The sequence below is a fragment of the Phocoena sinus genome, chromosome 10 (genome assembly GCF_008692025.1).
Source record: "Phocoena sinus isolate mPhoSin1 chromosome 10, mPhoSin1.pri, whole genome shotgun sequence".
Lineage (NCBI taxonomy): Eukaryota > Metazoa > Chordata > Mammalia > Artiodactyla > Phocoenidae > Phocoena > Phocoena sinus.
Window position 1 is genome coordinate 64,715,819 of NC_045772.1, and position 60,948 is coordinate 64,776,766.

Sequence of the window (60,948 nt, forward strand, 5' to 3'; positions counted from 1 at the left end):
CATCTTTGTGGCATTTATCAGCATTTTGCTCTTTTATTAAAAAAAATTGCTGTGTGGTATTCCATTGTTAGAATATACCATAATTTATTTATCCATTCTCCTGTTGATGAACACTTACGATGTTTCCAATTTTGTCTATAATGAATAAAATTACTATGAACATTCTTGAACATGTGTCTTTTGGTAGACATATGAACACTTTTCTCTTGGATATATATACCAAGAGATGGAATTGCTGAGTTATTGGGTAGTCTGTATCATTTTTTTTAATGCACACCCACACATACACACAAATGAATGCTCTTTTTTTTTTTTTTTTTTTTTTTTTTTGCGGTACGCGGGCCTCTCACTGTTGTGGCCTCTCCCGTTGTGGAGCACAGGCTCCGGACGCGCCGGCTCAGCGGCCATGGCTCACGGGCCCAGCCGCTCCGCGGCATGTGGGATCCTCTAGGACTGGGGCACGAACCCGCGTCCCCTGCATCGGCAGGCGGACTCAACCACTGCGCCACCAGGGAAGCCCAATGCCCTTTTTTAAAAATATTAATTAATTAATTAATTTTTGGCTGCATTGGGTCTTCGATGCTGCACGCGGGCTTTCTCTAGTTGCGGTCGGGGGGGCTGCTTTTTGTTGCATTGCGGTGGCTTCTCTTGTTGTGGAGCACGGGCTCCAGGCACGCGGGCTTCAGTAGTTGTGGCTCGTGGGGTCTAGAGCACAGGCTCAGTAGTTGTGGCGCATGGGCTTAGTTGCTCTGTGGCATGTGGGATCTTCCCGGACCAGGGCTACGAACCCGTGTCCCCTGTATTGGCAGGCGGATTCTTAACAACTGCTCCACCAGGGAAGCCCCCTCATTAATTTTCTTTTTTTCTCATCCCAGTCAATGTTCAAATCTCCCCAGCTGGACCCAAAATGTCTTCTACAGCTGATGTGCTCTAATCAGTATCCAATCAAGGATCACACATTGCATCTGGTATTGCATCCTGTGAGACCTCACCTTAGGTTCTTGCTGGCTGGTGGCTGGATACATCAGTTCCTTGTCACGTGGACCTCTACATAGGGCTACACACAACATGGCAGCTTCTGAGAGAGAGAGAGAGAGAGAGAGAGAGAGAGAGAATAGAAGCCGCATTTTCTTTTGTAACCTAATTTTGGGAGTGACTTTTCATCATTCTTGCTGCATTTTATTCCTTAAAAGCAAGTGACTAGATCCAGCTCACACTCAGAGGGTGGGGATTACACAAGGACTTGAATACCAGAAAGTAGGGATCACTGGGAGCCGTTTCAGAGCTGCCTACCAATATGTTATAGATGGGAAGGTATATAGTAATTTAAAGGGCACTTTCACATATATATACGAAGGCATATACTTCTACCACCATTTTATGGATGAGAAAACAGCCTCAGAGAGAGCTTCCTTTTTCATCCTATCTAAAGTATGTCCCTCCAGTTACCTTTGATTACGTGTTAATTTCCTACAACACACTTAAAAAAACAGACTATTTTTAGAGCAGTTTTAAGTTCACAGCAAAACTGAGTGGAAGGTAGATTTCCCATATACATGCTGGCTCTACCCATGCACAGCCTCCCCCAGTAACATCCCCCACCAGAGTAGTACATTTGTTACAATCAATAGAGTCTGATTTTGACACATCATTGTTCCTGGAAGTCCATAGCTTACATTAGGGTTCACTCTGAGTGTTGTACATTCTACATACAACAACTGAACTCATTCTATGTACAACAATTCTATGGGTTTTGACAAATGTGTAATGGCATATACCCACCATTACAGCATCCTGCTAGAATAGTTTCACTGCCCTTAAAACCCTCTGTGCTCTGCCTATTCATTCTTCTCTCCCCTGCAGCCCTTGGCAACCACTGATCTTTTTACTGTCTCCATAGTTTTTTTTCCCAGAATGTCTTATGGTATATTCATACAATATGTAGCTAGATTCTGCAGTACACTTTCCATGATATATAATTTTCTTATTCATTTGCCTGTTTGTTTATTATCTGCCTCCCTGGACTCGAATGCAAGTTGCATGAGGGCAGGAACCTTGTCTGTCTTTTTTACTTACCATTGTATCCCAGTACCTAGAATTGTGCCTGCTACCTAGTAGGCATTAATGAATATTTGCTGAATATGTTTTGAGGTTTGTCCGTGTCACATTCTGATTGGAATCCAGGTCCCGCTGACTTCGCAGCTGGATCTGTTCATTACACCGTACTGGGAAGGAAAAAAGATGATGGGACAGGGAAGGGGAAGGGCAGGAGGAGTGAAGGCAAGAAAGGAAGAGGGTAGGGGGCAAATAGCTTTTCTTCAAACACACTTAGTTAAGGGGGCAGCTCTGGAAGGCTATCATTTCCCCTGAGAGCCCTGCCCCAGCAAGGATCCTTGTTCCGGTTCTTCTCGACATGGTTGACAGAGGCTTACGTTTGTTTTTTGCTTGGATGTTTGTATTTTACTTTTATTTACATTTCTAGAACTGTTTAAAATACAGAAAAACACAAAGGATAAAACAATAAATACCTATATCCCTATCATCCAGAATTAAAACTTTTTTTTGAATTTTATTTTATTTATTTTTTATGCAGCAGGTTCTTATTAGTTATCTATTTTATACATATTAGTGTATACATGTCAATGCCAATCACCCAGTTCATCCCACCACCACCACCCCTCCCCTCCCCCTGCCACTTTCTCCCCTTGGTGTCCATACGTTTGTTCTCTACATCTGTGTCTCTATTTCTGCCCAGCAAACCTGTTCATCTGTACCATTTTTCTAGTTTCCACATATATGCATTAATATACTATATTTGTTTTTCTCTTTCTGACTTACTTCACTCTGTATGACAGTCTCTAGATCCATCCACGCCTCTACAAATGACCCAATTTTGTTCCTTTTTATGGCTGAGTAATATTCCATTGTATAAATGTACCACATCTTCCTTATCCATTCATCTGTCGATGGGCATTTAAGTTGCTTCCATGACCTGGCTATTGTAAATAGTGCTGCAGTGAACATTGGGGTGCATGTGTCTTTTTGAATTATGGTTTTCTCTGGGTATATGCCCAGTAGTGGGATTGCTGGGTCATATGGTAATTCCAGTTTTAGTTTTTTAAGGAACCTCCGTACTGTTCTCCATAGTGGCTGTATCAATGTACATTCCCACCAGCAGTGCAGGAGGGCTCCCTTTTCTCCACACCCTCTCCAGCGTTGGTTGTTTGTAGATTTTCTGATGATGCCCATTCTAACTGGTGTGAGGTGATACCTCATTGTAGTTTTGATTTGCATTTCTCTAATAATTAGTGATGTCGAACAGCTTTCCATGTGTCACGTTTGTTTTAAGCAAACAAAACACTTTACCTAATATTAGGGAAGAACAAAAAGAAAACAAACATTGAAAATGCATGAACTGTAAAACACTCCAGGAGAGACTGAAGTAGAAAGTTCCCATTCTCACTACAGCTGGCTTTTTCTTTGGACTCTCAGGCTTAGGCCCTTTGTGGATCTTGCTCCCCAGATAACTGCTACCCAATTTCAGAGGGGTTTTTTTTTTGTGTGTTTTTTTTTAATGATTTTGCAATCCCCTCTTATGCCTTCCGGGTTTCCCTGCCTCCCAGCTCCCAGCCTGTTTGCATTGGTGGGGGTGAGGACACAGTAGGATGCCCTAAGCATGAAAAAGATTATGATGATCGCTGTGCAGTGAAAGACACTTCAATCCAGAAACAATTCAACTGCAAAAAAATTTAAGAAGTTTAACAAAATTCTGAACATTTCCATGACAAATTTGATGTTTAGGGGAAAAAATGTCAAATATCAAATAAATAAATATTTTTCAGTGCCCTGTTTTGCTGGCACCTAGCACTCAGCATGCCTGTTGAGTAAACAATCACTGTTAACCTCAGGGGGGAAATGTGAAACTTAGGGGAATCACGGTATATTGCCACTTTCCTCATTTGGAGTATTTTCCTGAATTGGCATTTCCCTAAATGTTTATCTTGAAAAATCTTAAACCTTTCTGTAGGTTTAAAATTGCAAGAACAGGGCTTCCCTGGTGGTGCAGTGGTTGAGGGTCTGCCTGCCAATGCAGGGGACACGGGTTCAAGCCCTGGTCTGGGAAGATCCCACATGCCACGGAGCAACTAGGCCCGTGAGCCACAACTACTGAGCCTGCGCGTCTGGAGCCTGTGCTCCGCAGCAAGAGAGGCCGTGACAGTGAGAGACCTGCGCCCCGCGATGAAGAGTGGCCCCCGCTCACCGCAACTAGAGAAAGCCCACGCACAGAAACGAAGACCCAACACAGCCAAAAATAAAAATTAATTAAAACAAAAACAGTTAAAAAAAATTGCAAGAATAATATGACTGTATATACCTTTCACCTAGATTCAGTGGTTGTTACAGTTTCCCCACATTTGTTATGTAGCATGTGTTTTTGCTGAACCATTTGAGTTAGTTTCAGACAGCAACTTCATTCCTAAATAATTCATCACGTATTTACCAAGAACAGAGACATTTCTACATAACCGCACAACGTTGTCACACGCGGGAAATTTAACATTGTCACAATATTATCTAATATATAGTCTGTTGAAAATCTCCCTAATTGTCCCAACAATGTCCTCATGACTAAAACAAACAGTCAGACTTCCCTGGTGGCACAGTGGTTAAGAATCCGCCTGCCACTGCAGGGAACACAGGTTTGATCCCTGATCCAGGAAGATCCCACATGCTGCGGAGCAACTAAGCCCGTGCGCCACGACTACTGAGCCTGTGCTCTAGAGCCGGCGAGCCACAACTACTGAGCCCGCGTGCCACAACTACTGAAGCCAGCGTGCCTAGAGCCTCTACTCTGCAACAGGAGAAGACACCGCGATAGGAAGCCTGTGCACCGCAACGAACAGTGGCCCCCTCTCAATGCAACTAGAGAAAGCCCGCTTGCAGCGACAAAGACCCAACGCAGCCAAAAATAAAATAAAGAAAGAAAATTTTAAAAACAAACAAGCAAACAAAAAAACCCAAAACCCCTGGTATCCAATCAAGCATCATGCATTACATTTAGTTATGTCTCTCTAGTTTCCTTAAAACTGTAACATTTTCTCAGCTGCACTTTTTTTTTTCTGGCATAACATTGATACTTTTGAATAGTACAGGTCAATTGTTTTAGAAATATACCTCAATTTGTCTCCTTGGGATCAGATTCAGTTTAAACATTTTTGGTAGGAATACGACAGGTGACATAGTGTCCTTAGTGCATCCCGTGGGGGACGAGTGATGTCAGTTTGTCCCATTTTTGGTGGTCACCTGGTTAAGGTGGTGTTCGTGGCATTTTTCTTAATCAAGGAGGATGTTACCTTAGAGAGGAGGAGAGGAATGAGGAGAGCTGGAGGGAAGAGTGAGGAGACCAAAGAGAAGAGGCCCAGAAAGGAAGGGCCATGATTGGTCATCATTTTTCCTGGGGCCAAGACTGGGCAGAGACTAGGTGCTTCCTGCTCTCTGCTGCGGAGCCTTGGAGCCAGCCTGAGCCAAGCCAGCAGTGACTGAAGTGACTTTCTCCCGTCCCTTCCCTTAAGCCCAAGTCCGGAACTAAGGGCTGAGATTCACCTGGGTCAAAACCAAGTTAAAAGAGAATCCCTGTCTTGAGTGTCTGCCCCCCACATGTGTATGACGGTGCTGGCAATGAGCAGAGCAATAACTGATTCCTGGGAGTTGGTTCTCCGTCCTGGGCTTTCTCTGGGATCGTTTCTTTTGATCTTGATCTGATCTGAAGGATCAAGCACAATACAGAAGGGGAAATGCCGTATGATAAACACCTTTTTTTCTTTTTTTATTGATGACAATATCTATAAGTCAATGACAACCACCTCTACCCCACATCCTTCTGTTCAGGGTTGATAGAAGAATTTGAATGAATTTGTATATATCTATGTACATATATTTACAGCCCGAAAATGGGAGCCCCCGGAGGCTTATGAGATGAGGAAGTTTGATATTTATTAAGCATTGTTCCTTTTAGTCCGTCTTACCTCTTATACACGTATATTGTATTGGCCAAAAAGTTCATTCGGAGTTTTCCATATGATGTTACGGAAAAACCCGAATGAGATTTTTGACCAACCTAATATAAAGCTGACTTCCTGGACCGTTTTTGGCAAGAGCAAAGGCAACTTTTTCCATAGTAACTATTTAGCCAGGGATTTTGGGAAAAAATGGGAGAATGGCCTATGACTCCCTCCTTACTACTCTAGATTATTTTAAAGAAAAGTGTGGGCATAATGATATTCTACCACTAAAAATTTCAGTAGTATTTGTCAAAAAGAACATTTTCTTATTTTATAACACCAAAATAACATTATCCTCCCCAAACAACTAAAACTGTTCCATGTAATACGCAGTATATCAAGCTTCCTCATTTGTAAGAAAGGTTGATTTTGAAGAGCTTGGGTTGAGGAGGGACTTGAAAAGCCCTCAAGAAGGAAGTGGGATTCTGGGACTTTCCTGGCGGTCCAGTGGTTAGGACTCTGCACTTTCACTGCCGTGGGCCTGGGTTCAATACCTGGTCGGGGAACTAAGATCCCACAAGTCGTGTAGTGCGACCCACTGCCCCCCCACCCCCCGAAAAAAAAATAAGGAAGTGGGATTCTGAAAGAGGACTGGAATTATACCTAACAGCTATCTCATTATGGCAGGCCAACTCCAAGCTGACCCCAAATGATCTCCGTCTTCTGGTATTCATGCCCTTGGGTAATCCACCCCTCTGGCATATGGGCTGACCTAATGACTTGCTTCTAGTTCATAGAACACAGCATAAGTAATGAGATGGCACTTCTGTGATTAGGCTACTGGAGCCTGTGACTTGCATCTTGCTAGCAGACTCTCTCCCTCAGGCTTTGATGAAGTAAGCTGCCATGTTGGAGAGATCCATGTGGTAAGGAGCTGAGACCTTCAGTCCAACAACCTGCAGGAACTGAGTTCTGTCAATAAGCACCTGAACTTGGAATTAGAGTCTTCTTCATTCAAGCCCAGATGAGACTGCAGCCCTGGCTGACACCTTGATTGCAGCTCAGCGGCACACAGCTAAGCCACGCCCAGAGTTCTGATCTACAGAAACTATGAAATAGTAAACATGTGCTGTTTAAGATGTTAAACGTGTAGTAGTTTGTTTTGCAGCAATAGATAACTAATACACTTATTTAGTAAAACAGCCTTGCATATGAAATTCATTATCATCCCTTTCTACCAAGGAGGAAACTAAGTCTGAGAGAGGCTTGATCAATTGTCCAGTGTACCTGTCATCTTCTTGGTTGCAAAAGCAGAAACAGACTCCAACTACTGCGAACAGAAGAGACATTTATTGGGAGGGTAGGGAATTACTTGCTCATAGAATTGATGGAAAGGCCAGAGTACCAGGCTTAAAAAACAGGCAGGAACAAAGGGAAATTAGGCAGTAGGAGCCATGGAAGAGTCTGGTTCGGGGGGTCCTGCCACTGTCACTGGCTGCACTGCCACTGACAGAAGAATGAATTCTCGAGTGCTCTCGCGTCTTCACATCACCAGCTCCAGACTCACAGCCCTTGGTGGGAGTGCCAGATCGTCTGAGCTTGGGTCAGCTTTGCACATGTTGGTGGCTGGATAAGCACACAGTGGATGTTCAAAAATAGTGTGTTCAACTCATAAACAAAAGATGAATCTGGCAATAGATGGAGGGCTCCTCATGTCTCTGAGTCTCAGAAACTGACGTGGCCCTTTGCCTTAATGCAATGACATTCCCAGCCCTTCCCAGAATTTTTAAATTTCCCGTACTGGCCCCTGCCCCGCCCCCACCTTGGCTTGTAGATTGTAAAGTGACAAGCTGGGGAGATTAACTATGGGCTGCAGTATCAGGAACATGACACCAGAGGGCACAAGAGACTCAGAAATCTAAGGGAGACTGAGGGTATTGGGGCAGCAGAACCGGGTGGTAGAGAAGACTGAGAAGTCTGGCTTGATGGGGGCTCTGGTAGGTTGGGCTCTGGGAACTCTGAGAATGACGAGCAGTGGTGTGGGCACCAACAGGTTTCTCTTGTCTTCATGGCCCTGGCTGCATCCTCTCCCCACTGTTGGAGCTTTGGGCTCTCCTAGTCTTTGCTCTGAGATCTTGGGAGGGCTTTGGACTCTTTTTTTATGGCATCAATTGTCCAACTGTAAACACTTCCCCCCCCACCACCATCAACTCCAGCTTAGCATTGGAGTAGAGTGCAGGGGTGGGGTGAGGGATGTGCCTATGGCCCTGAAAATGGGGCAGGGGTAGGGATGAGCAGTAGCTTCCCCAACCCAGAGCTGGCTATGGCAGTAGGACAGGAGAAGGTGGGTTTGTCTTCTCTGGATGGTAACTTCCAGGCACGGTGCCTGGCATGTAGTAGCTGCTCAATACATATTTGTCAGTTTTGGATTATTATTTGTTGCAGATAAACCATGGAGAAGGAACCAAGGCAGGTCATTAGGGTACTCCAACTCCGAAACATTTTCTGAGTCCTTCCACTTCTCAGTAGCCCACTATTACCATCCTTGTCTAAGGCACGGATCTTTTCCACCTGAACCACTATAATAGCGTCCTAGGTGGTTTCCCTTGCATCTCTTGATCCCTTGATTTATTCTCCATCCAGCATGATCTCTTAAAAGCATAAATCAGATCATGCTGCTTCCAAGCACATCTTCCAAAGGTGCTCATTACACTTTGAATGAAATCCAAACTCCTCATCCTGGCTTACGAGCTTCTACACCAGCTAGGGCATAGCTCCCTCCCTGACGTCATCTTTAGGCTCTTCCTCCAACACACTGGCCTCCCTGACCTGCTTTCTGTTTCTTGAACACAGTAAGCTTGCTTTTGCCTTAGGACTTTTGCATTAGTTGTCCCCTCTGCCTGGATGCTCTTTACTCATATATTTTGCATGGCTGGTTCCTTGTCATTCAGGTCTCTATGTAAACATCACTTCCTCAGAGAGGAAGTTGCTTCCTATCTGTCCCCTTTTCTAATTGTCATCATCGCACCTATCACCATCAACTATCTTCTCATGTATTCATTTGTTTTTTGTCTCCTCCCACTAGAAGGAAAGCTCCATGAGAATAGGGATCCAGTCTGCTGCGACTGTATCCCCAGCACCTACGAATAGAACAGTACCTGGCCTTAGTAGGCACTTGCTAAATATTTGTGGAAAGAAAGAAAGAATGAATGAATGATGGGGAGCTAAGGGGCTTCCTTGGTGGCGCAGTAGTTAAGAATCCACCTCCCAGTGCAGGGGACTCGGGTTCGAGCCCTGGTCTGGGAAGATCCCACATGATGCGGAGCAACTAAACCCCTGTGCCACAACTACTGAGCCTGCTCTCTAGAGCCCTTGAGCCACAACTACTGAGCCCACACGCCCCAACTACTGAATCCTGTGTGCCTAGAGCCCACGCACTGCAACGAAGAGTAGCCCCCGCTCGCTGAAACTAGAGAAAGCCCGTGTGCAGCAACGAAGACCCAGTGCAGCCAAAAATAAAATAAATTAAAAAAAACTAAAATGGTTAATTAAAAAAAAACGATGGGAAGCTAAGGAATGAGGAAGTTTGTATCCATCTGGAGTTTAGAGTCAATCATTTCATTCCCATGGCGGGTAGTGGTTCTGGGACCCGTGGTGGCCAAGGCCTCCTCCAACCTGGGACCTAGAGGAAGCCAGGAGTCTCTGGGGTAGTGGTGGTGTAGTGGACAGGGGATATACAAATGTGGGTTGTCTTTACATATTTTTCTTACTTTCCAAAAACGAAATGCACAGAAATCTGATCTTTAAGACAGAAAAGTCAGGGAATGATTATTTGCACCGTAAAAGGAATATTTACCTTGTAAAAGGGAGTAAGCAAAGGGTTGCTTAGCTGTTTCCCGAACGACCCAGGGAAGGCTCAGGGGACTCAAGCCCATCCATTAGTTATGTTCCAGGATGTTTCAAGCATTGTCCAGATACACTTATGGGTATATAGAACTTGCACTTACATATAATGCATTCTTCTCCTAGGAATTTCCTCTTTCTGAAAAATGAGAGGTTGATAATACCTGTGACTGTGACTGTGGTCTGTATGAGAAAAACCACAGTCATTGAGATCAAGCTAGACTTGGAGCAATAGAAACAGCTCATGCCAGCTGCCTCCCTCGCTCTCTTTTTTTCTTCTCTTTGTCAGGGTTAAAACCTTCCAGCTGATCCCTGACCTGCTGTTTATTGTCCAGCCCGGGATAGGAGGTCCTTTCTGAATACTTCACTTATTGTAGTGGTTCTCAAACCAGGTTCAGCAGGGCTGGTGTTCCCCCAGCTGGATCAAGGTGTTCTGCCATGAAAATTGAGTAATAGCCATCTTATTGTGGTTCAAAGAAAAAAAAAATAAAATAAAATTTTCTCAATTTTAAAGTTTTTCCAATATTTTTTTCTAAAACGTTGGTGCCTATGATTCTAGAGTCTGTTAGATCTGGCATAGTACAACACGATTTTTTTTTTTTTTTTTTTTGCGGTACGCGGGTCTCTCACTGCTGTGGCCTCTCCCGTTGCGGAGCACAGGCTCCCGACGACGCGCAGGCTCAGCGGCCATGGCTCACGGGCCCAGCCGCTCCGCGGCATGTGGGATCCTCCCGGACCGGGGCATGAACCCGTGTCCCCTGCATCGGCAGGCGGACTCTCAACCACTGCGCCACCAGGGAAGCCCCCAACACTATGTTTTTTAATATATTAATATTTCACCATGTTCTGCTAAGAGTACCATTTCTTCTAGGGGCTCAGGGTAAGTGTGAGAACCACCGTCTCTGAGATTCCATGTTTCCTACCAAGCTGCTCACCCACAAGCTCTTTTAAACAGCCTTGGTGTATTTCAGAGGGACGTGATCTGGCTGAAAAATGTACCACACGTGCAATCTTCTCTCACGAAGGTGCTGGTGGAAGGCCCATACTCTAACCCATGGTCTAACCTGGAGTCCCTGGCCCTCTACAGTTGGTCACTAGAGGCAGGTCTCACTCTTTTTGGGTCAGAAGCTACAGATCAAGGGCCCACTGTCCCCATCCTTCAATGCACTCCCCACAGCCAAAGGGGAGAAGAATGTTGCCACCTGTCAGCAGAAGAATGTCTGCTTCTGAGGGAACATCAGGGAAGGACAGGCACAACTCACATCTGTGATACATACAGGCAGAACCATAGTGAAGCTGAGTGGAAAGAGAAACAAATTGGGTTTCTGATCCACCTTCCATCACCAATCCGCTGCGTGATCGTGGCCAAGTCAATTCCCATCTCAGGGGCTTGGTTTTCCATAGTCAGTAGAGCACAGTGGTGACACACACAGACTCTGAAGCCAGAGAGCATGTGTTCAGAATCTGGACCTACCACTTTCTGACGTTGGAATTATTGACCCTTTCTGTGTCTCATTTTTCATGGGAAAAGTGAGGTACATCCTCACTCCAAGGTGAGGACGATAATGATAGCATCATGAAGTTAAGAGGATTAAATGAATTATTTTATGTCAAGGGCTTAAATGACTACTCATCACCAAGTAAATGATATATAAGTGCTTGCTTTTTAAAAATTAATTAATTAATTTCTGGCTGCATTGTCTTTGTTGCTGTGTGTGGGCTTTCTCTAGTTGCGGCGAGTGGGGGCTATTCTTCGTTGAGGTGTGCGGGCTTCTCATTGCGGTGGCTTCTCTTGTTGCAGAGCACGGGCTCTAGGCTTCAGTAATTGTGGCCCTCGGGCTCAGTAGTTGTGGAACGCGGGCTCTAGAGCACAGGCTCAGTTGTTGTGGCATACTGCACGGCATGTGGGATCTTCCTGGACCAGGGCTCGAACCCGTGTGCCCTGCATTGGCAGGCAGATTCTTAACCACTGCGCCACCAGGGAAGTCCCAGTGCTTGCTATTTTGATTACTAAAAGTATAGCAGCTGAATTAGATAATCTTTATGACTGCTTCCTATTCTAATATTCTATAGATTAAAATTTTAATAATTGAATATTCCCCATGTGCCTAGCAGTAGGTCATGTTTCCTATCTGTAAAATAAAGGGCTGGAATCATTTTTAAGGCCCCAATAGTGCTAGAAACAGACCCTCAGTGTAAGGTGCTGATGGTGGGGATCAAAGAAAGGTGCTGATGGCAGCCCTGCCCTCCAGGAACCAGAAATGGAATTCAGGAAGCCAGACTAACACACCAGCCATACACTAGGGTAGAGGAGGTCAGTGTGACTTAAAGCACCCAGAGATGGATCCCTAGCATATTTCTTCGGCTTACTTGGTTGGTGTCCAAATTTTTTTTTTATTCCAAAATAAAATGAAGGACAAAGCCTTCCATTCCAGAATATAAAATTTCATAACACACCCGTTTCATTTCCTCAATTATCTTTTGTATTTTCCCCTTACAGCCCATAAACATATTATTCTAAGAGATAAATGGTACATAATGGTTTCAGACTGGAAAGGAAATTTTGCCTGGCTACTTGAAGGGAGAAGTCAGGCAAAAAGGCCCCAAAGTTCAAATTACAGGCCACGCCTGCACAACTGACACTCATACATGGCAGAATAAACTATCCATTTTTCATTTTCATTTCCCATTTTCAAACATTTTAACCAACATTTTTCTAGCTCATCCTGAAAATCCTGTAAGAAAGACAAGACATAGTTTTATCCGTATTTTATAGATGAGGCTCCAAGAGAGTGAGTGATGATTTAGCCAAGGTGGATAGTTTGCAATCATGTATGCCTGATAAGGGATTGAAATGGATTTTCTTAATTCTTCCCCTCTCTTCCCTGCCTCAAGCTCTGGCCTGGGCTTAGGAATCCCAGTAGGGGCTTGGCGTGGACCAGAGTTGGGCCTTGAAGGACTAGAATACTGGCAAGGCTGGGTTTGAGGGAGCAGCTTCAGCTATCTAGGCTGTGGGACCTTGGGTGGGGAAGGGGCTGCCAAAGGAAGGAGGAGCTACAGGTCTGGATGAGGCAAGCGCGCCTCCAAGGGAAGCCAGATAAGCTGCCCTCTTCCCAGCTCTGAAGGACCGGCATCCCCTCTAAAGTCAGAATCACTTGCATCCTGGGTGAGTTTATTAACCTTCTCCTTCTTTCTGGCTACACCATCTTTCTAACCCTCAAAGGGTTAAAGCAGCTTCCACGAGATTTTCCCATCACCCAGGTAACTGGGGCCGCAGCTCCGTGCTTGAAAACGTAGGAAGTAAAAGCCCCAAACAATTTCTCAGTACCCTAGCAATGCACCCTCTCTCCACCCTCCACACTCCGCAGGGAAGCACAACCCTTTGGGTAAAAGGTGCGGGGGGGGGGGGGGGTAGGAGACAGGGAGGGACTCTACACGTGGGCAGGTGCTGGAGGAGCTCCCCAGAGAGAGAGGGGCCGGTGGGCAGCGTGGAGAGTGCCCCTTCCCTCAGGCCCCCTTCTGGGCTCAGGGTGTATAGGAGGTTTGCTTGGGGCCAGCGCCCCGGAGGGTTGGGGGAGGAGGGAAAAAGCGGTGTGTGGGGAAGCAGGCCGCACACACCTGGCGCCTTGTGGAATGAAATCTTAATTAATTATTAAACTGAGTTCCCTCGTGGGGGGGGGGGGGAGCAGGGCCATGGCAGGCGGGGCGGGAATGGCAGGGTGGGGGCTGGGGGAAGGAGGAGGGGAGATGGGGGTGAGGAGTGGGTGCTGGGTACCGGTTCAGCTTAGGGGACCCCGCCAGGAAGGAAGCCGACCCTCGGTGTGCTGGGTGGGAGGGGGGTGGTAATCGCTGCTAGAGGGTGGGTTTGCCCGGCGCCTTTGGGGACCCCTGGGGTGAGGGTGGGAAGAGAATGCTGGAGAACGCAGCCCGGGGGTGGAGGGAAGGGGGAGCGGTCTGGACGGCCCGCTCCTTCCCGGGGTCTTGATCCCAGAACAGTAGCCGCTTGTTTTCCCAAGACTGGGGGAGGGAGCGGCCGGAGGAGAGGAGGGGGCGCGCGGAGGGAGGGGTTCCATTCTTCGGTCTCCCCCACCCCTACCCCGTTCCTTCGAAGGGGAGCCGGCCACCCTGCCCGGCGTCCGGGGAGGGGAGGGGGTGTCCAGACAAAAGGAGCTTGTGCCTTTAAGGCGGGGAGTCCGGGAGCCGGCGGGGAGGGGACTTCTGGATCCGGGGTAGAGGGCGGCTGCGCTGGACAACAAGGGAGGGGGCGAGGGCCGGGCGGACTGCGGACGGCGGGAGGGGCGGCCGGGACGCGCGGGCACGGAGCAGGACCGCGGGACGGCCGGCCGGCCGGCCGGAGCCCGCGGCTGCGGCGGGGCGGAGGCCCCGGGGAGGCGCCGACCCCAGCCGGCAGGTGAGACCGCGCGGAGGAGCGTCTGGGGAGGCGGCGGCGCCCGGCGCTTGGCGCTCGGGTCTCCGTGCGGCTGGCAGACTCCCGCGCGGCTCCCGGGAGTTTTGTGGTCCGGGCTGGGAAGCCGGCGCGGGGGGAGCCCGAGGCCGTCGAGGCTGGCGGGGGGAAGTCCGGGAGGAGATGGGGGATCGAGGAGTCCTGGGTCCGGGGCTCAAGGCTCCCACCCTCACGCCCTGCCCTGTGCTTCCCTTCCTCCACCCGGGGCGAGTTCCCGGCTTGCTGGGAAGAGGGGGAGAGGCATGTACTGGGGGAGGGGCTGTCCTGAGGTTTTTGCAGCCGGGCTGTGGGTGAGCCTCCGAGTTTGAGGTAGAGTGTGATTGTGTTTCGGGGAAGGGGAGGCAGCCTGGGCGGAGGGAGGGATGCCCTCTGTCTGCAAGAGTCCCCCTCCCCTCACCCCAGACCTTGGGAATGAAAGGGCTGGTGTCCAGGCCCGCTGCAGGGTGGGCAGGGTGGGCAGACTTTATTCAGAACAGGCTCTGGGGCCTGACTGAAAAGCTAGAGGTGGAATCAGGCTGTGGACTCTTTTCCTATACCCTCTGCTTACCGGAGTACCCCTGTGACTGGAGGGCCCTGGTGGGGTTTGTATGGTTGGGGTGGAGGTGGGACCTCAGTGCAGTCTTTAGGGAGACCAAGGGCTGGGGAAAGGAGGAGAAGGGTTGATGGACCTCCAGATACAGGCCCTGGGGAGGTTTCTTTACATCTGGACAGGCCTGGAATTGAGGCCCACGTCCCAGCCTGGTGGGCAGTGCTGGCACTGAAGTGCCCTGCCTGGGCAGTGCCTTCTTCCATGAACTTTCTGAAGTCCTTTTAAATCCCCTGGAGCCTCCTTTTGCCACCTTTTGGGAATAGGAGGTGACTAGGAAGAGAGTTTGGGCAAAGCAGCTTGCAGAGCCATCCTTGGGGCTGGGCCCTGGCCTGCTTCAGACTCTGGGTCTCAGGCTGGAGGATCCAGGTTCAGGAGGGACCTGGGGTCTGAGAGACACTGGGCCTCAGTCTGCCAGGCTGAATGGACATGGCTCCATCCTTGGGAGCCGGTGGTGCCTGGAGTAGCAGATCTGTGAGAGAGAGCAAAGAAACCAGGACCCAGGGAAGGAGGGGGTCGGAGGCACAAGCTTAGGAGCCTATCTCTGGGGAGGAAGGAGGTGGTCTGTGGTTCATAGTGATGGGTTCCTGGACAAGGAGGGTTGGGGCCCCATATAGGGAAGTTTTGTGGCTTTGAACAGTGCCCTGCCCTGTTCCCTGCCGTACCAGCCTGGCGTGGGGTGCCAGGAGTAAGTTCTCCAAGATGGGCAGTGCCTGGAATGGAGCCCAGGGTGGGATGGTTGCAGTTGGTTGGACAATTACAGATCTCTGAAGCTATCCACTTGTGGGGTCAGAGTGTTCTTGGGAGGGTCATGCATTCCCCTGGACAGTGTACGCGCCTTCCTCTGTGGGTACGAGCCACGTGCTAGGCTGTGCTTCCAGGGGGCTGGGAGCATGGCCAGAAACAGGTCCTTTGGGAACAGAGGTCTGGCCAGTGGGGTGGGGGCGTGGTGAGGACAGGTCAGGGGACTGGCGAGGGGGAGGAGGCTGAAGCAAAATGTCATGGGGGGCAGTGGGAAACCTGCTTACTCTGGGCTCTGTCTCACGCAGCTCTCAGGACTGACAGCCGAGGACACAGGGACTGATAGGGCTGGGCGTCTGACTGGCTGGGGAGGTGTGGGTTTTTGCTCACAATTTTCCTGTCTTTCTATCTCTTGGACGCTGGCAGGGTTTTGGGTTCAAAGTGGTGTAGAGTGAGGAGAAGAGCTAATGTTTATTGAGTGTGTACTATATGCCTGACGGGGGCTGTTACATTCTTTCCTTGCAACTCTTATTGTTCCCATTTTACAGGTGAAGAAAGTGACATAGAGAGGTGAAGTAACTTGTCCAAGGCTGCGAGGCTAGCAGAGAATCACAGTAAGGTTTGAAACGTGGTCTCACTCCAAAGATCTTGTTTCTAATGAAGTGTTTTGAAGAGCCAGACTTTCTCTGGTGACCTTTGCCAAATGTCAGCCTGACCAAAAGTCTTGGATTTTTGATCTGTCCCTCCAGATGGTGCCGTTGGTGATGTTAAGGGGTTGAAGGGCCTGCTGCTCCGTGGGATATAGGAGAAGGGATGCCAAGAGAACTTAGTGGAGGGTGTACCAGAGATGGGGGTTTCCCATGTGCAGAGAGGTCCCCAGTCCGCCTTCTGCTTGGTGGGCCCCTGGGTGTCTGCTTGGAGCACTGCTTCTGTGGCTTGAGCGTCTGGTCCTGTGACCACCTGGGGCAAGCTCTGGGTATTCTCCCCCTTGTCCCCTAGTGGGTACAAATGTCAGTGCTGCTAGCTCTGCAGGTTTAAGTACGAGGAGCCCCTCAGGGTGCCCCGTGGGCATGGAGGAGGGTGGCCCTGGTGGGGATGCAGGCATCCGTGGGTGGCAGTGCTCTCACCCTCATCTCCTCCTGAGCTGGGCTCAGCTGGGAGACACATTGAGGGTGTTGTCATGGAGTCCTCCCCTTCCCCCAGGTCAAGACACTTTCCTTCTGGAGACGTGAGATTACGGGGCTGACTTGATTACTTGTGTTCTCTAGAACTGTATAAAATTACCGTGGACCTCAGTTCGTTTTTTTTTTTTTTTTGCTGTCAAATCTGTCCTGTGCCCCAGATGGCCACAGGACGAGCCTCACAGGGTTCTGGTGAAGATCAGATGGACTTAGGTATGTGAAAGGACCTCGAAAAGTTTCAAGCAGAGGGAAAGTGCATGGGAGTGTTATCCATCCATCCACCCACCTACCTGCCTATCTACTCAACAAACATTTATTTAGACCCTACCAGTTACAGATGTAGCAGTGAGCAAAGCAGGCCAAAATCCTTGCCTTCATGAAGTTGACATTCCAGTTAGGAGAGACAGACAATGAACAAATAAGAAAAATATATAGAATGGCAGCTGCTGATAAGAGCTGTGGAGAAAAATAAAGCATAAAGCTCAGGAGAGAGACAGGGAGCTCCAGGAAAGGGGGTTGCTATTTTAATAGAGTGGTCAGGGAAAGCTCACTGATAAGGGGACTTATGAGCTGTGACCTGGAGGAGCTCTTATTCTAGGCAGAGGGAACGGCAAGCACCAAGGTCCCAGGCTGTCCCGTGCACGGTGTGTTGGGGAAGAGCAAAGAGGTTAAGAGGACTGGAGTGCAGTGAGAAAGATGAAGAGTCATATCGTTATTATTATTTCACGTTAGCTTCTTTATACCAGTGCTCTTGAGCTTGGTTTCTTTCTCTCTTTTCGACTCATAAATTGGTTGAGTTCCTACTATGAGCCAGGCTCAGTATTTGGGGTACCTGGGGTGGGGATAAAGCGCTGAGCAAAATAGATATCATCCCTTCCCTCCTAACGTTTATAGTCAGAGGGGCAGAGTCACACATTAAACAAGGGATGATTTAATGATAATGGTGATCAGTACCACGGAGGAAATGTATGGAGAGTGAACAGGGGACCAAACTTAGTCTGGGTGGGGGAGCTGGGACACCTTCCTGAGGAAGTTTTGTTGAAGCTGTAACCGGAGGGAGGAGTTGAATTTAACTCTGTGAAGTGTGCACAGTGTGTGAGTGTGATGGGGACGGATGTGGAAAGAGATTCCCTGTGGTACAGAGGTCACCGATCGGCAGCTCACAGGCTGAATTCATTCCGTAGACGTGATTTATTTGGCTTGCAGTGTTGAAAAATGTGAATTACTTGCCAATGTTTAAAAGTCAGGAGATGTCATGTTAAGGCCTCCATTTTTTAGAATTCAGCTTCTGTTGAAAACTCAAGAGGATCACGTTCCACTGGGACACCAGTGTCAACAGTCTGCCGGTGCGGGGTGGTGCTTGCCCCTGCTTGGGCTGTGCTCTCTCTCTCCCGAGCTGGGCGGCTTTTCTCATTGACAGGCACTCGAGTGGGTCTGTAACCACCAGGAAATCAGTGCCTTTTAGGGAAGAGGTGAATGTTTAAATGAACTGCTTTGGAGTCAGACAGATCTGGGTTAGAATTTTGGTTCTCACACTTGTATGGCTGCTTGATCTCGGGCAAGTGACTTCACCTCCCTCTGCCTCAGTTTCCTCACCTGGTGGCTGGCGATACCCTGGTCTTCCTCAGAGTCATTTCAGGAGGCGGATGCGTCTGAGGTGCTCGGCTTGGTAGCGGGAAGCGCTCGGTTAATGAAAGCTGCTGGTGGCGGCAGTAACGATGGTATTAACACCACCTCATTCCTTTCCTCCCAGCAGGATGTCATGGTTTAGTGGCCTCCTGGTCCCCAAAGTGGATGAACGGAAAACAGCCTGGGGCGAGCGCAACGGGCAGAAGCGTCCACGCCGCGGGACTCGCTCCAGCGGCTTCTGCACACCCCGTTATATGAGCTGCTTTCAGGGTGCACAGCCACCCAGCCCGACCCCCGCAGCCACGCCTCGGTGCCCCTGGCAGGATGAGGCCTTCATCCGGAGGGGTGGCCCAGGCAAGGGCCTGGAGCTGGGGCTGCGGGCCGTGGCCCTGGGCTTCGAGGACCCCGAGGCGACCGTGGCAGTCGGAGCCGCTGAGGGGGCCCCCGATGCAGCCGCCAGGAGCAGGCGAGCTTGCTGGCGCCGGCTGGCGCAGGTGTTCCAGTCGAAGCAGTTCCGCTCGGCCAAGCTGGAGCGCTTGTACCAGAGGTACTTCTTCCAGATGAACCAGAGCAGCCTGACGCTGCTGATGGCGGTGCTCGTGCTGCTCATGGCCGTGCTGCTGGCCTTCCACGCGGCGCCTGCCCACCCTCAGCCTGCCTATGTGGCCCTGCTGGCCTGCGCCGCCCTCCTCTTCGTGGCACTCATGGTGGTGTGCAATCGACACAGCTTCCGCCAGGACTCCATGTGGCTGGTGAGCTATGTGGTGCTGGGCATCCTGGCAGCCGTGCAGATCGGCGGCGCCCTGACAGCCAGCCCCCGCAGCCCTTCTGTAGGCCTCTGGTGCCCCATGTTCTTCGTCTACATCACCTACACGCTTCTCCCCATCCGCATGCGGGCCGCTGTCTTCAGTGGCCTGGGCCTCTCCACCCTGCACTTGATCTTGGCCTGGCAACTCAACCGTGGTGACGCCTTCCTCTGGAAGCAGGTGGGTGGTCGGGGAGGTAGGCGTGGGGGCACCAGTGTGGGAATGAGAAGGGGTCTGCTAATCGAGGGTGGGAGAGTCACGGGGGGACACGCAAGAGGGATGTCTGGCTGTATCTGGGAGGAGGGGTGGGTCTCCATTTCGGATCTGAGGCAGAAGGCACTGCTAAGGGAAGGGAAGGCGTCAGAACCTAAAGCCTGTGCTCTGTCCCCGTGGGCCACAGTCTACAGCTCTTTAGCCTGAGGCCCTTGAAATCTGTAGAGACCCAATGTGAGGCTGGAGCTGGGCAGGTGACATTCAGCCCCAGGGTTGGGGCAGGGCTGAGGGGGCTGGGTAGGCTACATCCGGACTTTGGCATCTCTGGCCCCAAGTTGACACTTGAGACTCAGGGCCTGGTGCCTTCCCTGCAGGGCAGCTCTAGGTGGCGATCTGGAGGGATCGAGTAGGTTTTGGATGCAGTTAGCAAGGGAGGAGTTGCCTCTCTCCTGGACTGAGGCCAGTTCCGGGAGGACAGGGAAGGTGGTGAGTGGGTCAGTTCTGTCCTGGGCCAGGAGTAGTTTGGGGCTGGACTGTTGACGAGGGGCTTTAGTCTCCGACCGCATCCCGCCCTCTTCCCACTGGGCACCAGGGCTCTGGCAGCCTGCCTTGAGGCTCTCTGCCCCTGTGGGCTTCCACCTCTGGCTTCAGAGTGGTGTGTGAGGTGAGGCTGTCGCAGAGGCTTGGCTGCAGGCAGCCCTGGTTGTCCAGTGGGCTGCATTCTTCTCTGTGAGATCCTAGACAGCTAACCTTGCCTCTCCCAGCCTTCGTTTCCCAGTCTGTAAAACTGGGATAAAAATAGTAGCTACCTCATGGAGTTGCTCTCAGGGCCCCACCCTCTCTGAGTGGATTAAAAGCCGACAGGGTAGCGCTCTCACCTGGAGGCAGGGAGCTGCGGGGATGCTGAAGGGGATGGTTCCCAGTGAAGGGACTTCCGGATGTCCCTTGCAGAGAGATGTGAGCTGGTGGTGTTGGCTGTCTTGTGTCATCCCCCTGACCAGGGACAGGGGCTCTTGCCCAGCTGATCCTTTAGAAGCGGCTGTAGGCACAGCCCCCCAGCCAGCACACCTCGAGATCCCTCCATTGGCACCCTGGTTTAGATGGTGCTGTCCTCTGTCTCGCTCAAGGTTTGAGGGAGCCAGCCTCTGCTTTGCCCAGGGCTTATGGCCTATAGCCCACCCCAGCCCCACCTACAAAGAGGAAGTTGCCTGGGGCTCCCAGGGTTCGAAGCTGGGTGCTCTGGCATGATGCCCTTCCCTGCCCAGCCTGTGGAACAGAATGTACCTTTTTAAGAGTAACCTTATAGCCAGTTTGTTTGTGGAGCACATACCCGCAGGGCACTGTCAGATCTCTTAAAGGGCCAGGGTCCTTCTGCCACTGCTAGCCCCCAGTTTCTCTCCAGGGTAGCTGTCACACTGGGCTTTGGAGCTGGACTGCCCTCTTGGGGAAGGAGGAGCTTGGAGGTGGTACCTCCCTTCCCCTATCCTCTCTGGCTGGCTGGGGTAGGTGGGTGTCTCTTCCCTGCTCTCAGCTGGCATGGTGCCCAGAGCCAAGCCCAGGGCCTGACTGGGGACGCGCAGTCCCATGGAGGCCAGGACTATACCAGTCTCCTGCCTCTCCGGGGCACCCTGCTGCAGGCTCACTCAGTGGGCGAGTGAAGAAAGCTGCCCCTGCCCTGTGTCAGTCCTTGGGGCCAGGGCAGCCCATACCACTTCTCTGAGCTGAGAACATGCCTAGATTCTACATCCAGGTGGCGTACAGGTTCTCTGCACCCAGCTGGCTTACAGGTTTCTGGGTAGGGTGGGGCTGTGGCCTCCTTTCTAGGCTCCTTGGTCAGCCCCTTCCCGGATCCAGCCCCTTCCTCCTCCTATGACCTGCTCACTCAGACACACTGAGCAGTTTCACCCAGTGCCCCAGCCCAGCCTGGAGTCTCCTACAGTGCCCTGACATCCATTTTTTCTCACAGTCGGATAGGGGGTCTGTGTACAGATCTATTTCGGTCTCTTGTTCCCCTTCCCCTTCCCTCCACCATGACTCACATTTTCCTCTTGGGCTCCTGGGGCCAGGAAGGGAAGTTGCCTGGTTTGCCCCCCTTTCCTTCTCCCCCACTGGGGGCTATTCTTAGAAACCCCTGGGGGAGATAGTGTGCCCCCCTCTTCACCCCTGCTGCTGGGAGGGGGGCCCCTGGTGAGCTGGACTGAGAAGGGAAGCTGGGAGGCCAATCCTAGAGGACGGGAGCTGGAGATGGCTGGGGGTTCGCCGGACCCCTCCATCTTACCCAAGGAAAATGAAACCAAGGTCCCAGAGACTGAGTGACATGCCCAAGTTTGCAGGACTAGTTCTGGTTCCGGGAAGAGCCCAGAACTCCTGGCTTCCAGTTGGTGCTCTTGCCCTCCCTTCTCCCCAAACCAGAGCCCTGCCCCAGCCAACTCTGGGGTGGAGCCACAAGTTCCAGGTTAACCCCTGAATTTCCAGAAACACTGAGGTCGGCTTCCCTTAGACTTGCTCTCCAGTCAGTGCTGCTGCTGACGACTGAGGGCGGAACATCCTAGGATCGGGGTCCTGGGGCTTGGGGCCTGGCTGGGCCGAGTGTCGGGGGTGGCCAGGCACGGTGGCACCCCATCCCAGTTCCGAAGGGTTCTTTGTGTCAGTAGAATTGATGATTCCCAAGCCCGGGTTCTGAGGCTGGGCCTCAAGAGCTTAGGTGAGTGGAGTGAGTAGGAATCCTGGGAACCTGGAATGCAGTTTACAGTAGGGTTAGGACACAGCTTTGGAGTCCGACTCTCCTGGACTCAAGTCCCACACTGGCTACTACCAGCTGTGTGATCTTGGGCAAGTTACATATAGCTTCTCTGTGCCTGAGTCCCTTACCTTTCCAATGAGTTAGTGCTACTGATTTCATAGCGTTGTAAGAAGTACATTTGTTAACACACGGAGGACACCTATAGAATCTAGGCACATTTGTAGGCAAGCAACAAATTAGCTCCGGTAATGATAATAATAAAATTATTATTATATTAATTTATGTGAGGGCAGGGAGGGACCTCGGAGATCTTATTCTCCCTCTCCAGGTTCTAGATGAGCAAACAGGCCCCTAGAGATGAGGTGACGTGTCCTGGGCACTCGCAGGAGGATGTAGAGCTCAGATCTCCTGGGTGTCGTCCTGTAAGGAGAACCACGTACGCAGAAGGAGCATCATTTGTCTTTTGTTTGGGGTGTCTGTGGGGCAGGGAATGACAGTGTGCTGGGCCCAGGCCCTGTGACCTACCTGGCCCTGGTGGGTGCTTCTGCTCCCAGGAGCTGTGAGAAGATCACATTTCTAGCCGTGGAGTGATCCAGGCAGGGAGCTGGAGTCCTGTGGGGATGGGGAGGTATTGCAGGGGTGGGGACAGCTTGGGAAAGACAGGGCACAGGATCCCGGCTTCCTCCCCGAAGCAGTGCATCTGCAGAGAGCCTAGCTAGTTGCGCCTGTGTGTGTCGGGGGTGGTCACCGTTTGCCTCTGCCACCCCTCCGCAGCTCGGTGCCAACATGCTGCTCTTCCTCTGCACCAATGTCATTGGCATCTGCACACACTACCCGGCCGAGGTGTCTCAGCGCCAGGCCTTTCAGGAGACCCGTGGTTACATCCAGGCCCGGCTGCACCTGCAGCATGAGAATCGGCAGCAGGTGGGGCTGCCCCCCCCCCCCGCCCCCCGATCACGGCCTTCCCCCATCTCACCTGCGAATAGCTTGCAGGTTGGATCCACCACCTCATGCAACTCCATGGAATAGTGTGAATGGTTCCCCCGATTGTGCACCACAGAGGCCCTTTGACACTGGGGTTCCTGCCCTGTCTGAGGGTGGGAGGGAGTAGATGGAGTGCATCTGAGGGGTTGAGTGGGGTGTAGTCAGAGAAGGCTGAGGACTCTAATGGGGGAGAGTCAGGCCACGGTCCAGAAGGGAAGCTCAGGTCTCCAGAGAGGTCTGGGAGGGTTTGGGGGATGTGGAGGGACCAGGAAGGATTAAACTGTGAGGCCAAGAAGATAGGGGTCCTCTGTTGAAACCACTGGTCTAGGAGCGGCTGCTGCTGTCTGTGTTGCCCCAGCATGTTGCCATGGAGATGAAAGAAGACATCAACACAAAGAAAGAAGACATGATGTTTCACAGGATCTACATCCAGAAGCATGACAACGTCAGGTAGGGTGGGGGTGGGGAGGATGCCGGGAGAGGTGCGGGATCTGGGAGTCTTTGAGGGCCACATCGCCCTTCCATCTTCTGCCGTCGTCCTCAGCATCCTGTTTGCGGACATTGAAGGCTTCACCAGCCTGGCATCCCAGTGCACGGCGCAGGAGCTGGTCATGACCCTGAACGAGCTCTTTGCCCGGTTTGACAAGCTGGCTGCGGTGAGGGTGCTAGGGCTTGGGGGTGGGGCCGACGGGGTGAGGGCAAGCCTCATTGGCAGCGGCCTTGGGGGAGGGGGGCCGATGGAATCTGCAGTGAGGGTAGTGGGCCAGGCAGGCTGGGCCGGAGTAAAGGTGACTCTCCCCCAACTCTTTCTCCTTTAGGAAAATCACTGCCTGAGGATCAAGATCTTAGGGGACTGTTACTATTGTGTGTCAGGGCTGCCGGAGGCCCGGGCAGACCATGCCCACTGCTGCGTGGAGATGGGGGTGGACATGATCGAGGCCATCTCGTGAGCACCGTCCCCTCCCAGGCTTCCTGGAACTGAGGGTGCCCCAACCTGCTCCTGCCCTTTGATGTGTCCTCGGGACTTTTTCTCAGCCTTGGCTGTCTCCCTGTCTTGGAGATCCATCACTGGGGAGGGGAAAGGGTCTTTCTTCAGCCTGTGTGAAGACCCATGTGCACCTTAGACTCCAGCCAGCCGGGATGGGGTAGGCGGAGCCAGGATGAGGGGGATTTGGGCTGGAGAAGATGCCAGCTGAGTAGGCCCAAAGGGAGGGTAGTGATTCCTCCTCTCCTAGCTCAGTCCCATAAGATGCTGCTGGGCCCCTGCTGGTGAACAGGGCTCCCAAACATTTGTCCTTGGGCCCCATGCAGCCTCTTGCCCGTGTCCTGCTGCGGGTGTGCCGTGTGCCCTGCGACTAGGTCTGTCCTTGCCCACTTGGCTCCAAGGCGAGCACAGGGCCTGGGCTCTGGGCTGGGAGTGGGGAGGACTGTGCCGGGAGCTAAGCCAGGCCGCCTCCTCCCAGGCTGGTGCGCGAGGTGACAGGTGTGAACGTGAACATGCGCGTGGGCATCCACAGCGGGCGCGTGCACTGCGGCGTCCTTGGCCTGCGGAAATGGCAGTTCGACGTGTGGTCCAATGACGTGACTCTGGCCAATCACATGGAGGCTGGGGGCCGGGCCGGGTGAGCGTGCGTCCAGGGGGCGAGGGACGGGAGCCCCCCCCCCCTGCCCCGGCAGAGCAGGGGTCTCACCCTCCTGTCCCGCGTAGCCGTATCCACATCACTCGGGCCACGCTGCAGTACCTGAACGGGGACTACGAGGTGGAGCCGGGCCGTGGCGGGGAGCGCAACGCCTACCTCAAGGAGCAGCACATTGAGACCTTCCTCATCCTGGGAGCCAGCCAGAAACGGGTCAGGGCCGGGGCAGGGCGGGGGTGGGCAGACGGGGAGAGGGGCAGATGGGGGGAGCTGGCAGAGGCTTTCTCCGGGCCACTCTTCCCAGCCTGTGCCCGTGCTGCCCACACAGAAAGAGGAGAAGGCCATGCTGGCCAAGCTGCAGCGGGCGCGGGCCAACTCCGTGGAGGGGCTGATGCCACGCTGGGTGCCCGACCGCACCTTCTCCCGGACCAAGGACTCCAAGGCTTTCCGGCAGATGGTGAGGGGCCCACGGCGCTGGGACCTGGGGCCTCGCTTTCCTGTCTCCCTCAGCACTGTGTCCTCCTTGCCTCTTCTGCCTTCCCCATCATGGCTGCCGTCTCCGTAGTTTCTGGAATTGGGGATAGAGGGATGATTTCACCCCAGGGGTCCCAATCCCCCCAGAGTCTATGGGGAGAGCCGTCAGCGCAGTGCTGGGTGGGGAAGGGATTGTAGAGGTGAAGGTCGCCTGCCCTTCACCTCACTCGCACACTCTGTCCCTTTCTCCAGGGCATTGATGATTCCAGCAAAGACAAGTAAGTCAGGTTGTTGAGCAGGGAAGAAGGGCTGGGCGAAGGCACTTGCACCCTGGGGCGGGGTTGCGGGGAGCCAAGATCCCCCTCTTCCCTGGACCTTAGATGTGTCTTAACGGGAGCGGGTGCCACCCACCCCGCTCACACTCCTTCTTTGAGTGCTTCCTGTGCCCCTCCCTTCTCATCGCCTGTCACATGGCAGTGCTCAGGCACCTGGTGAAGCCATGTCCCCTGCCCTCAGCCGGGGTGCCCAGGACGCCCTGAACCCTGAGGATGAGGTAGATGAGTTCCTGGGCCGTGCCATCGATGCCCGCAGCATCGATCAGCTGCGCAAGGACCACGTGCGCCGGTTCCTGCTCACCTTCCAGAGAGAGGATCTTGAAAAGAAGGTTTGGGGGATGCAAGGGCAGAAGGAGGAGGGCTGGGGGAGGAGGGAGGCCCTGGCAGGGAAGTCTGAGCACAGGTGAGGTTTCTGGGGAGTGGGGAGGTGACCACAGGGCACAGCGGGGATTCATATCAACTGGGCCAACTGGTAGTGCCCTGCCTTCCCCAGGGCGGAGCCAGCGCCCAGCTCAGTCTCCTCTCCCCCAGTACTCGCGAAAGGTGGACCCCCGCTTCGGAGCCTACGTGGCCTGTGCCCTGTTGGTCTTCTGCTTCATCTGCTTCATCCAGCTCCTCGTCTTCCCACCGTGAGAGCCCTGTCCCTCCTCGCTTGGCTTCTCTTCCCGCTACCACTTCCCACAACCTTCCTAAACGTCCTCGCAAGCACACAGTCCCTGGGGCCCACGTCCTGCCTGCCCAGGGAGTGGGACGAGGATGTCCAGATCTCCCGGAGTAACATTTTCCCCGGCCCTCTTCCGCCCCAGCTCAGCCCTGACGCTTGGGATCTATGCCAGTGTCTTCCTGCTGTTGCTGGTCACCGTGCTGACCTGCGCCGTGTACTCCTGTGGCTCTGTACGTGGGGGGCCTTCCAGGGCTGGTGGGGGAGGCCAGGCCAAGGGCGGGGAGGGAGGAGAAGGCCGAGCCTCTGCCATTGGGCCCCATCCCTGGGTGACCTTACCCGTTGGCTGACGTGGCCTCCGTCTCTCTGTCTCCCGACTCCCGGCAGCTGTTCCCTCAGGCCCTGCGACGTCTGTCTCGCAGCATCGTCCGCTCGCGGGCACATAGCACTGCGGTTGGCATCTTTTCCGTCCTGCTTGTGTTCATCTCTGCCATCGCCAACATGGTAAAGTTCCAGTGGGAATTTTTCTGCCCCTCCTCTGTTCCAAGCACTCTGGGTGCTGGGGGTACAGAGAGGAATGAGATGCATTTCCTGCCCAAGGCAAGGGTGAGGTTAACCCCTGTCCTCTCTCCTTGCTCCCCCCTACCTCTTGTCATCCCTCAGTGAGAAGTTGGGCCCCTGGGGTATAGGGCCCCTGAGTTATAAGGCATGGCCCTTGTAACCCCTCCCCTCCCCGGTTACCCTGATGTACCTCCCCCGACTTTTGCAGTTCACCTGTAACCACACCCCCATACGGACTTGTGCAGCCGGGATGCTGAATTTAACACCTGCTGACATCACCGCCTGCCACCTGCAGCAGCTCAATTACTCACTGGGCCTGGATGCTCCCCTGTGTGAGGGCACCGCACCCACTTGCAGCTTCCCTGAGGTGTCCAAGTGGTGCTCGGAAGGGGTGGGGTGGGGGGGCTCCTGATCAGCTCCGGTTATCGACTCTTCTGTACCAGGCCTGGTGATGGGCACTGGGGACCCAGGATCTCACCAGAGTCTCCGACTCCCGGAGCAGCCCGGGGCCCCGGTGTGCTTTAGGGGTGTGTGGAGGGTGAAGGAGGTCTGGGTGTGAGGTTGTGGAGGGGAGCTTGGGTCAGGCGGGGGCATGCAGTGTTCTCCCTGCACGGGAGCGCCATGGCCTCTGCCTTCGCCCAACACTGCCTCTGCCATTGCTCCCCAGTACTTCGTCGGGAGCGTGTTACTGAGTCTCTTGGCCAGCTCTGTCTTCCTGCACGTCAGTAGCATCGGGAAGTTGGCCATGATCTTTGTCCTGGGGCTCATCTATTTGGTGCTGCTTCTGCTGGGTCCCCCGGCCACCATCTTTGACAACTATGACCTGCTGCTTGGCGTCCATGGCTTGTGAGTTTATCCGCAGCCCCTTTAGTCCCCCAGGAGCCTCTTGACCCTGCTGGGTCACCATGAGCCCTCTGCCCTTGGAATGCTACCACTCACCCATCACATGTGGGGGGAAAGGAGGCAGCACGTGACCCCCAACAGTCACCTCAGGGAAACCCCAGTCCTGGGAAGTCCCTTGGTCTTTAGGCTAGACGTTAAAAAAAAATTCCCTCTTGCATTTGCATGTTGCTTTCATATCCACTCTTAACTACCTGTAGGTCACGCAGCTGCTTGGTGGTAGAGCCCTGGCTAGGAAAGGAACCATAACCCTGACTCCCGCTTGAGGGCTTTGCCTGGGACAACACACTGGCTTTTCCTCTGCAAAACCTCACCCCTCGGGGTATGTGGTAGAAATATATGGTGCGGTAGAAAAAGCCTCTGGAGTCTGCTGTTTGAATCCCTACTCTGCCACTTATTAGCTGTGTGTCTCTGGATCGTTGAATTAACTTCTCTGAGCCTCAGTTTCCTCACCTGTAAAACGGCAATGCCACCTATATCACAAGGTAGTTGTAAAGATTATTATAAGTAACGTTTATCTAAGGCTTGCTGATGCCAAGCGCTCTGCTAAGCCTTTCGCATGCAGTATTTAGATCTGATCACTCGTTGATTGATGAGGAAGCCGAGGCTTAGAGAGTTAAGCAGCTTGTTCCAGGTCACATAGCTGGTGAGTAGAGGAGCCAGGAGTGGAACCTCTGCCCTTAATGAGTTAATAGAAGCAAAAGCCTTGGCCTAGTGCCTGATTTATGGTGCTCAGTAAATGCAGTTTCTGTCTCCCCTTCCATGCCCCGACCCGGCAACCCAGGAAGAACCGATGACTCTGTCTCTTGTGTCTTCCTGCCAGGGCTTCTTCCAACGAGACCTTCAGCGCGCTGGACTGGTGAGTGAGGGCTGTAGCGGGCAGCAAAGGGTGGGGCTGCCAGATGCCTCCTTCAGACACTGAGCTTGCCTCTGCTTCCCTCAGCTCAGCTGCAGGGAGGGTGGCACTCAAATATATGACCCCTGTGATTCTGCTGGTGTTCGCACTGGCGCTGTATCTGCATGCCCAGCAGGTGGAATCGACTGCCCGCCTGGACTTCCTCTGGAAACTGCAGGTGACTGGGTGGGCCTCTTGGGTGGGGGAAGATCCTAGGGGCAGAGCCTGGGCCACGCCAGGCATCTCTTAGGCCGACCAGGGCTCAGGCTGCCCCGAGCCCACCCTGGCTCCATGCCTTCTCTGCTCCCGTCCCCTGTCCCCCGCCTCATCCTGTCCCTGCCCCCTCTACTTCTTTGCCTGTTCCTTAGGCCTGTCCATGCCTTTCTTCTTCCACGTGGTTCCCTCTGATGCCCATCTCCAGGTGTTGGCCGCTGCACCCACGCCTTGTGAATGTTGGGCAGTGGGTGATGGGTGTGGTGTCCACAGGCAACAGGGGAGAAGGAGGAGATGGAGGAGCTCCAGGCGTACAACCGGCGGCTGCTACATAACATTCTGCCCAAGGACGTGGCCGCCCACTTCCTTGCCCGGGAGCGCCGGAATGATGAGCTCTACTATCAGTCATGTGAGTGCGTGGCCGTCATGTTTGCCTCCATTGCCAACTTCTCTGAGTTCTACGTGGAGCTAGAGGCAAACAATGAGGGTGTCGAGTGCCTGCGGCTGCTCAACGAGATCATCGCCGACTTCGATGAGGTACTCATCCAGTCGGCTGGTGCTGGCAGAGGGTGGGGGGACTTGGGGACCGGAGGAGTGGGGAGAACTTTGGATAAGAAGGCCAGGCTTGGAGGGGATGGTTGGTTCTGGGAGGAGGAAGGGAGATCTGATGGGACGCAGAGATGTCAGGGGTAGGAGTAAAGGGAGGTACAGTGGAGGCAGGGACAGGTGCTCACGAAGGTGTCACAGGCAGCAGGCTCAGCCCCAGTGGGGCAGGGTCATCACTGTTGGGGAGCAGAGGAGGACGTGAGGATCTGTGGAGGGGCCAGGATAGGTAGCAGGTGGGGGTCATTGAAGAAGAAGCCGGTAATCTGTAGACTGTGGCCCCATGAGGCCAAGTAAGCAAGATGATCCCCTGAATAGAGAAAATGGAAGCAAAATATGAAGAAGTGACCCGAACATCCAGGTCAGGAAGGGCTTGTTCCCTGTTCTGGAGGGAAGGCACTTCCTCAGCCTGGGACTCAGTTTCCGCAAAGGTGAGGGTTGGAATCACTGATGCCTGATAGCCCTCCTGTGGTTCTGGGTTCTGCAGCAAGCTGCCGAAGTTGACCTGGAGCTGTGCGCTCCAGTCCTGGCTTGGGTTTTGACGGCTGCCCGGTGAGGGAGGCCGTTTTCCCGGCTCCTTAGTCCTGCACTGAGAGCAGCGGCCGGAAGCGGGGCTCACTTACCCAGAGGAGGGGAGTGTTGAGCCAGGGAAGTGGAGAAGGGGGCCAGGGCGTGGCAAGGATTGAGGCTTGAGGCAGGGCTGGGTTTGGCCTGTCTGCCGTGACAGCCAGGTCCCCCTGTGCTGTCCAGATCATCAGCGAGGAGCGGTTCCGGCAGCTGGAGAAGATCAAGACGATTGGTAGCACCTACATGGCTGCCTCTGGGCTGAACGCCAGCACCTATGATCAGGTGGGCCGCTCCCACATCACTGCCCTTGCCGACTACGCCATGCGGCTCATGGAGCAGATGAAGCACATCAATGAGCACTCCTTCAACAATTTCCAGATGAAGATCGGTGAGAGGGCCCGGGCGATGGCAGGTTTTCCCAGGGCCGTTTCTGGGGGAAGCAGAGGCAGCAGGCTGGGGATGGCGTCTCATATTCCCCGTCGGGAGTCCTGTGGGGCTTTCCTTTTCTCCCACCTCCTATATTGTCTGATAGTAAGAACGGAGATCGTTTATTGAAGGCCTGCTCTGTGCTAAGCACTGTCCCAGGCTTTTTTTTTTTTTTTTTTTAAACACATATAAATTCTCACATTATTATCCCCTTTTACAGATAAAGAGATGGACTCTCAGTAAATAACTCAGCCAAGGCCATACAACTAGTAAATGGCTGAACTGGGATTCAAGACCAGGTTTAGCTACACTCCAGTACCCGTGTCCTTTTCTGTGGCCAGTCTGATAAGAGGCACTCCCTCTCAGATGCACTGGTGGATGGGAATGGTTAATAGCATGGGTTCTGGAGTCAGACTGTCTGCTTTGAATTCTGGCTGTTCCACTTAGCTGGCTTATTTAGCAAGTTGTATAACTTCTCTAAACTTCAGGTATCTTTTCTGTAAAGTGGGAATGACGATACTTACCTTTTGGGGCCGTTGAGAGGATGAGATAGTGTAAAACGCTTACAGAGTGGTTGGCACAGAGCGCGCATCGGTAGATTAGCTGCTGTTCCAGCATAGCCGTCTTGACTCAGGGGAGCTCCTCAGCTGATATGCCCGCATCTTCCATTCTTTATGACTAGGAGGCTTGTCCCTTTTCCAGTTTCTTCCCTGGGTCCTTCTAAAGGTGCCAGGAGGTGGGTGCCTCCCTGGGCTGACTGCAGAAGAGCCAATCGAGCTCTCGATTTCTTACTGCTGTCCCCACCTACCCCAGGGCTGAACATGGGCCCAGTTGTGGCAGGCGTCATTGGGGCTCGGAAGCCGCAGTATGACATCTGGGGGAACACAGTGAATGTCTCTAGCCGCATGGACAGCACGGGGGTCCCCGACCGAATCCAGGTGAGGGGGATGTGAGCAGAGGCTGGGAGGGGTATGGGTCCAGAGGGCTTCCGCAGGGCCCTCTGTGCAGTCAGCTAGGACAGGGGAAGGGTGGCGCTGTTCTCTGGTTGGTGGAGCCGGGGTTGGGGGAGGGGAGCTGGCATGAGCAGAGAACCCCTGGACTCCTGCAAATGCAGCGGGAAGGATCCTGGGCTAAGCAGGTTCCCCTCCCCCCCCCCCCAGGTGACCACGGACCTGTACCAGGTTCTAGCGGCCAAGGGCTACCAGCTGGAGTGTCGAGGGGTGGTCAAGGTGAAGGGCAAGGGGGAGATGACCACCTACTTCCTCAATGGGGGCCCCAGCAGTTAGCAGGGCCCAGCTGCAAATTCGGCTGAAAGGACCAAGGTGGGCATTTGAGTGGACTCTGTGCTCGCTGGGGGAGGCTGAGCCTCCAGACCCTGCTGACCACAAGAGGGAACACCCCAGCAGGCTGTACTTGGACCGTGCTCGTCTGCCCTCAGGCTGGTGAATGAGGGGATACCAAGAGGATTATGCAAGTGGCTTTCTTTCTTAACTGGGGTAGGGCTGTTTTCTCTCCTTTTTTCCCAGCTTTTGGGAGCAGGGGAGGGGCAGCAGCAGAGGCAGGGGGACGTCTCCTGCCTGAAAGGTTGAAATGGCAGCTTGCCACGCCCGCCCTTTCCCTGTCTGTCTGGGCACTTGGCTCAGGGCTGGGCCCTTCCTTTCCCTCTTTTTCCTGGGAACATTTTTATAAAGACTGGGGCAGGCTTGAAGAGTGCCTATTCCATCCTTGCCTTCCTTTGCTATGCCTGCATCCCCAGCATGGGTCCTGGGCACTCCCTACCCCAGCCAGGTCTCCCTCACAGACACAGGGCACGGGAGGGAGATGTTCTGGGGACCCAGCTCTGTCCATATTTCAGGGGAATGTTTCCATTTGCCAAATCCTAGTCCCATGATCTGTCCCCAAAGGGGAACAAAGGGACTTCTGCCAGCTCAGATTAGCCCCGTTTCCTGCACAGCTCCAGGGGAAGGGGCATCTGGTCTCACTGGTACTGTGAAAATGCCCAGCCGGAGAGCAAGCGTGTGCGTGGGGATGTCAGAAGAGCAGGAGCTGGATGTTCGCCTGCAGGTGCCAAAGAGCGCAGGCCGGCCAGGGACGGGGGTGGTGCCAGACCGATCCGAAGGTCAGGATCGGGCCACTCTGCCCCAGTGCTCTCTTGCTGTCTGCTGCAAGGGGGCACGGAGCATCTCTACCCCTTCTGTTGCCAAATAGAAAAGGGCCAGGGCATGGAGGAAGATGGCCCTGATCCCAAACCTGTCCTCCCACGCCTCTGGCACTGGGGAGGGCCTGCGTGTGTGTGTAACCGTGCGTGCGTGGTGGTCTGCACGTGTGTGTAACCGTGCGTGCGCGGTGGTCTGCGTGTGTGTGTAACCGTGCGTGCGCGGTGGTCTGCGTGTGTGTGTAGCCGTGCGTGCGCGGTGGTCTGCGTGTGTGTGTAACCGTGCGTGCGCGGTGGTCTGCGTGTCTGTGTAAGCGTGCGTGCGTGGTGGTCTGTGTGTGTCTGTTTTCCCGGTCTGTGTGTCTCTGTGGTCCTGCTCCTTGGCTCTCCACCCTGGGTTGCCTCTTTCCTGTGGGCCTCTGTCTTCTGGGAATAAGGCAGGATTTCTGATTTCAAGGGATGGAGAGAGATGCCCTTGTTGCACAGGAGTGGGATGGGGTGTGGTAGCAAGAGGGTGGCCCTGGGGAGAGGAGTCCTTTTTGTGCCAAATCCCTAAGTGCCGTTTGGGGGCCACATGTGCAGCACGACTGTCTCCCTGCCTGAGGCAGGGACCCAAGCGCCTGCTTGAGGCCCACAGTGCTCCTTGCACTTGAACTGTCTGGGCTTTGGTGGGCAGAGGCTCAGGAGTTTCCTGGGCTCCCCAGCTGGTGTCCTGGGATGTGGTATGCTTTGGGGCTGGGGTAGCATGGGATCCCTCTGAGGACCCAGATTCTGGTACTAAGGGCTAAGGGAGGGGAACCTGGACCTCAGCCTTCCCCAGCCTTCAGCTTGAGCCTAGCGTGCTCCGCGCTCCCCAGACCTCATGAAGCCTGCAAGAGCTGGCAGGAGGGTTAGGAGGGCTGGACCCTAGATTCCCTTCCTGTCCCTGCCTGCCTTTTACCCTCTTCCCTGCAATCTCCTTGCCTCTGGACTGAATTAGTTGGTGCCTTGGTTTCTCTGTCTGTACCTATTTAAGCCAGAGGCATTAGCCAGGATTTTGCTTGAAGATCGCTTTGTCTTTGAGGCGTTAGAGAGGCAGAGGAGAGAGGGTCCCAGAGTTGCTGGGTTTGTCTTGCCCTACCACCCAAGGTGGTAGTCTTGCCCTTTCTCATGTCCTTTCTGACTCTAGCTCCTTGCAGAAGCCTGCTTTGGGGGATCTTCATGCATCAACCAAATGGGCCATCGGTCACTTCATTAGCCAAGGCAGGAGAAGGGGAAAAGACTAGTTGGTCCAGACAGAAAGTCAACCCCCCTTCCCTCAGCCACATCCCTGGACAGGAAGGTTCTGCGTGGGGTCCTGGGGTGGGGATGAGGCTGTAAGGAGACCAGAGTGGGAAGACTGCAGTCTTGGGTGACTTGTCTCTGCTTCTTGCCAGGTGGGAGGGACCTGTCCACACCCTGGCTCCCTGTACCGCAGTGCCAGCCGTGTGCTTCCCCCGGGCTGACGTTGCCCCCTTCCTCGCCAGTTGGGGTGGGGGAGTCAGTGGATGGGAGGCCCATGGACTTTGGTTTTATAATGTAACCAGTGTGTGTGTGTAGGGGGGGAGGGAGTGTATACCATGTATTTCAGTGAAATATTTAATATATTTAAATATCAATAAAAGTCAAAGTCTTTGTAAAATTCCCTGTTCTCTGCAGCTGTTCTGGGCTGTGGGTTGGGTCAGAAGTGGCAGAGCCTGGGGTAGGAGGCAGGCCCCAGTCTGGGGGCTCTGTGGACCTCTCTCGTCTGTGGTCAGAGGGCTTCCTCTGTTTTTCTTCTTGCCAAGGTAAAACTGCAGCGTCTTCACAGAGCGTGACTACTCCAAGACCTGTCAGTATCATGAGGGGCAGGGTGTCTTCCGAGATTTGTTACTCCGACCCCTGCCGTGCGTGAGCCCAGGAACCCCTGTGGTGGTCTTTCCAGTGCCCCGGCTCCTCCCAAGCCAAACACCAAGTTCTGGCTCCTTCAGGAATCTCTCACAATCCTGATCCCCCAGGAATTTGGGTATTGGAATAATTTCCCTCCCCCTCACTTGCAGTGCACACGCGTGACTTCTAGTCCAATCTGTTTATTCCATGTTCTCAATCCCCTCCTGCCATTAGGCAGCCACTGGAACCAGGACACCTCCCTCTTTCCCTCTTTGCCCTCCATCCAGAGTTTATCTTGTCCTTCTGCAAACACATCCTGCTCAATACAGACTGAAGTTTCTGTCATTGAGAATAGAGTGATCCATAAACCTGGAAAAGAGAGGTAGGGTCTCAGATTCAGCCAGGTTAGGCTGGATGGGGGCGGGGGGTGCTTAAACCTAGAATGGGCAGAGGCAGTGATGAAGAAGTGGGGCTACTGCCAATGGATGGTGGTTAGAGGGGTGCGAGGTGGCAATGAAGGGAGCTGAAACGCCCCGGGCCTCCCACAGGAGTGCTGTAGATACTTGTGTCTATTCAGAAGTCATATCCGTAAGGCAAAACGCAAAGACACAGACCAATCTTTAGTTCCTTTGAATGCCAGCACTGCCCAGATTCTGGGGCCGGTTGTCCCTGGTAAGACCAAAACTTCCTATTCCATTTCCCAACTCTGACTAGAAATGAGAGTCTCCCGAGGATTTCAGTGAGGGGAAGGAGTAATACTTTCCTTGATCTCCCCACCCTCACCCTTCCAGCCTAACCTGGTCATTGGGCTTTTGATGAGGCAGTGGCGGGGGCTCCGGATCCATGGCATGGTTTCCTCCGGGCGCACTCCTGGACTGTGGGACCGCCAGAAGCTGAAGTTCTGAGCATCAGTCAGGGGGACTCTGAAGACCTGATTGGGGACTGAATGGTTGGGGGAAGGGCAGGTTATCCAATTTCTTAGAGTTGTCTGCTCCCTTTTGCGCCTCAGGGCATCACAAGCCCAGCCTAGCAGCTGGGCCTGACCAGGTGCTGAGAAGTCCTGGAAATGTGGTCACCACACTGAGTTCCACTTCTGGAGTCCAGCATCTCTCCAGCATCTCGCACCCTTCATGGTCAGTGGAATCAGTCTTGGTTCTTCCTGCTTCTGCTATAAGCCCATCTCCAAGAGAGCTTTCCCCAAGTGCTAAGGTGGTGGAAAAACAAGTGGTCAACCCACTTGGTTTGTTTTCTTTCTTTCTTTGACCGTGCTACACGGCTTGTGGGATCTTAGTTCCCCGACCAGGGATTGAACCCGGGCCCTCGGCAGTGAGAGCACAGAGTTCTAACCACCCAGCACACTTGGAAAATGTGCAAGGTGAGTCTACTGGTTCTTTTTTTTTCCCTCTTTGCTCATTTCAGGTAGTTCTCTGAAATTTAGCAGTGATACTACCTCATGTTTGGATATTACTAATAGATATCATTTATCAAGTACCTGTTATGTTCTAAATGTTGTATTAGGTATTAAGTGTTTTTAAAATTTTGAAATAATACCAGACTTACCTAGATTTTCTTTTTTTTTTGGATTTTCACTTTTTATTTATTTGAATAAATCTATACCAGTGTATAAAAATTATATATATATATATAAATTTTTTTTTTTTCTTTTTTGCTGTACGTGGGCCTCTCACTGTTGTGGCCTCTCCCGTTGTGGAGCACAGGCTCCGGACGCGCAGGCTCAGTGGCCATGGCTCATGGGCCCAGCCGCTCCGCGGAATGTGGGATCTTCCCGGACTGGGGCACGCACCTGTGTCCCCTGCATCGGCAGGCGGACTCTCAACCACTGCACCACCAGGGAAGCCCATAAAATTTGTATATTTTTAAAACAAAAAATTATAGCCTAATATTCTGGCTGTATGGTCTTTATAATCATTATTTTTTTTTAAATCCCTAATATGCTATTGAGTAGATGTTATATTTTTCACTTAGTTGTTTTCCTATTAATCGATAAAAAGCTTTTAAAAAGTTTTGCTAGTAGAAATAACAGATATTCCTCTTCATGCGTATCTTTTCTAGTTTCTGAAAGTATTTGTTTTTTTAAATTAAACTTTAATTTTGAGATAATGATAGATTCACATACAGTTGTAAGAAGTGAAAGACAGAGATCTTGTGTACCCTTTAGCCATGTCCTCCCAGCCCCCACCGAGGTAACATCTTGTAAAATTATAGCACTTTATTACAACCAGGGTATTAACATATTGATACAGAACGGTTCTACCACCACAGAATCCTGGCGTTGCCCTTTTATAACCACATCCTCCTCCCTCCACCCCTTGGTAATCAATAATGTGCTCTTCAGTTCTATAATTTTGTCATTTTAAGAATGTTATATAAATGGCATCATGCAGTATGGGATCTTTTTTGGGATTGGCTTTCTTTACATAGTAGAATTCCCTGGAGATTCCTCAGTATTTGCATGTATCAGTAGGTTGTCCTAGGTGCTTTTTTAAATGTACATTTTCTCTAACTTTCACAGAAAATGCGGCAGTATAATTCCGATTTTCAGATGATCCAGAGAGATTAAGTGGTGGAAGGAATTTCCCCAAGGTCACACGGCTTGTTTGGAGTTTAAACTCAGCTCAAATTCCAAAGCTTTGATCCTCACAACAATTCTGTAAGATTGGTAGAGTAGGCATTTTCTGTTTTTTTGTTTTGTTTTTTTAAATAAACGAGGAAGCAGGTTACAAAAGGATAAGTGATTGCCCAAGGTGAGACACTTAAAAGAGACAGAAATAGTACTCACACCTGGATCTTCTGCTTCCAAGTCTGATTCAGTTTTTATTTTATCTTGCTTACCCCACCATTCAAGTCTACTTTCTCCTTCTTCTTCTCAGTCTCTTCTTGGCTCTTTTTGCCCCCATCCCCTGCTCTATAACAATGCCCCACCACATCCCAGCCATTCTGGAGGAACTCAGACACATCTTTTCTGCCCCTAGCAGGTGACAAATCCAAGATACTTACATGTCTTTAACAACACCTTCCGTACAGCTTCCTGGTACCTTGTGTGGCTATTCTGGTGCACGGAATGATTCCCATCTTCTGAGATAATAGGGGGAAGCCTAGTGGGCTCTGGTTCTTTCTGGTCTGAAACGAGAACAGACGTGCTCTGAGTACTTAGCAAAGCGGGATATTTGACTTTCTGAGTCTCTGGTCTCCATGCCAACCAGGCACAGGGCAGGGATCTCTCCAAGCCACTCACATCCGATTCTCAGGATCTCAGGAGTCAAATCAAAATGCCTGTGACAGAGGGGAGGGAGGGAGAACAGTGATCAGACCTTCCTCACTACTCTCTTGCTCCTCCCTGACTCCTGGTTTTGAGTGGCCTCCTGCTAGAATCAGGATATTGACAAATACTTAGGGTTAGTGTAGGTGGAAAAGGCCCCTTGTCTGGATGGATATTCCTTTCCTGAGATTGGCATATTTGCAGAGCTTCAGTTGGTCTAACAGGGGAAATTATGTTTAAGCTAAGTGTTGGAGGATAAGAAGGGATTCATGGGACATAGTAGTATCAGGAAGAGCATTTCGGGCAGCAAGATATCAAGTGCGTTAGAAGTGCTAGAGAGGTCTCAGCTTGCTGTTGACTTAGAGCTGGACTAATGCTGGGTAAAGTGGAGAGGGACAGGGCCGGCAGCTGGAAAGGCAGTGTAGAGTAGGGTAGTGTAGACTTAGCATTCTTATGGGAGTTTAGGAATCTCCTCTGAGGCAAAATCTGTATCTTACAGTGACTGAAAAAACCAGACCTTCCTTACCCAGTGCTATGGTCTGAATGCTCCCATCCCCCCCAAATTCACTTGATGAAAACTTAATGCCCAAGGTAATGGTATTTGGAGGTGGGGCCTTTGGGATGTGATTCATGAAGGCAGAGCCCTCATGAATGGAATTAGTGCCCTTGTAAAAGAGACCTGAGAGAGCTTCCTTGCCCCTTCTGCCATGTGAGGAAACAATAAGAAGTGTGCAACCTGGAAGAGGGCCCTCACCTGGCATCCTGATCCTGGACTTCCAGCCTCCAGAAATGTGAGAAATAAATTTCTGTTGTTTATAAGCCACCCAGTCTACTGTATTTTGTTATAGCAGCCTGAATGGACCAAGATACCCAGCCTCTTGTGTAGCGAGGCCATGGGCAAAGAGTTTTGGTAGGCCAATCAACACATCTTCTTCAGATTTTGAATCAATGACTGGGGTTGCAAAGAAGCTGGGACCATGTAAAGTCTTTTTCTGTTGATGGAAGTTGGGGCAGTGAAGCTGCATCTTGTTTCGAGCAGCAGTATCCGGGGCCCAGTGTCCTTGGTGCCAGCAGTGCCCGCCACAGCATCAAACGCAGTGGTGTCTGTGCCCAGCCAGGTCTGCAGCAAGATTCTGAACATTGTTTCTGGTTACCCTCTGCCAAGCTTTGTTCTCTGTTCCTTCTACAATTTTTATGTGTTTCCCAATATTCCTTTCTTTATAAACCACTTCATTGTATAACAGACAGAAGAAGTTGTATATATTTAATATATACAACTTAGTGAGTTTGGAGGTAAGTATACACCTGTGAAACCATCACCACAATCTATGCCACAGACATATACATCACCTCCAAAAATCTCCTCCCACCTTCTTTGTTGATTGTAATTATCTTTTTGACAAGAACATCTAACATAAGCTCTAACCTCTTAGCGAAGTTTTAAGTATATAACACAGTATTAACTATAGGCTCTGTGCTGTATAGTAGATCTCTAGGACTTATTCATCTTGCATAACTGAAATTTTATACCCTTTGATTACTACCTCCCTGTTTCTTCCTCCCCCCAGCCTCTGGCAACCACCATTTTATTCTCTGCTTCTATGAGTTTGATTATTTTAGATTTCTCATACAAGTGGTATCATATAGTATTTGTCCTGTGTCTGGCTTATTTTCACTTAGCATAATGTCTTCCAGATTCATCCATGTTGTTGCAAATGGCAGGATTTCCTTTTTTTTTTTAAGGCCGAATAATATTCCATTGTACGCATATACCACGTTTAAAAAATTCAGGGACTTCCCTGATGGTCCGGTGGTTAAGACTCCGCCCTCCCAATACAGGGGGCCAGGGTTCAATTACCTGGTCAGGGAACTAGATCCCTCACACCGCAACTAAGAGCCTGCACGCCACAACTAAAAAAGATCCCGCATGCCGCAACGAAGATCTCGCGTATAGCAACGAAGACCCTGCGTGCCGCAACTAAGACCTGGTGCAGCCAAATAAATAATATTTTAAAAAATAATAAAATTAAAAAAAAAAAATTAAAAACCCATTCATGCGTTGATGGACATTTATGTTGCTTCCATATCTTGGCTGTTGTGAATAATGCTGCAACGGATATGAGAGTGCACATATCTCTTTGAGATCGTGATTTCAATTCCTTTCAGGATATGTATTAGAAGTGGGATTGCTGGATCATATGGTAGTTCTATTAATTTCTTGAGAAATCACCTTACTGTTTTCTATACTGGCTGCACCCGTTTGCTTTCCCACCACAGTGCACGTGGGTTCCCTTTTTTCCTCACCAATGCTGGTTATCTTTTGTGGGTTTTTTTGATTATAGCCACTTTAACAGGTGTGGGGTGACATTGTGGTTTTAATTTGCATTTCCCTCATGATTAGATGTTGAGCATCTTTTCATATACCTGTTGGCCATTTGTGTGTCTTCTTTGGAGAAATGTCTTTTCAGATCCTCTGCCCATTTTTTGTTGGATTTTCTTTTTTTTTTTTGCTGTTGAGTTATAGGAATTCCGTATATATTTTGGATATTAACCCTTTATCAAATACATGGTTTGCAAGTATTTTCCCCCGTACTATAGGCTGCCTTTTCATTTTGCTGATTGTTTCCTTTGCTGTGCAGAAGCTTTTTAGTTTGATGTAATCCCACCAATATTCTTTTAATAAATTCATGTTCTGCTTAAATAGGCTAGATTTGGCTTGCATCTCAGAATCCTGGGCTTGTCAGGAACTGGGTCAAAATTTGCCATTCTCTCTTGAAACTCTTAAGATAGCTGACTCACCTCTGGTGGATGGTGGGGATGCCCCCTCTTTTAATTAATTAATTAATTAATTAATTTTTGGCTGTGTTGGGTCTTCGTTGCAGTGCGCGGGCTTCTCATTGCGGTGGCTTCTCTTGTTGCGGAGCAGAGGCTGTAGGTGCGCGGGCTTCAGTAGTTGTGGCTCACGGGCTCAGTAGTTGTGGCTCGCGGGCTCAGTGGTTGTGGCTCGCGGGCTCAGTGGTTGTGGATCACGGGCTCAGTAGTTGTGGCTCGTGGGCTCTAGAGCGCAGGCTCAGTAGGTGTGGTGCATGGGCTTAGTTGCCCAGCGGCATGCGGGATGTTCCTGGACCAGGGCTCGAACCCGTGTCACCTGCATTAGCAGGCAGATTCTTAACCGCTGTGCCACCAGGGAAGCCCCCCCACCTCTGTTTTATAGTCCTTCCCCAGCTCCTGCTTCCCCCCTTCATCCTGCTTGGCCCCACGCATTCGTCATCATCTGTCCCTCCACACTCCCTTTTGCGCTCCAGTGGAAATCTCCTTTAACATTCTCTGAGACAATGACATTACCAGAGTGGGACACTGTTTGAATCCCCTCCCTTGACAGTTGAGGGCTTGGGCAGGTGGAAGCCTGGACTGAACCAGGGGCTGAATTTACTTCATCACAGGTTATAGCAATGAGGGGCCATTTCCTAGAAGCAGTGTCATTTGAGTTTGGTCGTTTGGGGTCGTTTGACTTTGGGCTAAGTGAGGGTGTCACAATGTCTGTGGCCAAGTAAGTGTAGACTGAGGAGAAGAGCAAGAGCACATTCCTAGTAGGCAATGGGACCTGGACTACAAGTAATTATTGGTCTGGGTGCAGGTGACAGTGGGAGCTCTTTATCGGGTCCCGAGGCCTCAGACTGTTCTTTAGGGTACAGCCAGATGACGCTCTCTATTATCTCAGTTTCCAAGTAGTAGTCTTCCAGCTTCCTGTATGGGTTACTGTGTGCTTGGAGGTGTATTGGACAGTATCACCCACTTGGATGCCTTCCTCTTGACTCAAGCACCAGTTGGCATATTCCTCGGATCAGTATTTGGCGAGCTGGAAGATATTTTTGGTAACCCATAGCTTCTGCAAGCTGCCAAGTTTTGGAAGCCACCTGAGGTGAAGGGTGGTGAGGGGTAGGTGGGAATCATGCCACAGCTACTTGTGAAAGGGCATGTTCTGGGTAGAGAGATGCAATGAACTCTTTATAACTCCACCATGGCAAGGTAGATGAATCCATCATTTTGTTGGTAGACGGTATAACACAGGTTCTTCGCTCACCCAGTTAATACTATACCCCATATGTTTTTTTGTGATAAATAGATACGAAGGAAGGGCCCTGGCACTTTCTTCTAGAGCCAGGCCATAAATTAGGAGTTGCCATAAGACCAGATTTAATGCTTTGAATGGACCATGAAGGACATATGGGGTAGTGCAAAAGTACTTGGGTGGATCTTCTACTTTTCCAAATTTATGTTGCAGATTTCTCAATAGTATAAGCTTCCCAGGGCCACTGGGATGGTCACAAAATCTTAGTTTTCCACTGCTTTGCCCATCGCCTCTGTTAGCTGGAACTGGGGCTGATTGGCCACAATGTTTTCAGGCTGAAGAATTTTTAGAATGGGTCTACCTCAGTGGCTCCCAGGATTCTGACTTTCAGGTTAGGGTGTTTGCCTGTCTGTTCCAGATTCTGAGTACATGGTGGTGATAATATCTAACAGACATTACTTGCAGTTGTCTTGAAGTTGGTGTCACTGCAAGCAGAGTAATACCACCCTGACTAGAAATTTATACAAGATCAGTTTGAGAGAAAATGTTGTGGTACTGTATGTAAAATATGACCCCTAGGAGGTCGTATCAGCTGTGGGGCATTAATCCCTCAAAGTTGAGTGGCGCGTTAACATGGATTGAAATTGGCTAAAGTATGTTTTGAAGGCTATCTTGCGCTTACTGTCTTTCCTGAGATAAGGAAATAGTCAGTGCTTTGGGAAGAAGTGGACAAGAGCATAAACCCAGGGAACCAGACCAATTCCCAGGGCACATTTTACATATGGGGACAGTTCCTTTGCCTCCAAAAATATCTTCCTCAAAGTGGTGCACTTGTTACACAGGGGAGGTGGAGGGGGCAAGAGATAACAGAGAGGCTTAGTGCTGGTTGCAGACTGCTGATGTAAAATGGACGACACGGATATTCTAGAGATAACAGCAATAAAAAGGGCTAATAATTAGTGAATGTGCTCAGCACAGCTATAAAAGGTAGGTACTGTTACTATCTTATTTTGTAAATGGAGAAACGGAGGCCCAGAGAAGTTCAGTGGTTTGCCCAAGGTCACATAACCAGCATATGGCAGAGACATGAGTTTAACCCAAGCAGTTTGGCTCCAGAGCCCATGCTCTTAACCACCGCATTAAACTGGCTCTTGAAATCATCTCATCAGGCCTTCCAGGAAAGACCAAGGACTAAGGAAAAACATGAACTGATAGAACTAGCCTCTTAATGGGCTCCCCTGCGTACAGCTCAATGGGGGCCCTGTCAAGGGTGTCTGCTCAACCTGGAGAAGCCTTGAGTTGGGAGGGAGACATGATGATATTACCTTGTTCTAGAGGCAGATCCCTGCCTCCCTGAGATTCACTGAATTGTGGAATATCGTTTCCTATGGCCAGCATCGAGGGAGCAGAGAGGACTGGAACCTGGTGGGCCAGTCTTCAGTGGATTAGATCAGTCCCAGCGAGGAAAACCAGTGGGGAAATGCCAAGCCCCTGTGGAAAAAGTGGTCTGTCTGCTGAAATACAGACACAGTCATCCACCTTGGAGGTGCCCACTCCCTAGGCTTTGGCAGATTGTAGCTGTGAGTGGCTTGAGTACCTTCTCCCTTCTGGTTTCAGGTGGATGGGGATGATGGTCTATAGCAGCTATGAGACATATGAGTGTTTCCAAAATACACTTCTGTAACTTCAGTATGTTTATCCATGTAGAAAGGCAGAGGGGCTCAGAGGTTTTGGCCAGTTCACTCTTGGCTGAATTGTGCCATTCATGCTCCTGTTTGAAAAGCCAGAACTACAGTGCCCTCTGCTGGAGTCTAAGTGGCATCTCCAGCTGTCTCCTAATAGCGGGTCACCAAACAGGCAGCTGGGAGAGGTCAGGAGAGCTAGGAGACTGAGCAGAGGACATTCCAATCAGGGTGGGGAAAACCACCTATGGGACCCCTTGGACACGATCCAGAAAATGAGAATACAAGTGATATACGCTCGGCTTTTACCAAAGATGTGAGATTTACTTTTTCTTTGAAGAGATTCATTTGGAAGTAAGAGCGACTTGGAGGGCTCATTAGTGAATTCCTCTGGGAGAAGGAATGATAAAGGCAGCAGTGGAGGAAGATGGAGTGAGGCCCTTTGGATGTGTGGAGCTTGGAGGTCATCGTGTCTGTGGCTGGAGGGCAGTCACTAGAGAGTCTGGCAGGGAGAGGTCATTTGTTTCAAGCCAAGAATAAGCATAAGCACTCTTAACCTTTGAAGCTATCCTTTGAAGCCAGCTAGCATTTGTTGCTTCTCAAGGAATCTTATGGTTAAAAATATTGCTTTCCATGGGAATTCCCTGGCGATCCAGTGGTTAGGATCATCACTTTCACTGCCAAGGGCCCAGGTTCAATTCCAGGTTGGGGAACTAAGATCCCACAAGCTGTGCGACCAAAAAAAAAATGTACGTATATATGTGTGTGTGTGTATTGCTTTTCAGGTACCCTATCCTAGCAAGTATGTTTTGAGTAGCAGGACAAAGATATTCCAGTCAGAGGAAAGGTATATATTCCATATGTAAATAATAACTTACTTATTATGGTTTATAACTTTTCTTCCAATCATCTGTTGTACAGTTTTTTGTGCTAGGTCACAGCTGTATTACATACATTATATAATTGAATCTCCACAACAAATCTATAAGGAAGGCATTATTATCTCCATTTACAAGTGAGGAAACAGGCACTCTGAATTTGCTTAGCGAGTTAGCTCCATGAAGCTGAATAACTTTGAGTACCTGATAAAAATGAGTTTCTGAAGTCAAGGACAGACCAAAGTATGCTCTCCACACTCAGTTTTCCTCCTTGGTTTTTCTATTTTGGTTCTTTATCAGGAGGAAAAGAAAGGAAGGAGGCAGAGACTGGCAGAATATTTAGCTACCTGTGTTGACTCATGTCTATGAATTTTCATTATGACTATAATAAGGAAAGCTTGAGTGGGCCCTCACATCTACTAGAAGGGAAAAAAAAACTTTCTTCAAAGAAAAATTGTGAATGACTTAAAAACATTATAGTATGTGTTAAGAATGAGAAGTGTTAATACGTTCATTTTAATGGTTGCTGTTAAAGCCCTCATTGAAAGGCCAATTAAGAGTGCGGTTGATTTGAGCATGGAGAACAGGTTGAAGTGCTAGTACGGGGGGACAGAAAAAGGTCAAGCCACTTGAGTGAATGTATTAACAAGGTGAAATCAGCCAGAAAGAGAGCAGGGCCAGAGAATCATTCTGAAGACAAGTGTGAATGACAAATTAGAGTCCTGCAAGATCACATGGAACTAAGGGTGAGCACAGTCAGGAACTGTGTGTTCCTTGAATTAATGAATGTAGAAATAGGGATTAGAAAGACTTGGGTAAGCAAGGTGGATGGATGTTGTTTTCTAAGAGCCAAACAGAATGCTGTATTTTCTCCATACATACTTTCCCAAACCAGTTCTGAAGTAATAGGAAGGTATGAGCCAAGTTCCCTGTTACGGTGGTCCACATTCCCGAATCTCTGCCAGCTGGCCTATTTCAAGCAGCCTCAGCAGCACCAGGATTCAGAACCAGGTGAGCTCTGTTGCACCTTCCTGTTGATACGTTAAATAAGATGAGAGCTAAGAGCTTACCGTTTAATTTAGCAACATCCCCATGGATGTGAGCATTGGTGACTAGACACATAAGAAGTTTCAGTGGAGCGGTAGGGGCAAGAGCCTGATTGGCATGGGTTCAAGAGAGACTGGCAGGGCTTCCCTGGTGGCGCAGTGGTTGAGAGTCCGCCTGCCCATGCAGGGGACGCGGGTTCGTGCCCCGGTCCGGGAGGATCCCACATGCCGCGGAGCGGTTGGGCCCGTGAGCCATGGCTGCTGAGCCTGCGCGTCCGGAGCCTGTGCTCCACAACGGGAGAGGCCACAACAGTGAGAGGCCTGCGTACCGCAAAAAGAAAAAAAAAGAGAGAGACTGGCAGGATATTTAGAGACAGAAAGACCAGACAACTCTTTTGAGGAAATTTTCTGTATGGGGGGTGGGCAGGGAAATAGGATGTAGGGCTTTAAGATGGAAGAAATTATCGCATGAATGTACGTAGATAGGAATGGCCAGAGATAGAAAAACTGATGCAATAGAGTGTGAAGAATATTGGAGTAGTGTCCTTGAATAGTCAACAATATGAGATCTGATGCACAAGTGGAGGGGTTGGTCTTAACAAGTGTGTAGACCATTCACTCATTATAATAAGACATATACAGGCACAGATGCAGGTAGATGGATAGACATGATTTTGTGAGAGGTTATGGAAATTATCTTCCAGTTGCTTCTGTTTTCACTGTGAAATAGAAGGAAAGTCATTATGTGAGAGTGAGGATAGGAGATGAGGTGTTAGAGGTTTGAGGAAAGAGAAGGTATGAAGTGGCCTTCAGGAGAGTGAGAGAATGCGTAGAACAAGGAAATGTAGTCTGACTTCTGGGCAGCCATAGAGGCCCACTTGAGTTTAGTGATCAGGAATTTAGGGTGAGGCCAATCAGCATGGTTGTTTTTCTCTTGTCGTTGAGTATAAACTACTTTTCCCAGGAGTTTTGGTATAATCAGGAGTGGGAAAGGGGAGAAGGTGGCGGAGAAAGAAATGGGGACAATAGCTCGAGGGGACCATTTGGTCAAGAGAGGATTCTTTTTTTTCCCCAACTGGAATGATTACAGCACATTTGTATACTTATGGAAATGATCTGGGAAGAGGGAAAAAACTGAGGGAGAGGGAGATAATTACAGGAGCAAAATCTTTGAGGGAAGTGTGGATGAGATCCAGTACACAAACGGAGTCAGTTCATTCATTGTACCAGAGGGAAGGTATAAATGCAGTGGAAGGTTAGATGTGATGATGGAAAGTCTCTTTTGATTGCTTCTATTTTTAGTTAAATAAGGAGCAAGGAAGTTAGCTCAGAGTGAGGATTGAGAGGGGATTTTAGAGATTTGAGGAGAGAGGGGGAGTTGCCTTGAGGAGTGGGAGAGTGGCTAGGGAGATATAATAGGATTTTCAGGAAGTCCCAAGTGCTCACTTGAGATCTGTGGTTATTGGCACTAATCATTCTAGGAAGACTAGATGTCCTAGGAGGAGGGCCAAATACACATACCTTTGTCTTCATAGGTTTCCCTGGAGCTTCACACTCCAACTCCCTGGAGTTTCATAGCCTTATCCTGAGCTTCTAGAGTCAGCCTATGTGCCCCGGAGCTTGGCCATGTGGTCCCAGACTTCAGCTCCTGGGCAGCTCAAGTGGCTTCAAGGAAATACTATGAATAGAACATAATTACTATTGAGTGGAATTTTCAGGTGGAAGTCTGAATAACATGGTTGAAGCCAAAGTTGGCAGAGGGTAGCCAAGTTCCCTGAATGTCTTTGTGCACAGATATTTCAGGATGTGCACAATTAAAATGACTTGTCAAGAACCTACAATATGCTGCCACTTGAGGGCAAAAGACACACATAGGTTGAAAGTGATGGGATGGAAAAAGATATTTCATGCAAATGGAAATGACAAGAAAGCAGGTGTAGCAATACTCACACCAGACAAAATAGACTTTAAAACAAAGTCCATAGAGAAAGACAAAGAAGAATACTATATAATGATAAAGGAATCAGTATATTATGAGAAGAGGATATTACACTTGTTAACATATATGCACCCAATATAGGAGCACCTAAATACATAAAACAAATACTAACAGACAATAAAGGGAGAAATTGACAGGAATACAACAATAGTAGGAGACTTTAATACCTCACTGACATCAGCGGACAGATCTTCTAGACAGAAAATCAATAATGCAACAGAGATCCCAAATGACACAATAGAACAGTTGGACTTAATTTATATCTACAAGACACTACATCCAAAACAAAACAAAAACAAACAAACGAAAAAAAACCAGAATACACATTCTTTTCAAGTCACATGGAACATTCTCTAGGATAGACTATATAAAGGACACAAAACAAGACTCAACAAATTTAAGAGGATAGAAATTATTTCAAGCGTCTCTTCTGACCATAACAGTATGAAACTAGAAATCAACCACAGAAGGAAAAATGAGAAAAAATGGCTTGTCAGAAATGGGAGATGAGTTACAGGGTTCTGGCCGGGATGCAGTGAAAGCACTCTGTGATCAAAGTGGGAGTTGGAAGTGCTTTGTTATGGTTTTAGCCTTGAATTCCTTCTAGATTTTGAAATTTGCTCTTATAAGGATGAAGCTCTTGCCTCAGCTCTACACATGGCTGGCTCATTCTCATTCTTCACGGTGTGGCTCAAACATTACCTCCTTGATTACTGTCTAAAGTGGGCCTCTCAGGCTTCCCTGGTGGCACAGTGGTTAAGGATCTGCCTGCCAGTGCAGGGGACACGGGTTCGAGCCCTGGTCCGGGAAGATCCCACACGGCCCGGAGCAACTAAGCCCATGCACCACAACTGCTGAGCCTGCACTCTAGAGCCTGCGAGCCACAACTACTGAGCCTGTGTGCCACAACTACTGAAGCCTGCGTGCCTAAGAGCCCATGCTTTGCAACAACAGAAGCCACCACAGCGAGAAGCCTGTGCACCGCAGTGAAGAGTAGCCCCTGCTCGCCTCAACTAGAGAAAGCGCGCGTGCAGCAGTGAAGACCCAACGCAGCCAAAAAAAAAAAAAAAAAAAAAAAAAAACAATAATAATAAATAAATAAATAAAGTGGGCCTCTCCAAGTTACTCTCCATCATGGGATCTGCAAACCCAGTTGCCTATAAGAGTCAGGCAGATAATGTTTATGAGTAAAACAACTAAGAAACCTGTCCCATCTAAAGGGGCAGCTGCTACTTTGCTCTGGCCAGTTGTGGTCGTGTGGGAATTTAGGGCCAGTGTGGCCAGTTCTAATTTTTAACAGAAGTCAGAAATGTGGATTTTACATAGAATCTCCTGATTTTTAGATGTGGGTCCAAATTTTTTAAGCAATCACTCTGCAGGCTAAGTCCGGCCCTCTGGCCAGCAGTTTATAACTTCTGATCCATTGCATCAACTCTCCCACCCTATATCCTTCCCAGTACTTGTTATATTCTGTGAATATCTTGTTTGTTTATTTACCTGTTTATTGTCTGTGTTAGTCACTGTTGTATTCCTAGTGCCTAACACAGTGCCTGGCACAATCAGTTCCCAATAAATAATTATCTGATGTTGGATGAGAAGGGGAGTCTGGATTGGTGCCTTACTTGGGAGGTTTCTATGTATTCTGAAATTATATATATAAATTATAAATATGAATATATGTATGTATGTGTGTGTTTATATAGAGGTGTGTGTATATATGTATATACGTAAATATATGTGTATATACACACACACACACACACAAACACCTGTATATGGCAAATATTTTCTCTTAGTCTCTCTTTTATTTATTTATTTATTTTGGCCGTGCCGCACGGCTTGTGGAATCTTAGTTCCCAGACCAGGGATCAAACCCGGGTCCTTGGCAATGATGGCACAGAGTCCTAACCCCTGGACTGCCAGGGAATTCGCCTCTTAAGTCTCTTTCTTGCCTTTTAACTTTATGATGTCTTTCGATACAGAATTATAATTTTTATTTAGGAAAAATTGTCAATCTTTTCTCTTAGGCTTCTGGGGCTATGTCCTATGAGGAAAGTTTTCCAAATTAATTTACAAAGTGTTTTCTTGTTTTTTAAATTTTATTTTTGGTTGCATTGGGGCTTCGTTGCTGTGTGTGGGCTTTCTCTAGTTGTGGCGAGCGGGTGCTACTGTTTGTTGAGGTGCGTGGGCTTCTCATTGCACTGGCTTCTCTTGTTGCGGAGCACGGGCTCTAGGGTGCACGGGCTTCAGCAGTTGTGGTGTACGGGTTTAGTTGCTCTGCAGCACGTGGGATCTTCCCGGACCAGAGATTGAACCCGTGTCCCCTGCATTGGCAGGAGGATTCTTAACCCCTGTGCCACAAGGGAAGTCCCTATACTTATTTATTTTAAATCTGCCTTGTAATCCAAACATTTACCAAAAAATCCTCTTTTCACTTACTTGATAGTGAATTTTTTTTTTTTTTTTTTTTTCCCGGTATGCGGGCCTCTCACCGTTGTGGCCTCTCCCGTTGCAGAGCACAGGCTCCGGACGCGCAGGCTCAGCGGCCATGGCTCACGGGTCCAGCCGCTCCGCGGCATGTGGGATCTTCCCGGAGCGGGGCACGAACCCGTGTTCCCTGCATCGGCAGGCGGACTCTCAACCACTGCGCCACCAGGGAAGGCCGATAGTGAACTTTGAAGCACAAAAGTTTTAAATTTTGATGAAATCCAATTTATCTGTCTTTCCTTCTGTCACTTATGCTTTTGTTGGCTTTTCTTAGAAACCACTGCCTAATCCCAAGATCATGAAGATTTTTCTCCTAAGAGTTTTAAAGTTTTAGCTCTTACATTTATGTCTATGGTCCATTTTGAGTAAATTTTTGTATATGGTGTGAGGTGGGGTCCAATTTCATTCTTTTGCATGTGATTATCCAGTTTTTGCCACACAATTTGTTGAAACGACTATTCTCTCCCATTGAATTGTCTTGGCATTCTTGTTGAAAATCAATTGACCATAAATTAAGGGTTTATTTCTGGACTCTCAATTCTATTTCACTGATCTATATGGCAATTCTTACGCCAACATAACACGGTCTTGATTATAGCAGCCTTGTAGAAGATATGAAATTGGGAAGTATGTCCTCCAACATTGTTATTCTTCAAGATTGCTTTGGTTATTCTGGGTCCCATATATTTCCATATGAATTTTAGGATATCTTGTCAATTTCTACCAGATGTCATTATCTTTGGGAAATATTTCTTTCTCAAAAAAAATTGATATATAGTTTACATAAAATATTATGTTAGTTTCATTTGGGTGATATTTCACTACAAGGAATTCTAAGCATCTAAAATGTGTCTGGAAAGGGATCTCACATTTATTCCCCCCCTGCATCCTAACTCACATACTGAATTTGGCAAATATTCAGGAATCTCCAACTTGGTCCAGGACACTTATCTATGTTTTTATCAGTAATCCTTTAAGGTACCCTAGTTTCTTTTTGTTTTTTTGGCCATACCGTGCAGCATGCGGGATCCTAGTTCCCCCACCAGGGATCAAACCAGTGCCCCCTGCGTTGGGAACGCTGAGTGTTAACCACTGGACCACCAGGGAAGTCCAAGGTGCCCTAGTTTCTTGATGTATTTTTTAGACTGTTAAGTGTGAATAGCTCAATATTATATATATAGTAGAAGCTCTTCTAAAGAAGCTCCATTGAGGGTACTTCCCTGGTGGTCCAGTGGGTAAGATTCTGGGCTCCCAATGCAGGGGACCCAGGTTCAATCCCTGGTTGGGGAACTAGATCCCACATGCATGCTGCAACTAAGAGCCTGCATGCCGCAATGAAGATCCCTCATGCCACAGTGAAGATCCTGCATGTTTGCAACTAAAGATCCCGCAGGCCGCAAATAACATCCAGCGCAGCCTAAATAAGTAAATAAATAATAAATAAATAACTAATAAATATTGAATAAAAGAAACTCCATTGAATAGACTTGCTAGATTAATTAATGTTCTCCATTTCCTCTGAAACACATATTAAAAAATGCCTGCAACACTCCAGTTGCAGCCAAGAGCTACTCTAGAGTATACCTGCACACTTATGCTCCCACTTGAGTTGTGTGCACACCAAGAGTCAGCTGTGGTTCTTCTCCCCATACAATTTATGCCAGGTTTATTCTGTAATTGCAATATTGCAATTTAATGATATATTATTTCAACTAATAGAATATGGATTTTTAAAAAAAGAGCAGTGAGTGCCTCCATGAGATTTACCAGGGGCACCCAACGCAAACACTCCCAACCTTTCTACATAAAATGTAACAAGCAAGCATTAAATAAATTTATGAGATATTAAAAAAAAGAGCAGTGGTTTGTATAAAAATGAAATTGAATGCTTTGGAAAAACTCAAACTTCAAAAAATTACACTTTGAATTAAAATGGATGTGATTTAGAAAAGTATCATTTTGCAACTATCACAGAAATAATTGAACCATCACTATATACTAAAACTAGTAAGCGAAAGTTTGATGAAGAATAAGGTATTTACATTTTTTCAAAGTATCTTCCTGGAAATTATTACTAATTACAAAACAAAGATAGTAACTTGACAGTGGAGAAAACTGGAAAACACGACCTTAATCAAATGGTCAAAGTTAACATCACCAATAATGGGACAAAATGACATCACAAGCCTCCTGATGTGATGTATTGAAGACATGATATTGCTTAGTCCTGCCAAAAATATTTAAACCTAATCTAATCTTGAGAAACATCAGACAAACCCAAATTAAGAAAAATGCTATAAGATATCTTGCCTGTACTGTTAAAATTGTCAATGTCTTGAAACAAAGCATCAGAGGAATTGTTCCGGATTAAAGGAGACTAAAGAGACCTGCCAACTAAATGCAATCCTTATTGGATTGATTGATTTATCAATAATTAATTAATCAATTTAATTGGTTAATTAACCAATCAAATAATTGATTAACCAATTATTTCTATTTCTATGATCAGTCTTATCCTTAATGACTGGAAAGGAAAAATTTTGTTCTAAAGGACATTAATGGGACGATTGGCAAAATTGGAATATAGACTATAGATAATTAAATAGTATTGTATTGGTGTTAAAATTGCTGAGTTTGATACCTATACTGTGGGTTGTTATCTAAGAAAATGTTCTTATTCTTAGGAAATACAAACTGAAATATTTGAGAGTAAAGGATATAATATGAGCAGCTTATTCTCAACTAGCTGAGAAAAAAATAGATGTTTATATATAGATATGTAAATATATAAATTATATATATATATATGGAGAGAGAGAGAGCAAGCAAATATGGCCAAATATTAACAATTGACTAATTTGGGTAAAGGGTATACGGAATTTCTTTTGTACCAGTCTTACAACTTTTCTATAATTAAAAAAAATTAATTAATTTATTTTTGGCTGCATTGGGTCTTTCTCTAGTTGCCGTGGCTTCTCTTGTTGCAAAGCATGAGCTATAGGTGCATGGGCTTCAACAGTTGTGGCGGGCAAGCTCTAGAGCACAGGCTCAGTAGTTGTGGTGCACAGGCTTTGTTGCTCCGTGGCATGTGGGATCTTCCCGGACCAGGGCTCGAACCTATGTCCCTTGCAGTGGCAGGCGGATTCTCAACCACTGCACCACCAGGAAAGCCCTCTATAATTTTGAAATTATATCATGAAAATACATTATTTATTTATTTATTTTTGGCTGCGTTGGCTCTTCGTTGCTGCACGCGGGGTTTGTCCAGTTGCCTTGAGCAGGGGCTACTCTTCATTGGGGTGTGCAGGCTTCTCATTGCAGTGGCTTCTCTTGTTGCGGATCACGGGCTTCAGGCTCATGGGCTTCAGTAGTTGTGGCTCGTGGGCTCTAGGGTGCAGACTCAGCAGTTGTGGCACACAGGCTTAGTTGCTCCGCAGCATGTGGGATCTTCCTGGACCGGGGCCCAAACCCCTGTCCCCCACATTGAAAGGCGGATTCTCAACGACTGCGCCATCAGGGAAGCACTCTATAATTTTGAAATTATGTCATGAAAATACATGTTAAAGATGGTTAATTAACCATAAAGTTTGTTTCTTTTCCCTCCTAAATTTGCTAAAATCACATCAAAATAACAACAACAACAATAATGGCATTAACCTTCAAGGTCAAAGAGAGAGCAAGGATACAATAGCAAGATGATATATTTCAGTGGAAATATCTTTTGAAAAATGGAAAGTAGAGAGAGGGGTAGTAACAAATTTATCAGAATAGGAAAAGTTTTAACTTAAGTTTCTGCAGTGAAGGATACATGTAGAATTGAGCTAATTCATTTGGGAGGCTCAAACCTTAGAACGTAGCAGGTACCACAGAAGGTAGAGGTAAAGACTAGGTCCGAGAACAGGAAGGTGGTCACTGAAACTCTGTCTACAGAGCATGTGGCACAACCAGGCCAACCACCACGCCCCAACAGGGAGATAGAAGATTTTCGGTCCAGCAATCCCACTTCTGGCTATATATCCAAAGGAAGTGAAAACAGGATCTTGAAGAGGTATTTCCACTCTCATGTTCATTGCAGCATTACTCACAATAGCCAAGATATGGAAACCTAAGTGTCTGTCAGTGGATGAATGGATAAAGAAGATGTGATGTATATATATATATGTATATATGTGTATATATATATATATATATAGATATGCCATGAAATATTATTCAGTCATGAGAAAGACGGAAATCCGGTCATTTGCAACAACATGGATGAACCTTGAGGGCATTATGCTAAGTAAGATAAGTCAGACAGAAGAAGACAAATACTGTATGATCTCACTTAGACGTGCAATCTAAAAAAGCGGAACTCAGAAACAGAGTAGAATGGTGGTTGGGGGGTGAGGGGATGAGACGTTGGCCAAAGGGTATAAACTTCCAGTTATAAGATGAATAAGTTCTGGGGATCTGATGTACAGCATGGTGATTATAGGTAATTATACTGCATTATATACTTGAAAGGTACTGAGAGAGTAGACCTTGAATGTTCTTACCACAAAAAAGAAATGGCAATTACGTGACGTGATGGAGGTATTAGAGCTAATACTTTGGTAGTTATCATCTTGCAATATATTTTAAGCGTATCAAATCAACATATTGTACACCTTAAACTTACACAATGTTATATGTCAATTATATCTCAGTAAAACTGGGGAAAAAGAGAAAGATTTCTCTGGAGGAACTGAATCTTGGAGGCACTGCACTCCTGCACAAGATTTACTGTGAGGGACGGTATATGGTACAAGACTAAAAATACGATATTAAGTGAAAATCGAGATCCTCAAAGGTGAGACTCAGTGCCCCCTTCACCTGTCTTGATCCCAGTATGCTAGCAGACAAACATGTAACCAATCCCCAGAGAAGCAATTATAGTGTTCTTCCCTGGAGAAAATGTAGAGATCCAGAGGAAAGCTCCCAGTGAAGCCCACAGTGGATAACTACCCCTGCCCTCCAGGCTTCTAGTCAGCTTTTTAGTTCCTCACTCTTAACTTATAATGGAGAGCCAAGGATCACCAGTTATTTGACAGTAGTTATCAATGAGGAAGATAGAGATCAAAATAAACTCATAGGAAAAAGGGCGCAGAGGAAACAGAGCTAATGCAGAGAACAGAAGAGAATTTCAAATAAAGTATAATATCCCTAAAGAAAAAAGAAGATATGGAAAAGGAAAACCAGAGGACCAAAAACAGCCCTTGGAAATTAAAAATATAGTAACCAAAATAAAATGTTATGATACAAAGTTATGGTGATTTTCCTGTAGGTCCACAACTTCTATATTACCCGTCCCCTTGAGTGTGGGCTAGATTTAGTAATTCTCTTCTAACAAACAGAATAAGGTGGAAGTCACAGTCACTTCTGGGACTGTCATAAAAAGGCATTGCGGCTTCCTTCCTCCTCCCACTCTCTCTCACTCTCTGATCACCTGCTCTGAGGAAAGTTAGCTGCCAAGTGAGAACAGTCAGGCAGCTTATTGGAAGGCCCACGTGGTGAGAAACTGAGGTGTCTTGTCAATAGCCAGAGAGGAACTGAGGCCTCCAGCTATGAGATGACTGCAGCCCCTGCTGACATCCTGTCTGCAACCACAAGAGAAACCCTGAGCCAGAACCAACCAGCTAAACTGCTCCTGGATGCCTGATTCACAGAAACTATAAGGTAATAAATGTTCGTTGCTTTAAGCCTCTATGTTTTAGGGTAATTTGTTACACAGAAATAGATAATTAACACAGAAGGTTGGAAGATAAAAGTGAGGAACCTCCCAAAGAGTAAATGTTTTAAAACCCAAGGGAAGCATAGAGAAAGATTAATTAAGTTACAGGACCAGTTCAGGAGGTTTTAGAGCTGACAAATGGAAGTTCCAAAAAGAGAGGAGAGAAAATAGAGAATAAATTAATGAAGAAATAATAAAGGAAAATTTGTCAGAAATAGAGTGCACAAATTTCCAGATTGAAAAAGCTCAGGGAATGTCTATCACAGTGAAGGAAAAAAGATCTACAGCAAATTCCAACATTATGAAATTTCAGAACACTAGGGAACAAAAAGAAAATCAAAAGCTTCTGGAGACAAATACATCATACACAAAAGAATCCAACTGGAAGTTAGAGGACAATAAAGGTATAACTTCAAAATTCTCAGAAAATGATTTTCGACCTAGAATTCCATATCTGGAAAAACCGACAATCAAGTGTGAGGGTAGGGCTTCCCTGGTGGCACGGTGCTTATGAATCCTCCTGCCAATGCAGGGGACACGGGTTTGAGCCCTGGTCCAGGAAGATCCCACATGCCACGGAGCAACTAAGCCCGTGGCCACAACTACTGAGCCTGCGCTCTAGAGCCCGCATGCCACAACTACTGAAGCCTGTGCGCCTGAAGCCCGTGATCCGCAACAAGAGAAGCCACTGCAATAAGAAGCCCTCACACCGCAACTGGGGAAAGCGCACGCACAGCAACGGAGACCTGACGCAGCCAAAAATAAATAAATAAATAAATTCATTTAAAAAAATGTGTGAGGGTAGAGTAAAATCATTCTTCACTCAAAAATATACCTCTTACACATTCTTAGAAAACTATTCAAGGATATATTCCAGGAAAGGGAGAGAGTAAACCAAGAAAGAAAACATGGGATCCAGGAAATAGGGAATAAAACTTTGGAGAGAGGCAAAAGCAAGTTTCAGGACAAGAGCTACGCGCCAGGAGTAGGAGACGGCAGAGTATAGGAGTAGGAGAGAGAAAGTTTGGGGAAAAAGGAATTGGTAGATTATTTGTTGTGTTTTGGTAGATTATTTGTTGTGTTTTGAGTGATTGGAAAAAATATCATCGGGCATTTAATAGAGCTGTTGAAGTAATTTGTGGAAAAAAGTAACAGTAGTTACCTGGAGAGCTAAGCGAGTGAAAAAATGGTGGCAATTCTTAACTCTAGGGATGAACAAAAAATTGAACAAAAAAGGAAAAGTTATTATAGTGACATTATTTGGCTTAGCAGTGAACAATTTTTACATATTTGTAAGACTACAAGACTATAGATTTAAACTTGTATGTTCTATTGTTACATCCCAAATCATCAAATTTAGTGGCTTAAAACAACATCCACAGGCTTCCCTGGTGGCGCAGTGGTTAAGAATCTGCCTGCCAATGCAGGGGACGTGGGTTCGGGCCCTGGTCCAGGAAGATCACATATGCCATGAAGCAGCTAAGCCTGTGCGCCACAACTACTGAGCCACAACTACTGAGCCCGCGAGCCACAGCTACTGAAGCCCGCATGCCTAGAGTCCGTGCTCTGCAACAAGAGAAGCCACTGCAATGAGAAGCCTGCGCACCGCAACAAAGAGTAGCCCCCGCTCGCCACAACTAGAGAAAGGCCGCGCGCAGCAACGAAGACCCAACGCGGCCAAAAATAGTAAAAAAAAAAAAACCCAAAAAACAAAAAAACAACATCCACTTACTATCTCACAGTTCTGTAAGTCTGGTAGTCTCTGCTTAGTCTCACAAGGCTGAAATCAAGGTGTTGGCTGGGCTGGGGTCTTAAGGGGAGACTCTAGGGAAGAATCCATTTTCAGGTTCATTCAGGTTATTGGCAGAATTCAGGTTTTTCTGGTTATAGGACTGATGTCTTGCTGACTGTCAGCTGGGACACTCTCAGCTCCTAACTGCCACCCACATTGGCATGGAGGCCCCCTGCATCTTCAAACCTGCACATGCTTCCAATCTCTGAATTCCTCTTTTGCTGTTAACTGGAAAAAACCACTCTGCTTTTAAAAGGCTTGTGTGATCAGATTAGGCCCACTCACATAATCTCCTTTTTTCCATGTAAAGTAACAATCACCAGAGTGTTATCCATCATATTCTGAGGTTCTGCCCACATTCAAAGGGGAGGGGATTATATAAGGGCAAAGTTCATTGAGGGTCATTCTTAGAATTTTGCTTACCACAAACCTAAAACTGTGACATAACTATACTGGAAAAACTAGGATGAGAGAGGGGAAGCACACAGTATAGTATAAGAAAGCTAAATTTTCAACTCTCGTAACAGGAGGGCAGTATGTAATAACCCAAAATGGAAGAAGGGAAATTTGTGGGCTAGGCCAAGTGTGTTTCTCTGAGAGAGGGTGAAGAACTCCTAATTTGGAGACAATAGCATCCCCGTGGCATAATGCCGGGACCCAGCTGGGTGGGGGCAAGCAGGGGAGGGCTGGTGTAGGGCTATTAAGGGATTCCTAGCGTCCATTAGTGGGAATGTGTGAAGCAGAGCTGAATATGTGAAACAGAGCTTCTCTGATGGAATTAGAAAGAGAACACAGTGTGCCCAATGGAGGCCTGTACAAGATCAGTCCTTCTCAATCTTTTTTTTTTTTTTTTTTTTTTTTTTTTTTTTTTTTTGCGGTACGCGGGCCTCTCACTGTTGTGGCCTCTCCCATTGCAGAGCACAGGCTCCGGACGCTCAGGCTCAGCGGCCATGGCTCACGGGCACAGCCGCTCCGCGGCATGTGGAATCCTCCCGGACCGGGTCATGAACCCGTGTCCCCTGCATCAGCAGGCAGACTCCCAACCACTGCGCCACCAGGGAAGCCCCAGTCCTTCTCAATCTTAACGTTGTACTTTATTCTTTCCCAGTTATCCCCTCCCTTTACCCCAACGCAACTTTTGCTTTAGTACCGGCCCACGCTTAGTTTCCTTCACATGGGTTCTCCATTCTGCCAGGAATACCCTTTCTCCTTCATTTCTGTGCTTTCAAGCAATTCATCTTTTAAGACCTTAATCTTGTCACATTTCCTGTAAACCCTCCCTTTAGAATTAGTTTAGTCACTCAGTATCACTTATTCATTCACTCACCCTACAAATATATTTGTCAAACCTCTATTATGTGAGGTACTGCTAGGTATTGTGGATATAATACAGGTCTGATATATACTCACTGCCTACTAAAACTCCTTCAGTGGTTCCCTATAAAGTTAAAAGGTTTAGCATGGCTAACTGCATACTCAGTTATCTGGCCCCTGCCTAGCTTTCAAGGCCTGCTTCTCACCCCCTGTCTATGCTTTATCTGTACCCAAGGACTTGGAGTTCACTTAATAAGGTTCTCTCAATTCTCTGTTCCTTTGTCTGTGCTGTATTCCCTTGTCTTCTACTTGGTTAACTCCGATCATCCTTTAATACTCAGTCCTGGAAGCATTTCCTGTGTGAGGTCTTCTCTAAAGGATCCCCCTATTCTCATTTCAAATCCAGTAGCATCAGGTACTTCCTCTTTTGTGGTTCCATAGCGTTCCATATTTAATTGAATCATACACCATATTGCAAATTTTTTTGTTTGCATGCTTATCTTCATCTGATGGTCAGCTACTTTATGGCAGAGAGAGGTCTAATCCTATCCATCTTTGTAACGCTAGTCACCAACATAAAGCCTGACACATAGTTGGTGCTTAATAAATGTTGACTAAATGAGCAAATGAATAAGAATACACTTATTCGGTTGAAAAAAATCTGGTGTCTTAATAAGGATATTAAATGACAGGAGAGGGAATGGATAGCTTCCGTATTCCATAATTTTAACTAGTATAATTGTTAATCTTGGGGGATAAAACTCTAACCCAAAGTAGGAAAAGAAATGGCTAAGAAGTGGCCCTTCTAACCCTCTATTCTATGTTCCCCTTACATGTTTCTTCAGTTGTGTCCCTTTTCTTGTTCCGAAAGGAATTTTGATATCCTAATAGATATAAGTTGAAGAAGGCCATCTTGGGTCCTCCCTGTCCTCTTCTGGAATGTGCCAGCGGGAGCACTGGAGTCTGTTTGGTAACCATGGTAATGTCCTGAAGAATCACTATGACTGACACTCCCTTTGTCTGAGGAGGCACAGGATTTATGAGTTCACAGTGGGGCTTGAGTGGCACAGAAAACAAGGGCCAGTTACCCTTTTGCTTGCCCTAGTCTTTTTTTATTTTTTAAAAAATTTATCTATTTATTTATTTATGGCTGTGTTGGGTCTTCGTTTCTGTGCAAGGGCTTTCTCTAGTTGTGGCAAGCGGGGGCCACTCTTCATCGCGGCGCGCGGGCCTCTCACTATTGCGGCCTCTCCTGTTGCGGAGCACAGGCTTCAGACGCGCAGGCTCAGCAGTTGTGGCTCACGGGCCCAGTTGCTCCGCAGCATGTGGGATCCTCCCAGACCAGGGCTCGAACCCGTATCCCCTACATTGGCAGGCAGATTCTCAACCACTGCACCACCAGGGAAGCCCTGCCCTAGTCTTATTTGCAGAAAGCAGTGAGTAGAAAGAGCAATGACCTGGGCTTAAATCTTAGTTTTGCCATACTCTAGGTGTCTGACTTTGAATTGATTAAACTTCAGTTTTTTAATTTAAAAAAAAGGGCTATGATATCTAGTTCATAGAGTTACGAGAATTAAATGAGATAATGTATGCAAATTTCCTCAGCACAGTGTTCTGCATATAATGGAAACTTATATATGTATACAATGCATATAATAAATCTGAATATGGTACTTTCAAAGTTATTTCAAGCAGCAGGGTGCTGAGCCAGTTCATACTGACTTTTGAGAGCTACTTGCTAAATTTTCAGGCATTTTGCAAGCCGGTTGTTAAGCCATTATTATTATTATTTCAGATAATTTGTCTAAACTTACAATTGAATAAAATATATTTATTAAAAATAAAGGTAGTGAATACTAAAAACTCATCTTTTCCTAATTATTTTATTACATTTTACTATTATCTATGTTCATGAGGTTACTTACATCTTTGTATCTAGATATTCTGTTCTGCTGTATTCATTATTTTTCCTCTTTGCTTTTCAGTTTGGGAAGTTTCTATCGACATATCTTCAACCTCACTGATTCTTTCCTTCATCGTGTCCAGGGTACTGATAAGCCTGTCAGAGGCATTTTTCAT

The 60,948-nt window shown here is 48.6% G+C and overlaps 2 protein-coding genes across 8 annotated transcripts; one reads left to right on the plus strand and one right to left on the minus strand.

The window, feature by feature from the left end:
• Positions 1–14,213: 14,213 nt before the first annotated feature.
• ADCY6 (adenylate cyclase 6) lies at positions 14,214–34,340 on the plus strand. 7 transcript variants are annotated; one of them, XM_032646192.1, is made up of 23 exons: positions 14,299–14,316; positions 16,246–16,311; positions 18,632–19,493; positions 23,044–23,193; positions 23,582–23,703; positions 23,798–23,909; positions 24,072–24,199; positions 24,717–24,875; positions 24,962–25,103; positions 25,219–25,347; positions 25,617–25,642; positions 25,881–26,028; positions 26,231–26,328; positions 26,506–26,593; positions 26,748–26,864; positions 27,130–27,288; positions 27,589–27,767; positions 28,645–28,680; positions 28,765–28,894; positions 29,203–29,466; positions 30,283–30,487; positions 31,339–31,463; positions 31,686–34,340. In XM_032646192.1, the coding sequence occupies exons 3-23, from the start codon at positions 18,636–18,638 to the stop codon at positions 31,809–31,811; spliced, it is 3,501 nt and encodes a 1,166-aa protein (XP_032502083.1). In that variant the 5' UTR covers positions 14,299–14,316; positions 16,246–16,311; positions 18,632–18,635; the 3' UTR covers positions 31,812–34,340. The 7 variants fall into 7 exon arrangements, with proteins under 7 accessions (XP_032502084.1, XP_032502085.1, XP_032502083.1 ...); XM_032646193.1 differs by lacking the exon at positions 16,246–16,311 and having other exon boundaries at positions 14,214–14,316; XM_032646194.1 differs by lacking the exon at positions 16,246–16,311 and having other exon boundaries at positions 14,271–14,316; positions 18,635–19,493.
• A 411-nt stretch (positions 34,341–34,751) lies between these two features.
• TEX49 (testis expressed 49) lies at positions 34,752–59,821 on the minus strand. The gene is made up of 4 exons (XM_032646196.1): positions 59,703–59,821; positions 37,586–37,708; positions 35,365–35,509; positions 34,752–34,936 (listed from the first exon to the last, which is right to left on the minus strand). Exons 1-4 carry the CDS (start codon positions 59,779–59,781, stop codon positions 34,888–34,890), a joined length of 396 nt encoding a protein of 131 aa, XP_032502087.1. The 5' UTR covers positions 59,782–59,821; the 3' UTR covers positions 34,752–34,887.
• Between the last annotated feature and the right edge of the window lie 1,127 nt (positions 59,822–60,948).

What these genes read in the sequence shown, in the direction of transcription:
- ADCY6 (XM_032646193.1), top strand. Translation starts at nt 18,636, where the DNA reads ATGTCATGGTTTAGTGGCCTCCTGGTCCCCAAAGTGGATGAACGGAAA. An exon ending in TCTCTGCCATCGCCAACATG is followed by an intron (nt 26,865 to 27,129) that starts GTAAAGTTCCAG and finishes CGACTTTTGCAG; the next exon opens with TTCACCTGTAACCACACCCC. An exon ending in CAATTTCCAGATGAAGATCG is followed by an intron (nt 30,488 to 31,338) that starts GTGAGAGGGCCC and finishes CACCTACCCCAG; the next exon opens with GGCTGAACATGGGCCCAGTT.
- TEX49 (XM_032646196.1), bottom strand. Translation starts at nt 59,781, where the DNA reads ATGGCCTTCTTCAACTTATATCTATTAGGATATCAAAATTCCTTTCGG. An exon ending in GGACACAACTGAAGAAACAT is followed by an intron (nt 37,709 to 59,702) that starts GTAAGGGGAACA and finishes TTCTCGTTTCAG; the next exon opens with ACCAGAAAGAACCAGAGCCC. An exon ending in ATCAAAAGCCCAATGACCAG is followed by an intron (nt 34,937 to 35,364) that starts GTTAGGCTGGAA and finishes TCTCTTTTCCAG; the next exon opens with GTTTATGGATCACTCTATTC.